At 36.7% G+C, this 72089-nt stretch overlaps 1 protein-coding gene and 1 pseudogene across 1 annotated transcript; both read right to left on the bottom strand.

The window, feature by feature from the left end:
- Nucleotides 1-18574: 18574 nt before the first annotated feature.
- On the bottom strand, nt 18575-48961 carry LOC139876189 (uncharacterized). The gene is made up of 5 exons (XM_071863483.1): nt 48884-48961; nt 47786-48062; nt 47575-47728; nt 19487-22140; nt 18575-18921 (listed from the first exon to the last, which is right to left on the bottom strand). Exons 1-5 carry the CDS (start codon nt 48959-48961, stop codon nt 18575-18577), a joined length of 3510 nt encoding a protein of 1169 aa, XP_071719584.1.
- Nucleotides 48962-49328: 367 nt separating this feature from the next.
- LOC139876188 (uncharacterized) lies at nt 49329-53142 on the bottom strand (annotated as a pseudogene).
- Between the last annotated feature and the right edge of the window lie 18947 nt (nt 53143-72089).

Here is a 72089-nt window from a genome sequence, read left to right as displayed (position 1 = left end):
TCGAGCATTAGGATTGTGGTACACTATGACTTGACCAAAAATTGTTAGACAAATATTGACCAACATATAAATATATATATAATTAATATAGGTTCGTGAATCCGAGGTCAACCTTGCACTTGTTAAATGACGTTATATGTATTTTTACTACGAAATACAGTATGGTGAGTTTCATTTGCTCCCTTTTATATATATTTTTGGGACTGAGAATACATGCGCTGTTTTTATAAATGTTTTACGAAATAGGCACAAGTACTAAAACTAATTCTACGTGGGTTTAAACCAGAAATATACCCTTAGCTTGGTAACATTAAACTACTTGTCTATGTACGGTAGGCGCGAATCCTAAAGATAGATCTATTGGGCCTGACAAACCCCATCCTGACTATGGGATGCTTTAGTACTTCGAGGTTATTTTAAACACACCTGATCTGGTGTACTTTAGAGGGTAAAACATGAACGTTAAGGCTTGTTACCGGGTGCCTACAACTTATAGAATACTTTTATACACTTGCGAGTGTACATATATTTATAAACGGAAATTTTGTGGACTATTAATATATTGAAATGATTGTTATGATAAACCTATGAACTCACCAACCTTTTGGTTGACACTTTAAAGCATGTTTATTCTCAGGTATTAAAGAAATCTTCCGCTGTGCATTAGCTCATTTTAAGGATATTACTTGGAGTCATTCATGGCATATTTTGAAAGATGTTGCATTCGAGTCGTTGAGTTCCTCAAGATTATTATTAAGTCAATTATAGTTGGATGTATTATGAAATGGTGTGCATACCGTCAATTTTCGTTGTAAAGAAAGTATGTCTTTTAAAAATGAATGCAATGTTTGTAAAATGTATCATATAGAGGTCAAATACCTCGCGATGTAGTCAACTATTGTGAATCGTTTATAATGTATATGAACGGGTCCTTTCAGTTGGTATCAGAGCGGTGGTCTTAGCGAACCAGGTCTGCATTAGTGTGTCTAACTGATAGTCGTTAGGATGCATTAATGAGCCTGGACTTCGACCGTGTCTGCATGTCAAAAGTTTTGCTTATCATTTTTGTCGGAAATTGCCTGCTTATCATTCTTAGTCTAGACACGTCTTACTGCATTGATTGCATGAATAGTGTATAGACAAAATTCATATCTTAGTGTATCTGTTAATCCATATCTTAGCGTATCTGTTACTGTAAACTTTGCCTGACATATCCCGTAATTTCCTCCGTAATCTACGAAATCTTTTGCGCTATATATATAGATATTCTATGTAATTAGAATACCACCTGATAGCCGAAAAATCATTTCATATCGAAAAATTCTTTATTCAATCGAACGAAATGGAATTCGTCATTAGTTCAAGTCCCTCGAATTTCGATATGGAATCCTACTCAAGCTTCGAAAGCAGTGTGACCGGAATGGATCAACCAATTAGCCATCATCTATTATGAATGAATTGGGGATGGGTTCGTAGCCTCCTCAATAATTGGAGACAAGAAGAAGGTGATCCCTTCCATCCACCACATTGCCCTCTTGGCGATGAACTTGAAACACTTACCGGCGAACCGGTCCGAAACACCATTTTCTCTCTCATTTTCAGAGTATCTCGTCACGATTATATACTACATCAAATTCTAGATTTTATTTATCCGCTCGTCCGAACCGACAATCACCCCGGTGTAATAGAAGAAGTCAACGAGCTTCGCGCTCGAGTAGTGGCTTTAGAGAATATGGTGCAAGGGTTACAAACACCAACAAATAACGAAGTATTAATTCATAATTTCAATTTTATTGAATAAATACTCCGTAAAAGTTATGTAATTTCTAATGTCTTTAGGGATTATTCAGTTCTAGTTTCAACCATAAATCAAATGAGTTTAATTTAATATTAACTCATTAAATCTATGTTACATCTGAAGAAAATATGCACATATATATTTTCATAAAGACTGTAATAAAATTCTGTTGTACAAAATATTAATTGTGAAATTTTTTTAACGGGTAGGTAATACCCGAGAGAGATATAAATTCACAATTAATATATTACATTTTTCGAATCTGATTAAGCAAATCTTCAACTATACTCCCAAAATCTCACAACAATATACATTCTTGTATAGAAATCAAAACAACCATTCTCACCCAAATTTGATTGCGCATTCTGATTTTGACAAATCAAAATCCAAGTCATGATTTAACAGAAGACATCACTCTTAGATTCCTACATCTTTCAAAGCTATACTTTGACTTCAAAACCGTGTTAGAACATCATATGTATATTAACGGTTACAAACTGTGTTCAAAGTCTCCGAAGTTTTCGAAGACACTTCAAACAATGAACAATCGAGATGATAATCCAACCACATATTACCCACATTTATGTACCTAAAAAGCTCTCGAAGCCAAAGTCATAGTTCGACGCGTATCCGTGTCAGACCCTTTGGCATTTATTAGCTAAAATTACTTTTCAATTCCTTTTCAAAGTAGACAGTTTTGTCACAGCTCCAGCAAGTCAACTTCGACTTTTCAGTCGGACTAGTCTTATTATAACCTCGATAGATACGTTGCCCTTTCGTCATCGTTACTGGGGACCTTTCATATCTCGCCACCTTAGCAATAAACTTACCAACAACTTCAATTATCTTTGACTTTTCGAAAAATTATTATATTTATTGAAATCACATCATTTACTCATTCGCATCTTGTAACGAGAATTGTCATACGAATCATCGAAAAACAGTAACCAGTATTTTGAAATCTCGCAGCATGTCTACACCAACAGTTATATGTGTACGTAAAACGTCTATCTCCTGGACTTACATACTTTGAATGTGAAGTTCTGAAAAATATTTTGAACTGCAAACTAGTTCTTGAAATGCTGACGAAGCATCAAAAACTGTAAATGATCTTAACAGTAAAAAGTTTGATGACAAAGAATAGTAAGGTGGTAAAGCTGAGAAAAAGAGAAGGTTTGGAACTGGAAAACGGATTGAACAGACTATGAAGGAGGCTGTGGACAAATCACAAAGACTAAATCTGCCTTCAAAGAATCCAAATGATTCAGTGCCTGCTAAAGTCATTAACGAATACCTTACTCTTTATTCTAAACCTTTACAAACAAATCTTCATCATCATCCATCAATATTAGAAATTCTAAGATATTATCATATCTTTCATTATAAATATCCGCGATATTTCTAAAGATATTTTCACAACTAATCTTATCTGAAGTCATTTATCTCTTTGCGCTATCAGTGTTACATCATATAAGAAACTATTAGTTTCTATATTCTATAAACTTTCGAGTTTAAATTATGAATGTTTTGAAGTAGTGTTGGGAACTGAAGCATGAGTTAGTATAATATAATGACACTTGATCAACGTGATTATATTACAGTAAGTCATGCTGAGTTTCTAATGGGACATGACGATTCACAGACCATGCCGTCATCATGTTCCATGTTACACGACTCTTGTATTCTATTTAATCTCTAAAAATATCAAGAATATATTTTCTTGATGATTCGGTCTTTTCAGGGTATTCTGGTAAATTAACAAATCAAGATTGTGCCATTACCATTTCCTTCTTAGAACATTAACTATGTTCATTCTGAAATTCATATCTGCGAATACTGGACCATTACAAACGTTGCTTAATCGCAAGAAGAAGAAACGAAAGGACAAAACTCCAAAATAGAAATTGGAGTATAAATCGCAGCAAATAGAAGGGAGCATTAACTTGGATGTCAATGATTATAGAAGACAAAAGCAGGGGCTTTGAAATATAAGGGAAGATATAACACCCAACAACCACCCAAAAATTATAAACCGTATATATCGATGCATATAGCAATATAAAGACACGGAAGAACTAAAAACACTATAAAACCGAGAGTATAGTAGAAGTAAATAGATTCTTCCGGAGGCAGATGAAAAAGAAGAACGACAGATATGAAAGTGAGGAGTATATCGAGAATCAGTACTGGATGAAGCATATTGACAAATACTTTAAAATATGAGTTGAGGGAGAAAGAATAGAAGGTGTGAGTTGTAAGGAAACGAAGGAGGTGGATTTATAGTGAAATACCCGACAGAGAAATCAAGATGGATTATCGTATTAATTTGAAGAGAATCATAATCTCCTTAATCACCGAAGCATCAAATCCAACATAGATTACAAAGATTTTCTTTAAATTCGGAGATCAATTGTGATGACGTCAAAAGATATGACGAATCACTATAATCTTATTTCCTTCATTTACGATAACTTCCCTCATACGCTTTGAGTAATCGAATTATTTTATCCATACTTCTTAGACATGATAAAACTTCATAATCGTCATAATAACATTCTCATTGTTAGCCATAACGACCTCTATCAAATTTCGGGGACGAAATTTCTTTAACGGGTAGGTACTGTGACGACCCAGAAATTTCCGACTAAATTTAAACTTTATCTTTATATTATTCTGACACGATAAGCAATGTTTGTTAAGTTAAATCTCAAGGATTTTAAACTACGTTTATACATTCATTTAAACCTCGACCAAATTCCATTGATTCACGAACCATTAAATGAACATATATGAATATGTATGTATATGTGTATATGTTATAAATTGAAAATGTCAACAAAGTATTTAAAAGTATAATGCTTTATATGAACGTATTTGTTTCAATATGATTATCGACGAAATTAAAAAAAATATATTAAATGATTGAATTATCAGAAACATTGAATTATGATTACAAGTCTCTGTTGAGAGGTCCACTATGATTTGAGAAATCTTAATCTTAACGATATTCGGAATAATTTGTAAAGCTATTTATAAATAAAAATAAAAAGTGTCATTTACGAAAGTTAGACAAAAGCTAGTGGAGAATTGGTTTCCATAATATTCTATTAATCTATTTTCAAACGTACAAAAACGTTTTCAGTTTAAAAAGAACTTTATTATTAAAACGTATATAACTTTTATAAATATCTAGAATCACTTTTGACAACTCATTACTTAACCAGTATAATAAATATAACGATATTTATATTTTATTTCATTAAATATATATAACGATTTAAATTAATATTATATATATTTATACACGTATTATACATACATAGTTTTTATACTTTTACAATACTTTAACTTTACCTTTACTTTACTTTTACTTTACTTTAACTTTAATAATTCACTTTAATAATTCATACTTTAATAATTCACTTTAATAATTCATACTTTAATAATTCACTTTAATAATTCATACTTTAATAATTCACTTTAATAATTCATACTTTAATAATTCACTTTAATAATTTAAAAATCTATTATAAATAGAATTCAATAGGTTTCATTATTTCATAGAAACTTAAAAATATATTTCTCTAAACTCTCTCAATCGATTTACATATATATATATATATATATATATATATTTGTTCTATATTATTTCAAGATATTATTAGTACACATAAAATATTACGACGGAGTGATTTCAAAATAGTTTTTTGAATGAGTCAAAGCTAAGGAAATTATGGGTTATAGCTATGGAGGTGATGGGTATGGTTCATGGGTATGCTCATGAGGTCAATCTAGTGTTTATCATCTCTGTTGCGTCTACATACTTTCCTGCAATATTGAATCTCAATATTGATACGTGAGCACTCATAACTTAACTTTTATATATCAATAGTGTATCCCTGACTAGTGCTCGAGTATATAGGATTATGCATGCTTGTACATTCGATATTGTCCTTAGATAGGTTTGTTGAATCCTGAATTAGATACATATGCTACTGAGATAGGGTATATGATATGCATGTCATTGGAAAGTTAGCGAAAAATTAAGAACTTTTCATTTAGATATCGAGTGGTTTCGATGAACGGATTTGAAGTTATAGTCAACTGAATTTTAGTATTATTGTTAAAATGATTATTATTACTATCGTCGTTATTATTTTAATAGAAATATCATTGTTATTATAAAATATCATTATTACTATTATGTTAGTATTATCATTTTATAATAACATTTTTAGTAAATATAAATATTGTTATTTTTTTATAGAATAATAATAATTATTATTACAAAATAATACAACTTTTACTTATTATTATTATGATCAATATTATTTTATCAAATAAATAGGGGATACAAAGATATTTTTCACCACGCGTAATATAATTACATTATTAATACTTACCACTATAGTTTTAAGATATTAAGTGAACTTTATAAATTTTACTACTTAAGATATATAAAAGTATATTTTATCATATATAAACGTTCATATAAATTTTTATTAATAAATGACTTTTATTATTATAAAATCTAATAAATATATTTAAACATATAAAACGAATATAGTTAAGTTATATAATAAACACGTATAAATTTTTGAAGTCATTTTGGGTCACGTTGACTTTTGTTGACTTTTGCATATTAGTCTCGAGCATTAGGATTGTGGTACACTATGACTTGACCAAAAATTGTTAGACAAATATTGACCAACATATAAATATATATAATTAATATAGGTTCGTGAATCCGAGGCCAACCTTGCACTTGTTAAATGACGTTATATGTATTTTTACTACGAAATACAGTATGGTGAGTTTCATTTGCTCCCTTTTATATATATTTTTGGGACTGAGAATACATGCGCTGTTTTTATAAATGTTTTACGAAATAGGCACAAGTACTAAAACTAATTCTACGTGGGTTTAAACCAGAAATATACCCTTAGCTTGGTAACATTAAACTACTTGTCTATGTACGGTAGGTGCGAATCCTAAAGATAGATCTATTGGGCCTGACAAACCCCATCCTGACTATGGGATGCTTTAGTACTTCGAGGTTATTTTAAACACACCTGATCTGGTGTACTTTAGAGGGTAAAATATGAACGTTAAGGCTTGTTACCGGGTGCCTACAACTTATAGAATACTTTTATACACTTGCGAGTGTACATATATTTATAAACGGAAATCTTGTGGTCTATTAATATATTGAAATGATTGTTATGATAAACCTATGAACTCACCAACCTTTTGGTTGACACTTTAAAGCATGTTTATTCTCAGGTATTAAAGAAATCTTCCGCTGTGCATTAGCTCATTTTAAGGATATTACTTGGAGTCATTCATGGCATATTTTGAAAGATGTTGCATTCGAGTCGTTGAGTTCCTCAAGATTATTATTAAGTCAATTATAGTTGGATGTATTATGAAATGGTGTGCATACCGTCAATTTTCGTTGTAAAGAAAGTAAGTCTTTTAAAAACGAATGCAATGTTTGTAAAATGTATCATATAGAGGTCAAATACCTCGCGATGTAGTCAACTATTGTGAATCGTTTATAATGTATATGAACGGGTCCTTTCATCATCGGCTAGTTGCATGTACTTTTAATGCAAGAAAACATGGCACAAATAAAGTAACACGTCTTGATGTTTTTCTTGTAGACAAAATCCACAACAAAAGCAGTGTCGACATTCCATCTACGTTGGCGAGTTATCTTGATAATTCTAGGGGAGATAGAGGGTTGAATCAGATTGTTGGGGGGCAATACATCACCCAGATTGCTAGGCATTTTGGTGTCGATTTTTCTCGGTTAATTCCAAACAGTACAACAATGAAGCCTTTGAACAAGACTTATTATTTGAATGCAGAATTTTTGAGCTATAATAATCATCAAAGGCTTATTCCATTTGTTCCAAGGGTAAACGAACCACCACGTGCCCATGATCATGAAGCGGGTGGTAGCGGTGTTGGAAGATATGATGTGGAGGAGGAGGTTCGCATGGAAGAACCTGAAACTGAAGAAGAGTTACCACAAGCTCAAAGGCGAAGGCGCAGGCGGACGCAAAGGTCAAGGGAAGATGAGTTGGAGGAAGTTATTTCTAGTTTTCATGACATGAGGGTAGGTTATCAACACAGGGATAACCAATATGAGGAACAAAGGCAACAATTTAACCAATTTCATGAAGAACAATGCGAGCATAATAGGGCGGTAAGGTATGACCAAAGGTGGGGGAATTACAGGGGCGATTGGCTTCGCCATAACGTTGGTTTATATATGCAAAACCCCCAAGAGTATTATGCTACCTCCTACCAACATCTGACCTATTACCACACCCCAAACCGAATTCCTAGTCCTCCATTATATGAGGAACAAGCGGCCATGCAAGATGCTCAAAGACGCTTTGAGGAGCAATACCCGCAGGGAAGACCTAGGAATGATGGTTCGGGCACCTACTCCGGCTGGCCTTTTGGTAACTTCTTTGGTGACAATTAGAGGGCTCTTGTGCCCTATTTGGTAACATTTGGTAACATTTTGGTATTTTTCAGAATGGTTTCTTTTAAAACAATGGTTTGTAATAATTAGAATATTTATATTTATATTTATGTTGTAGGATTAACGTTTGTGGTGGGTGTGTTGAATACACCACTTTTATCTATTTTATTTTGTGTGTTTGTTTATTTCCTATTGTTAAGGTTTAGTGATGCTGGCATTAAGTTCAGCGAAGTACAATCAATTTGGAATTTGTGAAAGAGATCAAGGAATGAACGATGTTCTTATGCTGGCATTAAGTTCAGCGCCATCGCTCACCTACATTTCACGATCTCCGGCTTAATGCCAAGGTTTTTCGAACTCTTTTCACACTAATGCCCTCGTGAATTTTTAAATTATTTCTGATTTTAAGTAATGAGAGCCTTACTTAATCTTAAGTGTGGGGGAGGGGGTAATTCTCTCAAACATGCAATACAACTTGGCTTATTGACGCATTTTATGAAAATTTTTAAATTTTTGAACTAAAAGTATTAGCGAAAAAGCCAAGTGTGGGGGATGTTACTAAGCGTTTCGAATTATAATCACAAAGTTTTGCAAAGTTAAAACGATTAAAGTACTTTTGGCTTGGAAATAGAAGAAGTAAAAGTCACTAAACGGAAAGGATGCATCTAGTCCATCCTTGAAGGAAGTAAAGTCTTCCGAATGTCGCCTTACTTGATATAGCAAACTTCCTAAACTATGTCATTTCATACCAATATCATTTCACGATATAAGGTACAGTGGGAAGGGAAAGTCTTGAACTTTCAAACTCGAAAATAAACCTGGTAGGGTAAATCCAGGGAGCTGTCCAGTGTAAAATCGATTACGGTATAAAAGCTGGAGCAGGATCTGTCCCGCGCGATAGCTCAGTCTTCGCAGTTTTAACCCTTGATCTAAATTGTACAAATTGTCATGAAAGACCGATATTTATATCGCGTCTGGGGGCGCCCGGTTAAGAGTTCCATGATACTACAATCATGGGGGCGGATAGCTTGCTAATCGCCGACTGAGACTTCGGTTTTCAGTTACCCTCAACCGAAATTTGAGGTTAAAACCGGAAAACGTGTCTAGTCTAAAAACTAGCATTGGCATTTTCAAAATCTTAAAACGTTTTCTCAAAGATCCAATTTTCCCTAAGGATCCAAACTTTTAAAGAACTTTCACCGAAGTTCGTCTCTCCCAAATAATCCAAATGTGTGCGTGTGTTTCATAAATTGTGTGTGTACCTCAACGAGTGTGTATTCCAATAGTGTAAACTTGTGTACTATATAGTGTGAGTGTGTATTCCATTTGTGTTTTATAGGTTTCATATAGCGTGAGTTTGTGTGTGTTTTACGTGATTCGTGTGATTCGTGTAATATGTACTTCAAATAATGCGTGTGATTCATTTATGTTTGTGTTTTGTATACGAATGATTAGAACAAGACAGCTTAAGGACAAGCAAGAGTTAAGTATGGGGGATTTTGATATTACTCAAATTAGTCATATCTTTAGTCGTAATATCACGTCCTATTTTGGTTTATTTCGTATGTAAACATTGTAATTCCGTTTGTATTTCATATTATTGTAATATAGTCTAGAATCATTGTAAACTTGAAGAAATATGGAAGATTATGTATGATACAGCTCAGAGATCGAAACCAAGACCAGAAATCCAAAGACAGAAGGGTGCGCTCAGCGCACCACAAAGTGTGCGCTCAGCGCACAATGCATAAATTTGATCAGAAGATTTCCTGGCCAAAACCAGAGTACGCCAAGCTATGTGCGCGCCGCGCACAGTAGTGCGCTCAACGCACCCCTACGCGCACTTTTACTAGAAAAGAATATTTTAACGTGCGATGTCGAGCTGTAAAGAAAAAGCGGGTTAGGTAAAAAGTGCGCTCAGCGCACCCGTACTGTGCGCGCCGTGCACAGTACTTTTCACCAACTGTCAGCCTATTTAATTCCATGTCCAGCTTCATTTCAAGGGGTACCAGTTTCCTTTCTGTTCTGTGATGAAAACATACGAATGAAAGTAATTCTTGGGCTTATCAAAGTACATCTATGCACTTAAATCATTAAAGAACCAAGGATCATTCAAGAGCTTCATCCAAGATTACTCCAAAAAGGTCAATCTTGTATTACAATGAATTCTATCTTTGTTACTGTTTTGTTTAAGTTTTCAAGCATGATTGTTGGCTAGTCCTTATTATGTTCATCTAGATAAATAACCGAGATGTTGAATGTTTACTTTTGTTGATTGATTGTTCTTATGCATGATAGTTTGATGTTTGAATAAAAGAACCATTCTTGTTAAGTTTAATCTTTTCGATTCAATTAGTTAGTATACTTGTTCAACTAAGAAACACCATCTTGTTGATTTAGTGTATTGACTTGCACCTAGTGACAAGTGTTTGCCCATCTTTTACCAAAAGGGGTAAGTTGTGTTCAAACGATTAATCTATATAGGAATGTAAGAACGACTCTTGTAGATACTTTCGGATAACTTAATTGATATGTGTAGTTGTCTAGGTGAACAATCAATTCCCTGGAGTATGTTATACATATTTTCACTACTCAATTCCATATAGCTAATAGGTGTTAGAAATTTGCCTTATCTAGTGACGTTTATAGGGATCCTATTACTACACTTAATTGATTACTTGGGTTGGGTGAATTGAGCATTTAACCGGACCAAGGCAATGAACTAAGCTAAACCATTAGTTGACATAGGAGTGGATCATGATCAACACATCATTGGCATGATCATCATTCAAGTCTTTAGACTAGTTGAATTAGTTGATTACAAATAGGAGGTCTTAGATGACAAGAACATCACTTGCGTCGTGTAATCCCGTTTGAGTGTTTGCGCAAGACTACTCTTGGTAGACCGATCAATTAGTTCTCATGCATAGTCAATCAATCCGGTCTTAATCCATAATAACATTCAATATCGAGGGTAAAAAGTCTAGATGAGCATATTTCCTTAAATTGATTTCAAAACTATCTTTCATTTTTATAAACTTAAAAGACCAAAAATACTGTTTTTACTTTTAATCTTCTCTGATTTGGCTAATCGTTAAATAGCCACAAAACCATAAAATCTCGTACCTTTCATTTTATTTACTTAGTTAATCATAATATAATTTCTAATTCTAGTTTTACTAATACAATTGTCCTTGGAACGATACACGGAACTAAACCATTATTTATACTACTACACGATCGGGTACACTGCCCGTTGGTGTGTAACAATCTTTAATCGGTATTTTTCCATACTATTTCATACAACAATTCATATACCACGTTTCGCACATCATATACCAAAATATTTATGTATGTGTTATGTTTATATGTATGTGTATATCTATATGTATATGTAACTGTATATGTATGTGTATATGTAACTGTATATGTATATGTATATGTATCTGTATATGTATATGTATATGTATATGTATATGTATATGTATATGTATATGTATCTGTATATGTATATGTAACTGTAACTGTAACTGTAACTGTATATGTATATGTATATGTATATGTATATGTATATGTATATGTATATGTATATGTATATGTATATGTATATGTATATGTATATGAATATGTGTATGACAGGATGATATCCCGGACGAAGAACGACCTCTCAATCGTTTGAGGCCCACCAAGACAGAGGTTATGTGTGAGTGGTGGGTTGCTAGTGTAAACTATTTCAAGAACCCCGATGCTAAAGTACCGGTGAAGAAAGTTGATGATCCGAAGAAATTTGATGATGAGACGAAGGAGTTGACGGATATGATTAAGAATTTGACAAAGTGATTAGATGACCAGGAAAACAAACATGCCAAGGAGATTAAGGAGATGAGTGATCGAGTTGAGGTTGGCATCCGTGTTACACGTGAGACACTAAAGATAGTGCACAGTTTATATGTTTCTAGAGGCGTCCATCGGACAAGTATTTTAAAACTCCATTCTATGATACAAAACCTACAACAACATATCCGTCAACAAGAGCAGGTAATTTCTTATTATATAATTCATTTATGCAAGTTGGTAAGTTATATAAACTGTCCAGTGTGCAGATGAGTAGTCGACCCTTCATTGGATCGACTATCACCATGTTTATATTGTAGTCGACCATTACCTAGGTCGACTATATTAAATTTATACCATGGTCGACCCTTATCAAGGTCGACTATATATCTGACTTTCTGATGACTTATTGCTGTGTGTTTCTGTGACAGGATGATGGTGGTTTCATTGGTGGATATGTGTCAGATGTTGAAGTTCAGACAACAAAGAAAGATATGTTTGATAATGTGAAGGTTGCTTCACCGGTTTATGTGAGGAGAAGCAAAAGGGACCGTCGGGTTGCACGTGCAAGGATGTCTCCCTTCGTTACACCATCACAAATGATCAAAAAGGGTGCTAAAAGAAAGCCTGACATGCCAGAGAAAGAAATCCCGATAAAACAACAGAAGACGGGGAGACTGAGTGATCCGGTAGTGCCTGATAATGTTATTCTAGAAATCATTGACGATTTGATTCATAAGTCTGGACTTATCTATCCCGGCCCTTCCAAATTATATGATGATGAAAGGAATCTGGACGGCCCTAAGACACCGGAAGAGATGATGACTCCACATTACGAGTGCTTATCGGTATTTGTTCGGGGCCTATCCGACGGATTTATATTCATCACTGACGAGTTTTGGGAGCGGATCTACAACAAATTTGAAGGCGGTTACTTAGATAACTTTGTAAGTGTTTTATAAACTTATTATTAAAGTGGTCGACATTTAACTTCGCTAACTTGAGATTGACTAAGTGATTGTTAATTTCAGAATATTAATGGTTGGGGATCTATGTTGTTGTGGTGGAGCTACCGTTTAGATCAAATGGATTTTCAGCCACTAAAGGACCGCCAAAGATGTACGATCATGCCGGTCGACATGATTAAGTGGATGGGGATTTTTAAAACGGGTGTAACACTTGACCCGAATTACACCAATCCCAATATTGCTTGTTATGCAGACGAATCGAGACTCCCTTTCCCACATTGGTCGAAGTGTCAGAAGGTTACAATATCAAATACATATACATATACAGTTTAAATATACATAGACATATACATTCAGATTAGAGTTATCTGTATAACTTTCTAACTTTAATTGTAGGTCCTATTCCCAACATGTTTGGAAGATGCGGATCACTGGGTGCTTATTGTGCTTGATCTTAAGGACTTCACCGTCGTCATTTACGATAGTTTTGTCAAGCACAACTCAATTGACCACCGCACTTATTATGTTTCCGAGTTGGGTAAGTGTCTGCCAGAGTTTTTGAGGGCAATTAACTACACTCCTCCACCACACGTCTCGATGCCATCTATATTTACGTATATCGACTCACCTCAGCAGTCAGGATATTACAGTGACTGTGGTGTATGGGTTTGCATAAACATGGAGCGTGTATTTTGTGAGCTAACCTACCTATTCGAGAAAGATACTGCGAAGGTTGCATTAGAATACAGACATAGGATGGGGAAGACATTCTTTAGATCTCGAATCGAAGTACGTAAAAGGTAGCTCTAATGTTTGTGTTGGTATCGTATTCTGAACAGGCTCCACTGTAAAAGGTAGCTCTAATGTTTGTGTTGGCATATTAAGTCAGTAGGTTGAACAGGCTCCACTGTAATCTTTTGACAGTCACCGTTTGACTGGTTGACCACTGTTGTAAAATGTGGTCGACCACTGCTTAAATACACTGTGGTCGACCCTGATGTGGGTCGACCACTTAATAAAAATGACTTAGTCGACCACAAGCTATGAAGTAGTCGACCACAGTGGACTTTCATGATTAAAAAGGCAACCTAGGTCCCACATTTAGATAACATTTCTTATCCTTATTAGCTACGGATAGGAAATCCACCTTTCATGAATTTAATTGGATAACGGTAGATCCTTTTATTCCTGTTATCCATTTATACTCTATAAGTAATGGGATCCCATATTTAATAAATACCATACTTGATCGATATTCAAACACACCAGATTCATATTCACAACAACTTAGTAGTTGAAGTTAACTCTTTGCGCAGTTTGAGGTCATCACTTATTGGTGAGTAATCCCTACTTTTATATGTCTTTACATTTATAGTGATGAGTAAGTTAAAGATATATATTTTTTCAGGAGGTTATTTTGAACATGTCAATAGTCATATAGTTTATATGCCACTTAATTGTCCCAGAGTACCTTTGAAACTTACAATCGCGCCAAACAAACCCTTAAATCGTACGCTTTTGTTAAAATATGTGTTAAAAAAATCGATGTTTCACAAGATTTAGTTATATCTATGAAATACGTTGTTGATAACTGTGTCTTGGATATCACTGATGATGAAGATGATTTTAATGATTTTATGAATTTCGCCATCTCAAATCAACCCGTTCACATATATCTAGAAGATATTACGAATTCAATGCATGTTTTAGGTCGAAACCTTACTAATCCTAATGATCAGTTCAACCTACAACAACAATACAATAATCGGTTAAACCTACAACATCCGACCAATAATCAGTTCAACCTACAAAATCCTTACAATAATCAGTACAACCTTAATCATCCATCCAATAATCAGTTCAACCTACCTCAGCAATCCAATAATCAGTTCAACCTACATCATCCATACAATAATCAGTTCAACCGACAACAGTCATCCATCAATCAGTTCAACCTACAACAATCAACCATCAATCAGTACGACCTAGAACACCAAAGTAACAATCAGTTCAACCTACACCACCCATACACTGATCAGTACAACCAACCACATCCATACACAAATAATTCGAACCTACAAAATCAATCTGTAAATAAGTTCAACTTACAAACTCAAACCACAGATGAAATCAACCAACAAATACAATACACCAATTTGTTGAATGATAAACAACCACCTTTTGAAGGTAACGAAGATCCTTACATCGTTGACCTACCTACATCTGATCAAAGCGGATCTGAGCATGATGATATGGAAAATGTGAATGCAATCAAACCAACAAAACACCCTTTTTCTAACTACATAGTTGATGAGGATGATGTTCCTGATGGTGATGATGAATACGAAGATGAATACGTCGACCAAACACAAACTTATGACCAGCCAATTAAGTATAATCCCCAACCAGATGATATATTTTGGAACATGCCACCGTTACTGTCGAACATCGAACCCGAAATGAAACCTAGATCAATGACAATATATGAAACCTCAGATCTAGTTAAATTGAATCAGACTTTCGAAAACAAGGAAGATTTTCTTATGCAATTACGTACAAAGTGTGTTACTGAAGGGTTTCAGATAAAACCAAAGTACTCAGACAAGTCAAGGTATACAGCTACATGCATATCACTAAATTGTTCATGTCAAATTACTGCTAGGTGTATACAAGATAGCAACAAATTTCAAGTACGGAAGTTGAATGATCTACACACGTGCTCAAATACCCAAATTCTTCCGAACAATAAGCATGCCACCAAGAGGGTCCTAGGGAATATACTGAAAGAGGTGATGAAACAAGAAGGTCGTGTCTATCGACCGAATGATATAAGGACTGATATGTCGGCGCGATTTAAAATAAGTCTATCATACCACCAAGCATGGAAAGCCAAATGTTACACAATTGAGATGTTGAGGGGTAGTCTTGAAGATTCCTTTCAAATACTACCTAATTATCTATATAATCTTAGATTGTCTAACCCAGGTAGTGTAACCAACATTCGAACGGACAACAAAGGCAGATTTGTTATGAGTTACATGTCCATTGGTGCAGCGGTATGTTTAATGCTCTCTTTATTTACTTATTAATTTAACTCGTATTTAAAAATAATGTTTCAATACTTTAATATGCAGACATGTTCGTTTGTTAACTATGCACGACCAGTAATCATAGTCGATGGGGCTCATTTAAAAAGTCTTTACTTGGAGACTAACTTGATTGCTGTCGCTATGGATGCTAACAATGGAATCCTTCCATTAGCCTACGGTATTGGAGCAGGAGAGACCACCGATCATTGGACATGGTTTTTTGGTAATCTAAGAGACTCTCTACAGTCTTCGGGGTGTTGTATTGTTAATCTTACCATTATATCTGACAGGGCACCTGCAATAGCTGTTGGCATATCAAACGTATTTCCAGAAGTATTTCATGCACTATGTGCTAGACATTTGTTGGGAAACCTCAAAAGTGTGTCTAAAAGGGTTAAAAGTTACAAGTGGCACTACTGGAAAATGTGCAAAGCGTATAGAAAATCAGATTTTGATCACCACTATGGTATACTAGCACGACGTATCCCAGACAGTGCACGTACACTCACTACTGTTGGCCTCAACAGATGGTCTAGACATCATGCAGATCGTGTTCGGTATGCTTACCTAACTTATAATAGTGCAGAGTCAATGAACGCACTGTCAGTTCATGCGAGGAAACTCCCGATTACAATGCTTCTTGAATTCTTTAGAGCTTCAGTTCAACAATGGTTTTGGGAACACCGAAACACTGCTGATGGTTTAACAACACCTGTCACACCATATGCAGAGCGTAAGCTGGGTAAAAGAAATCGTAAGTCTATTAGTTGGACTGTCAAACCGATATCACAAGTTAAGTTTGAGGTATTGGATATGAAAAAAGGCGGTAAAGTCAATCTACAAGATAAAACTTGCACATGTAAACAATGGCAGTTTTTCGGTATACCCTGTGGACATGTAATGGCAGTAGCAAGGTATTTTGTCCTACGTAACGTTACTACACACGTTCAGAAGTATTTCCACACTGAAACGTACAAGTCAGCATACATGGAAGATATTAACCCGCTAGATCATATTTCTGAATGGATAGATCCAGGACACCTACAAACTGTCCTACCGCCATTGGTTACAAAGCGACAATCGGGTAGACCGAAGAGTACTGCTCGTATACCGTCCCAAGGAGAGGACAAAGACAATTTCAAATCTAAAAGAAAATGCAGTCGTTGCTTGGAATATGGACATACTAGATCAACTTGCACCGCACATTATGATCTTTCTGAAGGTAAACAAAAGTCCAAGTGTAACTCAGAAACAAAGGCAAAGCCGAAGGGGTTGGTAAAGGGCAAGGGTAAAGGAAAACGTGAAGACTCATGCTCAACACAATTTGGCTCCACTTACAATTTGAGTGATGATTAGCTTCTTCTTTGTGTTTAAAATGTGTTTAACAGTCATGAATGTTAGGTATGTGTGTTCGTATGTTTTCTGTTTAACTGTCGTGTATGTTATATGTCTGTAAGTTGTGTTATTTGTTGTGTAATCCATAAATGTAGTATGAGATAATATATAATATTTGTTGTTCAAATTAAAGTTTATTTCACTACATTGGATGGTAACACAACACAACACATAATGGTAAATAAATCTCCAAGGTACATTGCTAACACAGTAAACTTAAATAAAAACCTTATCTAAATTCTCAATAATCTTATCTGATATATCTTATCCACTAGTAGTATGTTTTTATGATTAGTCGACCAACTTATCGGTCGACTACAAAGCAACTGCGGTCGACTATGTTAGTCGACCGAGTTTAGGCCTACAATTCGGTCGACCCTTAGGTCGACCATATAACTGAAGTAGTCGACCAACAACAATGAAGAATGGAGGTCGACTACCTTGAAAACTAAAGTGGTCGACCGGGTAAAGGGGTAGTCGACCCACTGAGTGGTCGACCTAACGGTGTAAATAGACAATTTTTTCCCCGAAAGTGTATTTTGGAATAAAAGTTTAAAAAATAGTGTATTTGGGCGAATTTCCCCAAGTTTAACACTTGTAACACAATGCAGCCCAACACCACATTCGTGGTTTCTCACAACGTTTTAGGTGTTAACTTGGAAGGAATGTGAAATTGCCAAAGCTAATGACTTTTTTTGTTGTCCAAAGGGTATATAAACTAATTTTGTTTAACACACATAATCTGGCTTGTTACAATTATGTCACACAATTCCGCTATCAATTTGACTCTGTGTAATTCACTGTATACCGCATGAAATATATGACTCCCATTTATGATTTATAAAATCAAATTTACAAAGATTATACAATACACATATCCTTCAATAGTTTCAAAAGTGATGCATTATTATGAATATGATGTTTTTAGTGAACCTAAATCAAACAGTAGCATTATGCTATAATAATTCAGATGACATGTACTTAATATGTGTCTTTACGCCAAGTTACTCCTACTATCAAGGAAAGTTTTCTTAACAAACTGCAGCTGATTAAATGCATCGTTGATGTCCATCCGATCACTTGGCGATTCCATTGAGCAATTAATCCCAATTTCATAAACTGAAGTCAGGCACTCCTTGATGGACTTATACGTTCTTAGTTGGATGAGATCAGTTATCTCCATCACTCGGTCAGGTATAGCCGTCTTCACAAAACCACGAAGACTCAGACCATCACTGAACATTTCATGAGTAGGGTGCTTTCCTGTAAATGTCTCTAGTATGAGGATCCCAAAACTATAGATATCACCATATGTTGATGTTCGACTACCCAATCCATATTCTGCATTTAAAAAACAAACCACACTTGTAAAATATAAACCATCACAAGATAGCCGGGAAGGGTTGGAAACGGCCACAGATGACTGAGCCGCGTACTTAGAGCGTGGGGTTAGGGAAAACCTTATAACTATACTGTCTATACACACTTGTATAATAAAACACACATGATTATTTTGGGTAAATAACCATCACCAAGGTGGCCTAGTTGTAAGGCGTATAAAAAGGTCTCGGTTCCAACCTCACTATGTAAACATGTTGGGAGTGGCTACGGGCATTGGCGGAAGATTGTGTAAAACAAAGGGGTATCCGCCCCACTTAGATTTAACGGGAAAAAAAAAATTACACTGAAAAAAAATACCAAAAAATAACGTTTTTTAGTGTTTATCCCTGCTGACAATGAAAAATTTATTAAACTTTTACACCCGCCCCATCTGTATCCAGGTTCAAGTTTCGCCACTGGCTACGGGAAGGTAACTGTGAACATAAATAGTGAACAAATTACCAGGTAACATAAATAGTCTAAAAAGAATCATCTTTTGTGGAATAAGTAACTGTGAACAAATTACCAGGAGCAGCATAACCAACCGTGCCTTTTACACCAGTCGAATTTGTGTGGCTTGATGTTGAATCAAGTGCGGTATATTGAAAAAATCTTGCTAAGCCGAAATCACCAAGATGAGCAACCAAATTGACATCTAACAAAACGTTACTAGGTTTGATATCACAATGAACCAATGGTGATCCACACTGGCAATGAATATAAACTAGTGCGCTAGCCACATCGATCACAACGTTCAGCCTCTGAATGAAGTTTAGAGACCTTGTTTCTTCCTCGATATCTTGATTAACAACCCGATTCTGATGTAACCATTCATCCAAACTGCCATTAACCATATAAGCATAGATAAGAGCCTTGAAGTCATCTCCTTTAAAATCAACACCTGAACAAGAAGTTATGACTTTCACAAGATTTCTGTGTCTAATCTTTCTCAAAGCTTCACATTCTGCTACAAACGTCTTATCAGCACCACGAACTGCTAGTTTTAGTACCTTCACAGCAACAGTTTCCGGACAATATTTTTGGTTCAAAACCGCCTTATAGACGAGACTGAATTTTCCATAACCGATCAAGTTAGCTGACGAAAATCCATCAGTTGCTTCATGTAAGACTCTGTAAGAAATTCGTGGGAAGTTTTCATTGTCCGAATTACTCCTTGAGGAAGCCTTGTTACTATATCTTCGTTTACAAATCAAATAAAAGACCAGAGCCACAACTAGTACGAAGATCGCGCCAAGTATTGGAATCATGATTATCATGGTACGAGAAATTTTGGTTTTCTTGGATGATTCTTGATCAATCAAACACTCGGGCAACTGAAAATCTGGAAATCCACCGCAAAGTTTAGCATTTCCATTAACAGAAACTTTGCTTACATTTCTAAATGCTCCTTTATCTGGTAACTTTCCCTTAAAACTATTGAAAGACAAGTTCAAACTTTCTAAGAACACAAAATCTTCTAGGAACTCGGGGATAGTCCCGGTTAAGTTGTTTCTCGAAAGATCGAGAATTTCTATCCCTCTCAACGAGCTAAACGTGGACGGAATTTCACCTTGAAAGACGTTCCCCGAAATGGATAGTACAACCAAACTCGTGCAAGCTCCAAGACTAGATGGAACCACCCCTGACAACTTGTTATTCGAAATGTTAAGAAAAAACGAATTTCGCAACTTTCCTACATCGGAAGGAAGAGGACCCACAAAATGGTTGTCAGAAAGGTCTAATACTGTTAAGGAAGAAAGTCCAATAATTTCCTCAGGTATGAACCCACTGAGATTATTTCTCTGAAGACCTAACTGCTGCAAGCCTTTACAGTTCGATAAACTTGATGGTACCTGTCCCACGAGATTATTAGTATATAACCAGAGACGGCTTAGTTGGGTGAGATTACCTAAAGACGATGGTATAGGGCCTGATAATAAGTTTCCCCAAAGAGAAATTGCACCGACATTTACTAGATTCCCAATTGAATCTGGAATTGTACCAGTGAATAGGTTTGAGAACATAAACAATCTAGTTATCTTAACTAGTTGTCCGATCTCATAAGGGATACTTCCAGAAATCAAATTTCCTCCTATTGTGAGTTCCGTAAGTTGGGTGAAGTTAAACATCGATTTTGGCAAAACTCCTCCGAGATTATTATTACCGAAATCTAAAATACTTAAGTTAGTACAGTTAGCCAAAGAGGATACAAAGTTCAAGTCATCGAATTTTCCATTTCCAAGATGATTAGCATCAACTGTAAACCTCGTCAATCTTGTTAACCGATCAAAACTTGGAACGCTTCCAGTAAACTCATTTATGGTGAGTGCTAGCTGTTCAACATTAAAGGCATTAGTTAACGAAACTGGAATAAGTCCAGTCAACTTATTTATTGCAACATTTAGAGATACGAGTCCTGGAAATCTTTGTGCAATGTCTTGTGGCAAGTTCCCACCAATTAGATTGTTGGGCAAATCTATTGTCTTCAAGGATGAAATATTGAAAAACGAAGGAGGTAAAACGCCCGAAAGACTATTACTTCCGAACCCGAACCACCACAAATTAGACAACTGTCCTAGAGTGTCTGGAATACTTCCATGAAAATTATTTCCTGAACCGGATATAATCTCAAGGGACGTGAAGTTTCCAATAAACTTGGGTATTTCTCCTGTTAGATTATTCGAGTGGAGATCAATGTATTGAAGCCTACTCAATGAATGAAACTCATTAGGAAAAATACCTACGAAATTGTTCCCACTAAGATTAAGAAATATAAGATTTAGACACTGAGATATATTCGATGGAATTTCACCTGATAAAAGATTAGTCGTAATTCCTAGCCATCTTAATCTCGATAACTTTCCAACTTCTTGTGGGACCTTGCCTGTAAAACGATTGTTGCTTAGCACAAGCGTTCTAAGAAACGACAGGTTACCAACAGCAGGTGATATTGTACCCAAAAATCCACCTGACGTTAAATTGAGTGTGACAACTCGAGTGTGCCTCGAACTACACAAAACACCTGTCCAGTTGCAGAAATGGGTAGAATCATTCCATGTAGGCAAGATTTGATATGGGTCTGACTTTATATGTGCTTTAACCGATAACAAGGCCAAATGATCCCTCTCATTTCCAGCATCAACAGAAGAAACCGATGGGACAAAACAAACCAAAACGAAACTAAAAAAGACGACATATTTATGATGTAGTGAACAGAGTTTTTTCATTGATGCAATCTTCTTGAAGAATCTTGCTTTCAGTGAATCAAGAATTGTTTGGAGTGAATAAGTTTTAAGGTGAGCAACACAATAAACAGGTTTAGTAGATCTCTTGGGCAATCATTTAATGTAGTGGATTTATAAGATTAAATTAAATGTCTAAATAAAGTTATGTCAGCTTACGTATGTATGCTTACGATAAGGTGTCAACCTGTATTTTTATAATCCATAAAGTTCTGTCCAAATTCTCTTGTATTACAAAAATTAATTCTATTTTATTGCCATATACCTTCATGAATCATGACTGATTATTTAACTACTACCAATGCAATATTAAAAACTATGGCAAAAGATATTAATGAGCCAAACTTTAAACTTATAAGGGGTTCTCAATTTCTCTCTATTCGATGTCGAGGAGTTCTTACAAAATCCCCCACTTAAATTCCGGACGTTCTCGTTAGACCGAAACATAATCTCATGATTACTCATGTCCACAGTCAATGTGGGATTTACCTAAAGAGCATTATCAGCAGTCCTAGAAGAGGTTGAAGCATTGGTTGATACCTCTTGGTTCTTGGTTGAAGGGACTCTTCACATACCACTAGGCTATAAGTCCTTTGATATTTTATTCTGTACGTTATCTTCACGTAAATCCAATTGATCTTTGATCTTCAACTTCATTGAACGTCCATTGGTTTTGACAGTTCAAGGAACAACTTAAGTCTCCGAGAAATAAACATAAACTATAAGTGTTTTTGTATTTGGTCTTTATGCAGCCTTATGCTAACTATGTTAATCTATAGTTTCTATTATATTGCTAAAATGATGATGTCATTATTAGGCTAATTCCTTTGTTAAGAAAAAATTAAAAAAAAAAAGGAAAAAATCTAAGCATTGTGGATGATTTCATTAATCAAAATAATTTTTAATTAAAATTTAATCTTATTAATTAATTATTATTATTAAATCTTATTAATAATTATTTTAATTATTAAAATTAAGTTATTTTAATTAATTATTTATAAAAGTTAGGCAGAAGGAAACCAATTCTACATTTATATTTTAATTTACACTCTTAAAATAAAATGACAACCAATGTTATCTCTTATAATTGGATGTGGATTGTTAAATATGCATTTTAGTTGTTTGATGAAATGTTCAGCTGACGAGTTTCTTAGTCGAACTATGTGGTTCTACGGGTCATTAAACTAAATAACTTTAGCATTTACGTTCACTTAATATCTATCATTAAACTGTTTCGTTTAAACAAACCCGTGATTTTACGGGTGATTTCACTAGTTACATATATAGTTGTCATTGCTTTCCTAAATTTTTTTTACATATAGCTGTAATCGTTAAGTCTCAATATTAAGAGATTTTACTTCAACAGTTTTTACTACTACTAAAGTAAAAAAGATAACAATCAACGAGATTACAAGAATCAATATATCAATATCAATCTCTAAAGTGAAAGTTTGATAATAATATAAAGTTAAAGTGTGATAACAATAAATGATAAAGTTAAAGTGTGATGTGATAACAAAGTTTTAGTTGGGGACACGTACACCTATACAAATAATTTTTCTTAAAACACATATGTCATAGATATACCTGCCTTGTTAAACCTCCAAAATGGTTTTTTTTAATATCTAGTTGTAGTTTTCTAATGATCCTGCCTGAAATTCAAATTTCCATGAAAATGGTAGGCCTATTGTAATAGTGATGGGCACATTAGGCGCGTTAAGGGTGAGTGTGATGTGCTTGGCGCTGACTTTTCTGATGTCTAAGCGGCTTCTAGGCGATTCAACTGAGCAGGCAGTCCCAATTCGATACACTGAAATCAAACCCTTTTCTATCGGCCCGTATATTTCACTTTCACTAGTACCGGCACTCAAATTATTGTTATGTTCTGTTTTGAATAGTACAGGTTCAGTTATATCCATAACTTGATGTGGTATAGCCACTTGTTGGGTTATTGGTTTTCAATTAATGAGAAAGGCCCAAGCCCAACAAAATAGGCCCAAGATGCTAGTTGACTTAGTCAATCATTCTAGGGCATTTTAAACTTCAAGTGTGCAGCTATTTTTGGTCATAAGAGAGATCAGAGAGATCAAGAAAAAGTGTGAGATATTCCATTCCCGATTTTGAAAACAGCAGGTCATAACAGAGACGATCCCCGGAGATCTAACCGTTGGATCTTCATCAAATTTGGGCTGTGTCTTCCTGACATCAGTGCCAAGGTTTTCAACCGTTGAATTCGTCTAAAGAGGCCTGTAGCTCGTGTTCTCGCTGCTGGAACAGAGGGCAGTTTATTGGGTGAATCATTCATCTTTTGTCTTTAATTTCTTCATATACTTGTTGATTATTGTTGTTCAAGAGTATGATGATGTTGTATACTTCTAGTTGATCTAGAGAAGGATTATTGTATTGCTCTCTTTGTTGATGATAGTGGAACATTAAGTGGCTTACGAGTCCCGTGGTTTTTACTCTCGATTTTGAGAGGTTTTTCACGTAAAAAGTCTCGTGTGTATTGTGTGTGCTCAATTATTTTGTATTTGCTGATTTGGGACAGAATTGGGGCTGATTTGTGGTGATTGTGGTATACCTTATTTGTTAGTTTTCTCACAGGTTCATATGAGTCGGGAAATGCTTGTCAAACGGATGTTTGTTTCCGTTTTGTAGATTGTCCGTTGTGACCATTTTCCCATCAAATTGGTATCTAGAGCTAGGTTATTTGATTTGACTTGTGTGAAAGATGGAAGCTAATACAAGTAAAATGATTAGTTTAAATGGTTCAAATTATCATGTTTGGAAAGGTAAAATGGAGGATCTTCTTTATGTGAAAGATTATTATTTGCCTGTTTTTACTGAGGATAAACCTGAGGAAAAATCTGATGCTCAATGGAAAATTTTGCATAGACAAGTATGTGGGTATATTCGGCAGTGGGTTGATGATAATGTTGTGAATCATATTACTGGGGAGACTGATGCTAAAGCCTTATGGAAAAAGCTTGAGCAGTTATATGAACGAAAGACTGGGAATAACAAGTTGTTCTTAATTAAGCAGATGATGGCTTTGAAGTATCATGATGGGACTCCTATTACAGATCACCTAAATGCATATCAGGGTATTATAAATCAGCTTGCAGGTATGGGTATCAAGTTTGAGGATGAGATTCAGGGTCTCTGGTTACTTGGTACATTACCGGACTCTTGGGAGACTTTTAGGACATCTTTGTCCAACTCTGCACCGAATGGTACTATCACCATGGAATTGGCTAGGGGTAGTATTTTGAATGAAGAGATGAGAAGAAAGTCACAAGGTTCCTCTTCACAGTCAGATATCTTGGTCACAGAAACGCGGGGGAGAAGTCATAGCAGAGGTCAGGGTAAAAGAGGCAATCATCGTAGCAGCTCACGCAAAGGCAAATTTGCTAACGTTGAGTGTTATAATTGTCATGAAAAGGGGCACACAAAGTGGTATTGTCCAAAGTTGAAGAATGATAAGAAAAATGCATATGACAAGAATAAACAAAAGAAAAGTGATGGTGGTGATGATGATAAGGTTGAAGTTAACGCTATCACAGATGAGTTCTTTGTTTGTATTGATTATGATATGATCAATCTTACTCATGATGACACGAGTTGGATTGTTGATAGTGGTGCTACATGTCATGTTGCAATTTGTAGAGATCACTTCTCATCTTACACTCCAGGTGACTATGGATTTGCTAGGATGGGTAATGCCGGGTTATCAAAGATCGTTGGTATTGGAGATGTTTGTTTGAAATTTGACACGGGAATGGAGTTAGTTTTGCATAATGTAAAACATGTTCCGGATATGAGACTTAATGTTATTTCAACAGGCATTCTTGATGATGATGATGGTTATTATAACGGTTTTGGTAATGGTATTTGGAAACTAACTCTTGGTTCTATGATAGTGGGAAGAGGCAAGAAAGACTCAAGATTATACATCACGCGTCCGAAGATCATCTAGAACATTGTTAACGCAGTGGACAATGTTGATTCTACTGAGTTGTGGCATAAAAGACTTGGCCACATGAGTGAAAAGGGGATGTCTATCTTGTTCAAGAAGAATGTGTTGTCGGGTGTTAGTGGTATTGATTTGAGTAAGTGTTCTCACTGTTTGGCAGGGAAACATGAAATGTCCCGTTCTTATTGATTAAAAACGTTCCATATTAATTGATTTCGTTGCGAGGTTTTGACCTCTATATGAGACGTTTTTCAAAGACTGCATTCATTTTTAAAACAAACCATAACTTTTATTTCATAGATAAAGGTTTTAAAAAGCTTTACGTAGATTATCAAATAATGATAATCTAAAATATCCTGTTTACACATGACCATTACATAATGGTTTACAATACAAATATGTTACAACAAAATAAGTTTCTTGAATGCAGTTTTTACACAATATCATACAAGCATGGACTCCAAATCTCGTCCTTATTTAACTATGCGACAGCGGAAGCTCTTAATAATCACCTGAGAATAAACATGCTTAAAACGTCAACAAAAATGTTGGTGAGTTATAGGTTTAACCTATATATATCAAATCATAATAATAGACCACAAGATTTCATATTTCAATACACATCCCATACATAGAGATAAAAATCATTCATATGGTGAACACCTGGTAACCGACATTAACAAGATGCATATATAAGAATATCCCCATCATTCCGGGACACCCTTCGGATATGATATAAATTTCGAAGTACTAAAGCATCCGGTACTTTGGATGGGGCTTGTTGGACCCGATAGATCTATCTTTAGGATTCGCGTCAATTAGGGTGTCTGTTCCCTAATTCTTAGATTACCAGACTTAATAAAAAGGGGCATATTCGATTTCGATAATTCAACCATAGAATGTAGTTTCACGTACTTGTGTCTATTTTGTAAATCATTTATAAAACCTGCATGTATTCTCATCCCAAAAATATTAGATTTTAAAAGTGGGACTATAACTCACTTTCACAGATTTTTACTTCGTCGGGAAGTAAGACTTGGCCACTGGTTGATTCACGAACCTATAACAATATATACATATATATCAAAGTATGTTCAAAATATATTTACAACACTTTTAATATATTTTGATGTTTTAAGTTTATTAAGTCAGCTGTCCTCGTTAGTAACCTACAACTAGTTGTCCACAGTTAGATGTACAGAAATAAATCGATAAATATTATCTTGAATCAATCCACGACCCAGTGTATACGTATCTCAGTATTGATCACAACTCAAACTATATATATTTTGGAATCAACCTCAACCCTGTATAGCTAACTCCAACATTCACATATAGAGTGTCTATGGTTGTTCCGAAATATATATAGATGTGTCGACATGATAGGTCGAAACATTGTATACGTGTCTATGGTATCTCAAGATTACATAATATACAATACAAGTTGATTAAGTTATGGTTGGAATAGATTTGTTACCAATTTTCACGTAGCTAAAATGAGAAAAATTATCCAATCTTGTTTTACCCATAACTTCTTCATCACGTGAAAAATTATCCAATCTTGTTTTACCCATAACTTCTTCATTTTAAATCCGTTTTGAGTGAATCAAATTGCTATGGTTTCATATTGAACTATATTTTATGAATCTAAATAGAAAAGTATAGGTTTATAGTCGGAAAAATAAGTTACAAGTCGTTTTTGTAAAGGTAGTCATTTCAGTCGAAAGAACGACGTCTAGATGACCATTTTAGAAAACATACTTCCACTTTGAGTTTAACCATAATTTTTGGATATAGTTTCATGTTCATAATAAAAATCATTTTCTCTGAATAACAACTTTTAAATCAAAGTTTATCATAGTTTTTAATTAACTAACCCAAAACAGCCCGCGGTGTTACTACGACGGCGTAAATCCGGTTTTACGGTGTTTTTCGTGTTTCCAGGTTTTAAATCATTAAGTTAGCATATAATATAGATATAGAACATGTGTTTAGTTGATTTTAAAAGTCAAGTTAGAAGGATTAACTTTTGTTTGCGAACAAGTTTAGAATTAACTAAACTATGTTCTAGTGATTACAAGTTTAAACCTTCGAATAAGATAGCTTTATATGTATGAATCGAATGATGTTATGAACATCATTACTACCTTAAGTTCCTTGGATAAACCTACTGGAAAAGAGAAAAATGGATCTAGCTTCAATGGATCCTTGGATGGCTCGAAGTTCTTGAAGCAGAATCATGACACGAAAACAAGTTCAAGTAAGATCATCACTTGAAATAAGATTGTTATAGTTATAGAAATTGAATCAAAGTTTGAATATGATTATTACCTTGTATTAGAATGATAACCTACTGTATGAAACAAAGATTTCTTGAGGTTGGATGATCACCTTACAAGATTGGAAGTGAGCTAGCAAACTTGAAAGTATTCTTGATTTTATGAAACTAGAACTTTTGGAATTTATGAAGAACACTTAGAACTTGAAGATAGAACTTGAGAGAGATCAATTAGATGAAGAAAATTGAAGAATGAAAGTGTTTGTAGGTGTTTTTGGTCGTTGGTGTATGGATTAGATATAAAGGATATGTAATTTTGTTTTCATGTAAATAAGTTATGAATGATTACTCATATTTTTGTAATTTTATGAGATATTTCATGCTAGTTGCCAAATGATGGTTCCCACATGTGTTAGGTGACTCACATGGGCTGCTAAGAGCTGATCATTGGAGTGTATATACCAATAGTACATACATCTAAAAGCTGTGTATTGTACGAGTACGAATACGGGTGCATACGAGTAGAATTGTTGATGAAACTGAACGAGGATGTAATTGTAAGCATTTTTGTTAAGTAGAAGTATTTTGATAAGTGTATTGAAGTCTTTCAAAAGTGTATAAATACATATTAAAACACTACATGTATATACATTTTAACTGAGTCGTTAAGTCATCGTTAGTCGTTACATGTAAGTGTTGTTTTGAAACCTTTAGGTTAACGATCTTGTTAAATGTTGTTAACCCAATGTTTATAATATCAAATGAGATTTTAAATTATTATATTATCATGATATTATCATGTATGAATATCTCTTAATATGATATATATACATTAAATGTCTTTACAACGATAATCGTTACATATATGTCTCGTTTAAAAATCATTAAGTTAGTAGTCTTGTTTTTACATATGTAGTTCATTGTTAATATACTTAATGATATGTTTACTTATCATAGTATCATGTTAACTATATATATATATCCATATATATGTCATCATATAGTTTTTACAAGTTTTAACGTTCATGAATCACCGGTCAACTTGGGTGGTCAATTGTCTATATGAAACATATTTCAATTAATCAAGTCTTAACAAGTTTGATTGCTTAACATGTTGGAAACATTTAATCATGTAAATATCAATCTCAATTAATATATATAAACATGGAAAAGTTCGGGTCACTACAGTACCTACCCGTTAAATAAATTTCGTCCCGAAATTTTAAGCTGTTGAAGGTGTTGACGAATCTTCTGGAAATAGATGCGGGTATTTCTTCTTCATCTGATCTTCACGCTCCCAGGTGAACTCGGGTCCTCTACGAGCATTCCATCGAACCTTAACAATTGGTATCTTGTTTTGCTTAAGTCTTTTAACCTCACGATCCATTATTTCGACGGGTTCTTCGATGAATTGAAGTTTTTCGTTGATTTGGATTTCATCTAACGGAATAGTGAGATCTTCTTTAGCAAAACATTTCTTCAAATTCGAGACGTGGAAAGTGTTATGTACAGCCGCGAGTTGTTGAGGTAACTCAAGTCGGTAAGCTACTGGTCCGACACGATCAATAATCTTGAATGGTCCAATATACCTTGGATTTAATTTCCCTCGTTTACCAAATCGAACAACGTCTTTCCAAGGTGCAACTTTAAGCATGACCATCTCTCCAATTTCAAATTCTATATCTTTTCTTTTAATGTCAGCGTAGCTCTTTTGTCGACTTTGGGCGGTTTTCAACCGTTGTTGAATTTGGATGATCTTCTCGGTAGTTTCTTGTATAATCTCCGGACCCGTAATCTGTCTATCCCCCACTTCACTCCAACAAATCGGAGACCTGCACTTTCTACCATAAAGTGCTTCAAACGGCGCCATCTCAATGCTTGAATGGTAGCTGTTGTTGTAGGAAAATTCTGCTAACGGTAGATGTCGATCCCAACTGTTTCCGAAATCAATAACACATGCTCGTAGCATGTCTTCAAGCGTTTGTATCGTCCTTTCGCTCTGCCCATTAGTTTGTGGATGATAGGCAGTACTCATGTCTAGACGAGTTCCTAATGCTTGCTGTAATGTCTGCCAGAATCTTGAAATAAATCTGCCATCCCTATCAGAGATAATAGAGATTGGTATTCCATGTTTGGATATGACTTCCTTCAAATACAGTCGTGCTAACTTCTCCATCTTGTCATCTTCTCTTATTGGCAGGAAGTGTACTGATTTGGTGAGACGATCAACTATTACCCAAATAGTATCAAAACCACTTGCAGTCCTTGGCAATTTAGTGATGAAATCCATGGTAATGTTTTCCCATTTCCATTCTGGGATTTCGGGTTGTTGAAGTAGACCTGATGGTTTCTGATGCTCAGCTTTGACCTTAGAACACGTCAAACATTCTCCTACGTATTTAGCAACATCGGCTTTCATACCCGGCCACCAAAAATATTTCCTGAGATCCTTGTACATCTTCCCCGTTCCAGGATGTATTGAGTATCTGGTTTTATGAGCTTCTCTAAGTACCATTTCTCTCATATCTCCAAATTTTGGTACCCAAATCCTTTCAGCCCTATACCGGGTTCCGTCTTCCCGAATATTAAGATGCTTCTCCGATCCTTTGGGTATTTCATCCTTTAAATTTCCCTCTTTTAAAACTCCTTGTTGCGCCTCCTTTATTTGAGTAGTAAGGTTATTATGAATCATTATATTCATAGATTTTACTCGAATGGGTTCTCTGTCCTTCCTGCTCAAGGCATCGGCTACCACATTTCCCTTCCCCGGGTGGTAACGAATCTCAAAATCGTAATCATTCAATAATTCAATCCACCTACGCTGCCTCATATTCAGTTGTTTCTGGTTAAATATGTGTTGAAGACTTTTGTGGTCGGTATATATAATACTTTTGACCCCATATAAGTAGTGCCTCCAAGTCTTTAATGCAAAAACAACCGCGCCTAATTCCACATCATGCGTCGTATAATTTTGTTCATGAATCTTCAATTGTCTAAACGCATAAGCAATCACCTTCGTTCGTTGCATTAATACACAACCGAGACCTTGCTTTGATGCATCACAATAAATCACAAAATCATCATTCCCTTCAGGCAATGACAATATAGGTGCCGTAGTTTGCTTTTTCTTCAATAACTAAAACGCTTTCTCTTGTTCATCATTCCATTCAAATTTCTTCCCTTTATGCGTTAATGCAGTCAAGGGTTTTGCTATTCTGGAAAAGTCTTGGATGAACCTTCTGTAGTAACCAGCTAGTCCTAAAAACTGGCGTATGTGTTTCGGAGTTTTCGGGGTTTCCCACTTTTCAACAGTTTCTATCTTTGCCGGATCCACCTTAATACCTTCTTTGTTCACTATGTGACCGAGGAATTGAACTTCTTCCAACCAAAATGCACACTTTGAAAACTTAGCGTACAATTCTTCCTTCCTCAATACTTCTAACACCTTTCTCAAATGTTCACCGTGTTCTTGGTCATTCTTTGAGTAAATAAGTATGTCATCAATGAAAATAATGACAAACTTGTCAAGGTATGGTCCACACACTCGGTTCATAAGGTCCATGAACACAGCTGGTGCATTAGTTAAACCAAACGGCATGACCATAAACTCGTAATGACCGTAACGTGTTCTGAAAGCAGTCTTTGGAATATCATCTTCTTTCACCCGCATTTGATGATACCCGGAACGTAAGTCAATCTTTGAATAAACAGACGAGCCTTGTAGTTGATCAAATAAGTCATCGATTCTCGGTACTGGGTAGCGGTTCTTGATGGTAAGTTTGTTCAACTCTCGGTAGTCGATACACAACCTGAATGTACCATCTTTCTTTTTGAAAACAAAACAGGAGCTCCCCATGGTGATGTGCTTGGTCGAATGAAACCACGCTCTAAAAGTTCTTGTAATTGGCTTTGCAGTTCTTTCATCTCGCTGGGTGCGAGTCTGTAAGGAGCACGAGCTATTGGCGCAGCTCCTGGTACAAGATCTATTTGAAATTCAACGGATCGATGTGCGGGTAATCCCGGTAATTCTTTCAGAAATACATCGGGAAATTCTTTTGCAATGGGAACATCATTGATGCTCTTTTCTTCAGTTTGTACTTTCTCGACGTGTGCTAGAACAGCATAGCAACCTTTTCTTATTAGTTTTTGTGCCTTCAAATTACTAATAAGATGTAGCTTCGTGTTGCCCTTTTCTCCGTACACCATTAAGGGTTTTACTTTTTCTCGTATAATGCGAATTGCATTTTTGTAACAAACGATCTCCGCTTTCACTTCTTTCAACCAGTCCATACCGATTATCACATCAAAACTCCCTAACTCTACTGGTATCAAATCAATCTTAAATGTTTCGCTAACCAGTTTAATTTCTCGATTCCGACATATATTATCTGCTGAAATTAATTTACCATTTGCTAATTCGAGTAAAAATTTACTATCCAAAGGCGTCAATGGACAACTTAATTTAGTACAAAAATCTCTACTCATATAGCTTCTATCCGCACCCGAATCAAATAAAACGTAAGCAGATTTATTGTCAATAAGAAACGTACCCGTAACAAGCTCCGGGTCTTCCTGTGCCTCTGCCGCATTAATATTGAAAACTCTTCCACGGCCTTGTCCATTCGTGTTCTCCTGGTTCGGGCAATTTCTAATAATGTGGCCCGGTTTTCCACATTTATAACAAACTACATTGGCATAACTTGCTCCGACACTACTTGCTCCGCCATTACTCGTTCCGACACCATTTGTTCCTTTCGTTCTATTAACCCCTGGTCCGTAGACCTCACACTTCGCCGCGCTATGACCATTTCTTTTACACTTGTTGCAAAATTTGGTGCAGAACCCCGAGTGATACTTTTCACACCTTTGGCATAGCTGCTTCTGATTGTTGTTGTTGTTGCGGTTATTATTGTTGTTGGGATGATTGTTGTAGTTGCTGTTGCTGTTGTTGTTGTTGTTATTGTTGGGCCGTTTGTTGTAGTTGCGATTGATGTTGCGATTGTTGGGATAATTGTTGCGATTATTGTTGTAATTGCTGTTGTTGTTGTATTGGTGATTCTTATCACCGTTTTCCTCCCACTTTCTTTTGACTTGCTTCACATTGGCCTCTTCAGCAGTCTGTTCTTTAATTCTTTCTTCAATCTGGTTCACTAGTTTGTGAGCCATTCTACATGCCTGTTGTATAGAGGCGGGCTCGTGTGAACTTATATCTTCTTGGATTCTTTCCGGTAATCCTTTCACAAATGCGTCGATCTTCTCTTCCTCATCTTCGAATGCTCCCGGACACAATAGGCACAATTCTGTGAATCGTCTTTCGTACGTGGTAATATCAAATCCTTGGGTTCGTAACCCTCTAAGTTCTGTCTTGAGCTTATTGACCTCGGTTCTGGGACGGTACTTCTCATTCATCAAGTGCTTGAATGCTGACCACGGTAGTGCGTACGCATCGTCTTGTCCCACTTGCTCTAGATAGGTATTCCACCATGTTAACGCAGAACCTGTGAAGGTATGCGTAGCGTACTTCACTTTGTCCTCTTCAGTACACTTACTTATGGCAAACACCGATTCGACCTTCTCGGTCCACCGTTTCAATCCGATCGGTCCTTCGGTTCCATCAAATTCCAAAGGTTTGCAGGCAGTGAATTCTTTGTAGGTGCATCCTACACGATTTCCTGTACTGCTAGATCCAAGGTTATTGTTGGTATGTAGCGCAGCCTGTACTCCGGCTATGTTTGAAACTAGAAAAGTACGGAATTCCTCTTCATTCATATTCACGGTGTGTCGAGTAGTCGGTGCCATTTCCTTCAAAATAGTCAAATGGAACAAGTTAAGCATACAGAATATTAAGAGTAGTTAATAGTATTTCGTAGCATAATATGAACTCATTTATAAAAGGTTTTTCTTCATATTAGCGTTTTATAAGTTTAAATTCGGGTAGTACCTACCCGTTAAGTTCATACTTAGTAGCTAATATACAATTCAACTACTACAATTCTATATGAAAAACTGATTATAATAATATTTCGCGTTCAAACTTTTATACAATATTTTACAAACTTACAATACCGCTTATTTTACATAAAGCATGAAATATAGCACACAATAACTTTGATACAAGATAGTTGTGAAGATAATTCTAGCTAGTACACAAGTCGTTCAGCAAAGGCAATAAAGACACGTAATTCATACGTCCAGAAACAAGTCATGCATTCTGGTTTTACTAGGACTACTTCCCATCCTTGGTCTTGTGCAACATAACCGTTATGGCCGTTGATAAGACAGCGTGTTGTAACGTCGTCAAAGGGACGAGGGTTACGTAATGTCCAACAGTCCCGTAATAATCTAAAAACCTCATTTCTTACCCCAATTACCGACTCCGTCACTTGTGGAAACGTTTTGTTTAATAGTTGTAGCCCGATGTTCTTGTTCTCACTTTGGTGAGAAGCGAACATTACTAATCCGTAAGCATAACATGCTTCTTTATGTTGCATGCTAGCCGCTTTTTCTAAATCACGAAGTCCAATATTCGGATATATTGAGTCAAAATAATTTCTTAACCCGTTGCGTAAAATAGCATTTGGGTTCCCCGCAATATATGCGTCAAAGTAAACACATCGTAACTTATGGGTTTTCCAATGTGATATCCCCCATCTTTCAAACGAAAGTCTCTTATAAACCAAGACATTCTTGGAACGTTCTTCGAATGTCTTACAAACTGATCTCGCCTTAAATAGTTGTGCCGAGGAATTCTGGCCGACTCTAGACAAGATTTCATCAATCATGTCTCCGGGTAGGTCTCTTAAAATATTGGGTTGTCTATCCATTTTGTGTTTTTAAACTGTAAAATAGACAAGAGTTAGATTCATAAAAAAAATACTTATTAATACAAGCAATTTTTACATATATCATAAAGCATAAGAACACTATATTACATATATTACACCAGACGAATACAACTATCTTATTCCGACTCGCTCATTTCTTCTTCTTCGGTTTTGGTTCGTTTTGCCAAGTTTCTAGGGATATATGATGTTCCCCTAATACGAGCCGTCGTTGTCCACATTGGTTTAGAAAAACCTGGTGGTTTAGAGGTTCCCGGGTCATTGTTACAACTTAAGAACTTCGGGGGTTGACGATACATATAAAGTTCATCGGGGTTGGAATTAGATTTCTCTATTTTTATGCCCTTTCCCTTATTATTTTCTTTTGCCTTTTTAAATTCAGTTAGGGTAATTTCTATAACATCATTGGAATTCTCGTCGGAATCCGATTCATCGGAGAATTGGTAATCCTCCCAATATTTTGCTTCCTTGGCGGAAACACCATTGACCATAATTAACCTTGGTCGGTTGGTTGAGGATTCTCTTTTACTTAACCATTTTATTATTTCCCCCACCGGTTCCGATTCTTCTTCCGGTTCCGATTCTTCGTCCGGTTCCGATTCTTCTTCCGGTTCCGACTCTTCTTCCGGTTCCTCTTCGGGAACTTGTGAATCAGTCCATGAATCATTCCAATTTACATTTGACTCTTCATTATTATTAGGTGAGTCAATGGGACTTGTTCTAGAGGTAGACATCTATCACATAATATCAAACACGTTAAGAGATTAATATATCACATAATATTCATATGTTAAAAATATATAGTTTCCAACAAAAATGTTAAGCAATCATTTTTAAAGAAAACACGGTCGAAGTCCAGAATCACTAATGCATCCTAACAAACTCGATAAGACACACTAATGCAAATTTTCTGGTTCTCTAAGACCAACGCTCTGATACCAACTGAAATGTCCCGTTCTTATTGATTAAAAACGTTCCATATTAATTGATTTCGTTGCGAGGTTTTGACCTCTATATGAGACGTTTTTCAAAGACTGCATTCATTTTTAAAACAAACCATAACCTTTATTTCATAGATAAAGGTTTTAAAAAGCTTTACGTAGATTATCAAATAATGATAATCTAAAATATCCTGTTTACACATGACCATTACATAATGGTTTACAATACAAATATGTTACAACAAAATAAGTTTCTTGAATGCAGTTTTTACACAATATCATACAAGCATGGACTCCAAATCTCGTCCTTATTTAACTATGCGACAGCGGAAGCTCTTAATAATCACCTGAGAATAAACATGTTTAAAACGTCAACAAAAATGTTGGTGAGTTATAGGTTTAACCTATATATATCAAATCATAATAATAGACCACAAGATTTCATATTTCAATACACATCCCATACATAGAGATAAAAATCATTCATATGGTGAACACCTAGTAACCGACATTAACAAGATGCATATATAAGAATATCCCCATCATTCCGGGACACCCTTCGGATATGATATAAATTTCGAAGTACTAAAGCATCCGGTACTTTGGATGGGGCTTGTTGGGCCCGATAGATCTATCTTTAGGATTCGCGTCAATTAGGGTGTCTGTTCCCTAATTCTTAGATTACCAGACTTAATAAAAAGGGGCATATTCGATTTCGATAATTCAACCATAGAATGTAGTTTCACGTACTTGTGTCTATTTTGTAAATCATTTATAAAACCTGCATGTATTCTCATCCCAAAAATATTAGATTTTAAAAGTGGGACTATAACTCACTTTCACAGATTTTTACTTCGTCGGGAAGTAAGACTTGGCCACTGGTTGATTCACGAACCTATAACAATATATACATATATATCAAAGTATGTTCAAAATATATTTACAACACTTTTAATATATTTTGATGTTTTAAGTTTATTAAGTCAGCTGTCCTCGTTAGTAACCTACAACTAGTTGTCCACAGTTAGATGTACAGAAATAAATCGATAAATATTATCTTGAATCAATCCACGACCCAGTGTATACGTATCTCAGTATTGATCACAACTCAAACTATATATATTTTGGAATCAACCTCAACCCTGTATAGCTAACTCCAACATTCACATATAGAGTGTCTATGGTTGTTCCGAAATATATATAGATGTGTCGACATGATAGGTCGAAACATTGTATACGTGTCTATGGTATCTCAAGATTACATAATATACAATACAAGTTGATTAAGTTATGGTTGGAATAGATTTGTTACCAATTTTCACGTAGCTAAAATGAGAAAAATTATCCAATCTTGTTTTACCCATAACTTCTTCATTTTAAATCCGTTTTGAGTGAATCAAATTGCTATGGTTTCATATTGAACTCTATTTTATGAATCTAAACAGAAAAGTATAGGTTTATAGTCGGAAAAATAAGTTACAAGTCGTTTTTGTAAAGGTAGTCATTTCAGTCGAAAGAACGGCGTCTAGATGACCATTTTAGAAAACATACTTCCACTTTGAGTTTAACCATAATTTTTGGATATAGTTTCATGTTCATAATAAAAATCATTTTCTCTGAATAACAACTTTTAAATCAAATTTTATCATAGTTTTTAATTAACTAACCCAAAACAGCCCGCGGTGTTACTACGACGGCGTAAATCCGGTTTTACGGTGTTTTTCGTGTTTTCAGGTTTTAAATCATTAAGTTAGCATATCATATAGATATATAACATGTGTTTAGTTGATTTTAAAAGTCAAGTTAGAAGGATTAACTTTTGTTTGCGAACAAGTTTAGAATTAACTAAACTATGTTCTAGTGATTACAAGTTTAAACCTTCGAATAAGATAGCTTTATATGTATGAATCGAATGATGTTATGAACATAATTACTACCTTAAGTTCCTTGGATAAACCTACTGGAAAAGAGAAAAATGGATCTAGCTTCAATGGATCCTTGGATGGCTCGAAGTTCTTGAAGCAGAATCATGACACGAAAACAAGTTCAAGTAAGATCATCACTTGAAATAAGATTGTTATAGTTGTAGAAATTGAATCAAAGTTTGAATATGATTATTACCTTGTATTAGAATGATAACCTACTGTAAGAAACAAAGATTTCTTGAGGTTGGATGATCACCTTACAAGATTGGAAGTGAGCTAGCAAACTTGAAAGTATTCTTGATTTTATGAAACTAGAACTTTTGGAATTTATGAAGAACACTTAGAACTTGAAGATAGAACTTGAGAGAGATCAATTAGATGAAGAAAATTGAAGAATGAAAGTGTTTGTAGGTGTTTTTGGTCGTTGGTGTATGGATTAGATATAAAGGATATGTAATTTTGTTTTCATGTAAATAAGTCATGAATGATTACTCATATTTTTGTAATTTTATGAGATATTTCATGCTAGTTGCCAAATGATGGTTCCCACATGTGTTAGGTGACTCACATGGGCTGCTAAGAGCTGATCATTGGAGTGTATATACCAATAGTACATACATCTAAAAGCTGTGTATTGTACGAGTACGAATACGGGTGAATACGAGTAGAATTGTTGATGAAACTGAACGAGGATGTAATTGTAAGCATTTTTGTTAAGTAGAAGTATTTTGATAAGTGTATTGAAGTCTTTCAAAAGTGTATAAATACATATTAAAACACTACATGTATATACATTTTAACTGAGTCGTTAAGTCATCGTTAGTCGTTACATGTAAGTGTTGTTTTGAAACCTTTAGGTTAACGATCTTGTTAAATGTTGTTAACCCAATGTTTATAATATCAAATGAGATTTTAAATTATTATATTATCATGATATTATCATGTATGAATATCTCTTAATATGATATATATACATTAAATGTCTTTACAACGATAATCGTTACATATATGTCTCGTTTAAAAATCATTAAGTTAGTAGTCTTGTTTTTACATATGTAGTTCATTGTTAATATACTTAATGATATGTTTACTTATCATAGTATCATGTTAACTATATATATATATATCCATATATATGTCATCATATAGTTTTTACAAGTTTTAACGTTCATGAATCACCGGTCAACTTGGGTGGTCAATTGTCTATATGAAACATATTTCAATTAATCAAGTCTTAACAAGTTTGATTGCTTAACATGTTGGAAACATTTAATCATGTAAATATCAATCTCAATTAATATATATAAACATGGAAAAGTTCGGGTCACTACAAAACAGACCAGAGTTGCGTTTAAGAGTCATTCTCCTTTTCGAATGGAGAACATACTTGATCTAGTTCATTCGGATGTTTGTGGGCCTATGAAGACTAGGACACTTGGTGGATGTTCCTACTTTGTTACATTCATCGATGATCATTCCAGGAAGGTGTGGGTTTATACTTTAAAGTCAAAGGATCAAGTATTTGAAAAGTTTAAGGAATTTCATACACTAGTTGAAAGGCAAACGGGGAAGAAACTCAAGTGTATTCGGACTGATAATGGCGGTGAATACATTGGCAGATTTGATGCTTATTGTAAGGGAAATGGTATTCGGCATCAAAAGACTCCACCAAAGACACCTCAGTTGAATGGCTTAGCAGAGAGGATGAACAGAACTTTGGTTGAGAGAGTTAGATGTTTGCTTTCACATGCAGGGTTGTCCGATTCCTTTTGGGGTGAGGCTTTAAATACGGCAGTTCATATTATTAATCTAACCCCTTGTGTTCCTTTGCATTTTGATGTTCCTAACAGGGTTTGGAGCGGCAAAGATGTTTCTTACCGTCATTTACGAGTTTTTGGATGTAAAGCTTTTGTTCATGTTCCCAAAGATGAGAGGTCAAAGCTTGATATGAAGACTAAGCCATGTGTATTCCTCGGCTATGGTGAAGATGATTTTGGGTATAGGTTATATGATCCAGTTCAGAAGAAACTCGTACGAAGCCGAGATGTTGTATTTACAGAAGATCAGATGTTAAAAGATGTTGATAAGACAGATTCAGTTCCTCAACCTAGTGCTGATCTTGTTGATTTGGATCCAGTTACTCCACAACATGTTGGAGATGATGTTCATAATGATGAACATGGTACTGATGATGATTATGCTCCGGAGCAGGTAGAGATTCCAGTACCAGATGTGCCCCCATTTGTCCCACTTAGGCGGTCTACCCGAGACTGTCATCCTTCTGTTAGATATTCTGCTGATGAGTATGTATTAGTTACTGATGGGGGAGAGCCAGAATGTTATTCAGAAGCAATGAAAGATGAGCATAAGAAAGAGTGGGGTGAAGCTATGCAAGATGAGATGAATTCCTTGCATGAGAACAATACTTATGAGCTGGTGAAGTTACCTAAAGGCAAGAGAGCTTTGAGAAACAAATGGGTATTCAAAGTGAAGACAGATGAGCTTACTTCACAACCAAGGTACAAAGCTAGGTTAGTCGTTAAAGGATTCAGCCAGAAAAAGGGTATTGATTTTGATGAGATTTTCTCACCGGTTGTGAAGATGGGATCTATTCGAGTGGTTCTTGGATTAGCTGCTAGTCTTGATCTTGAGGTTGAACAGATGGATGTCAAGACCGCTTTTCTTCACGGTGATTTGGATAAGGAAATCTACATGATGCAACCTGAAGGTTTTCGGGTTAAGGGTAAAGAAAATTATGTTTGTAGACTTCAGAAAAGTTTATATGGGTTGAAGCAAGCACCGAGACAGTGGTATAAGAAGTTTGAGTCGGTTATAGGAAAGCAAGGCTACCGAAAGACAACTTCAGATCATTATGTTTTCTTTCAGAGGTTTGGTGATGATGATTTCATCATATTGTTGTTATACGTTGATGATATGTTGATTGTTGGTAAAAATATTAAAAGAATTGCGCAGTTGAAGCGAGAATTGAGCAAGTCTTTTGCTATGAAAGACTTGGGGCCAGCAAAACAGATTCTTGGCATTCGAATTTCTAGAGATAGAGGTGCTAAGACGTTACATATATCACAAGAGCAATACATTGAAAATGTGCTAAGTAGATTCAACATGAAGAATGCTAAAGTGGTTAGTTCCCCTCTTACAAACAACTTTAAGCTAACAGAAAGAGATTGTCCTACTTCAAAGGAGGATGTTGAGGAGATGGATATAGTTCCATATGCGTCAGCAGTTGGTAGCTTGATGTATGCTATGGTGTGTACTAGGCCAGATATAGCTCATGCGGTAAGTGTTGTTAGTCGGTTTATGTCAAATCCGGGTAAGAAGCATTGGGAAGCGGTTAAATGGATTATGAGATACTTACGAGGTACTTCAAAGTTAGGTATCACATTCGGAAATGGAGAGCCGGTGCTTGTTGGTTATACAGACTCAGATATGGCAGGAAACAAAGATAACATGAAATCCACTTCTGGATATTTGATGACTTTCGCAGGGGGAGCAGTTTCATGGCAATCAAGGTTACAAAAGTGTGTTGCATTGTCTACAACCGAGGCTGAGTATATGGCAGCAACAGAAGCGTGCAAAGAACTATTGTGGATGAAAAGGTTTCTACAAGACCTTGGGTTTAAGCAATCACGATATGTGGTTCTTTGTGATAATGAGAGTGCGATTCATTTGGCTAGAAATTCTATGTATCATAAGCGGACAAAACATATAGATGTGCGGTATCATTGGATTAGAGAACGTCTTGAAGATGGTTCGTTTGAACTTGATAAAGTTCACACCGATGATAATCGTTCCGACATGTTCACAAAGGCTTTAGCAAGTGAGAAGCTCAAGGTATGTTGCTCGATCGCCGGGATGGCGATTCCTTCCTCATAATTGGAAAGGGGGAGATTTGTTGGGTTATTGGTTTCCAATTAATGAGAAAGGCCCAAGCCCAACAAAATAGGCCCAAGATGCTAGTTGACTTAGTCAATCATTCTAGGGCATTTTAAACTTCAAGTGTGCAGCTATTTTTGGTCATAAGAGAGATCAGAGAGATCAAGAAAAAGTGTGAGATATTCCATTCCCGGTTTTGAAAACAGCAGGTCATAACAGAGACGATCCCCGGAGATCTAACCGTTGGATCTTCATCAAATTTGGGCTGTGTCTTCCTAACATCAGTGCCAAGGTTTTCAACCGTTGAATTCGTCTAAAGAGGCATGTAGCTCGTGTTCTCACTGCTGGAACAGAGGGCAGTTTATTGGGTGAATCATTCATCTTTTGTCTTTAATTTCTTCATATACTTGTTGATTATTGTTGTTCAAGAGTATGATGATGTTGTATACTTCTAGTTGATCTAGAGAAGGATTATTGTATTGCTCTCTTTGTTGATTATAGTGGAACATTAAGTGGCTTACGAGTCCCGTGGTTTTTACTCTCGATTTTGAGAGGTTTTCCACGTAAAAAGTCTCGTGTGTATTGTGTGTGCTCAATTATTTTGTATTTGCTGATTTGGGACAGAATTGGGGCTGATTTGTGGTGATTGTGGTATACCTTATTTGTTAGTTTTCTCACAGGTTCATATGGGTCGGGAAATGCTTGTCAAACGGATGTTTGTTTCCGTTTTGTAGATTGTCCGTTGTGACCATTTTCCCATCAAATTGGTATCTAGAGCTAGGTTATTTGATTTGACTTGTGTGAAAGATGGAAGCTAATACAAGTAAAATGATTAGTTTAAATGGTTCAAATTATCATGTTTGGAAAGGTAAAATGGAGGATCATCTTTATGTGAAAGATTATTATTTGCCTGTTTTTACTGAGGATAAACCTGAGGAAAAATCTGATGCTCAATGGAAAATTTTGCATAGACAAGTATGTGGGTATATTCGGCAGTGGGTTGATGATAATGTTGTGAATCATATTACTGGGGAGACTGATGCTAAAGCCTTATGGAAAAAGCTTGAGCAGTTATATGAACGAAAGACTGGGAATAACAAGTTGTTCTTAATTAAGCAGATGATGGCTTTGAAGTATCATGATGGAACTCCTATTATAGATCACCTAAATGCATATCAGGGTATTATAAATCAGCTTGCAGGTATGGGTATCAAGTTTGAGGATGAGATTCAGGGTCTCTGGTTACTTGGTACATTACCGGACTCTTGGGAGACTTTTAGGACATCTTTGTCCAACTCTGCACCGAATGGTACTATCACCATGGAATTGGCTAAGGGTAGTATTTTGAATGAAGAGATGAGAAGAAAGTCACAAGGTTCCTCTTCACAGTCAGATATCTTGGTCACAGAAACGCGGGGGAGAAGTCATAGCAGAGGTCAGGGTAAAAGAGGCAATCATCGTAGCAGCTCACGCAAAGGCAAATTTGCTAACGTTGAGTGTTATAATTGTCATGAAAAGGGGCACACAAAGTGGTATTGTCCAAAGTTGAAGAATGAGAAGAAAAAGGCATATGACAAGAATAAACAAAAGAAAAGTGATGGTGGTGATGATGATAAGGTTGAAGTTAACGCTATCACAGATGAGTTCTTTGTTTGTATTGATTATGATATGATCAATCTTACTCATGATGACACGAGTTGGATTGTTGATAGTGGTGCTACATGTCATGTTGCAATTTGTAGAGATCACTTCTCATCTTACACTCCAGGTGACTATGGATTTGCTAGGATGGGTAATGCCGGGTTATCAAAGATCGTTGGTATTGGAGATGTTTGTTTGAAATTTGACACGGGAATGGAGTTAGTTTTGCATAATGTAAAACATGTTCCGGATATGAGACTTAATGTTATTTCAACAGGCATTCTTGATGATGATGGTTATTATAACGGTTTTGGTAATGGTATTTGGAAACTAACTCTTGGTTCTATGATAGTGGGAAGAGGCAAGAAAGACTCAAGATTATACATCACGCGTCCGAAGATCATCCAGAACATTGTTAACGCAGTGGACAATGTTGATTCTACTGAGTTGTGGCATAAAAGACTTGGCCACATGAGTGAAAAGGAGATGTCTATCTTGTTCAAGAAGAATGTGTTGTCGGGTGTTAGTGGTATTGATTTGAGTAAGTGTTCTCACTGTTTGGCAGGGAAACAGACCAGAGTTGCGTTTAAGAGTCATTCTCCTTTTCGAATGGAGAACATACTTGATCTAGTTCATTCGGATGTTTGTGGGCCTATGAAGACTAGGACACTTGGTGGATGCTCCTACTTTGTTACATTCATCGATGATCATTCCAGGAAGGTGTGGGTTTATACCTTAAAGTCAAAGGATCAAGTATTTGAAAAGTTTAAGGAATTTCATACACTAGTTGAAAGGCAAACGGGGAAGAAACTCAAGTGTATTCGGACTGATAATGGCGGTGAATACATTGGCAGATTTGATGCTTATTGTAAGGGAAATGGTATTCGGCATCAAAAGACTCCACCAAAGACACCTCAGTTGAATGGCTTAGCAGAGAGGATGAACAGAACTTTGGTTGAGAGAGTTAGATGTTTGCTTTCACATGCAGGGTTGTCCGATTCCTTTTGGGGTGAGGCTTTAAATACGGCAGTTCATATTATTAATCTAACCCCTTGTGTTCCTTTGCATTTTGATGTTCCTAACAGGGTTTGGAGCGGCAAAGATGTTTCTTACCGTCATTTACGAGTTTTTGGATGTAAAGCTTTTGTTCATGTTCCCAAAGATGAGAGGTCAAAGCTTGATATGAAGACTAAGCCATGTGTATTCCTCGGCTATGGTGAAGATGATTTTGGGTACAGGTTATATGATCCAGTTCAGAAGAAACTCGTACGAAGCCGAGATGTTGTATTTACAGAAGATCAGATGTTAAAAGATGTTGATAAGACAGATTCAGTTCCTCAACCTAGTGCTGATCTTGTTGATTTGGATCCAGTTACTCCACAACATGTTGGAGATGATGTTCATAATGATGAACATGGTACTGATGATGATTATGCTCCGGAGCAGGTAGAGATTCCAGTACCAGATGTGCCCCCATTTGTCCCACTTAGGCGGTCTACCCGAGACCGTCATCCTTCTGTTAGATATTCTTCTGATGAGTATGTATTAGTTACTGATGGGGGAGAGCCAGAATGTTATTCAGAAGCAATGAAAGATGAGCATAAGAAAGAGTGGGGTGAAGCTATGCAAGATGAGATGAATTCCTTGCATGAGAACAATACTTATGAGCTGGTGAAGTTACCTAAAGGCAAGAGAGCTTTGAGAAACAAATGGGTATTCAAAGTGAAGACAGATGAGCTTACTTCACAACCAAGGTACAAAGCTCGGTTAGTCGTTAAAGGATTCAGCCAGAAAAAGGGTATTGATTTTGATGAGATTTTCTCACCGGTTGTGAAGATGGGATCTATTCGAGTGGTTCTTGGATTAGCTGCTAGTCTTGATCTTGAGGTTGAACAGATGGATGTCAAGACCGCTTTTCTTCACGGTGATTTGGATAAGGAAATCTACATGATGCAATCTGAAGGTTTTCGGGTTAAGGGTAAAGAAAATTATGTTTGTAGACTTCAGAAAAGTTTATATGGGTTGAAGCAAGCACCGAGACAGTGGTATAAGAAGTTTGAGTCGGTTATAGGAAAGCAAGGCTACCGAAAGACAACTTTAGATCATTGTGTTTTCTTTCAGAGGTTTGGTGATGATGATTTCATCATATTGTTGTTATACGTTGATGATATGTTGATTGTTGGTAAAAATATTAAAAGAATTGCGCAGTTGAAGCGAGAATTGAGCAAGTCTTTTGCTATGAAAGACTTGGGGCCAGCAAAACAGATTCTTGGCATTCGAATTTCTAGAGATAGAGGTGCTAAGACGTTACATATATCACAAGAGCAATACATTGAAAAGGTGCTAAGTAGATTCAACATGAAGAATGCTAAAGTGGTTAGTTCCCCTCTTACAAACAACTTTAAGCTAACAGAAAGAGATTGTCCTACTTCAAAGGAGGATGTTGAGGAGATGGATATAGTTCCATATGCGTCAGCAGTTGGTAGCTTGATGTATGCTATGGTGTGTACTAGGTCAGATATAGCTCATGCGGTAAGTGTTGTTAGTCGGTTTATGTCAAATCCGGGTAAGAAGCATTGGGAAGTGGTTAAATGGATTATGAGATACTTACGAGGTACTTCAAAGTTAGGTATCACATTCGGAAATGGAGAGCCGGTGCTTGTTGGTTATACAGACTCAGATATGGCAGGAAACAAAGATAACATGAAATCCACTTCTGGATATTTGATGACTTTCGCAGGGGGAGCAGTTTCATGGCAATCAAGGTTACAAAAGTGTGTTGCATTGTCTACAACCGAGGCTGAGTATATGGCAGCAACAGAAGCGTGCAAAGAACTATTGTGGATGAAAAGGTTTCTACAAGACCTTGGGTTTAAGCAATCACGATATGTGGTTCTTTGTGATAATGAGAGTGCGATTCATTTGGCTAGAAATTCTATGTATCATAAGCGGACAAAACATATAGATGTGCGGTATCATTGGATTAGAGAACGTCTTGAAGATGGTTCGTTTGAACTTGATAAAGTTCACACCGATGATAATGGTTCCGACATGTTCACAAAGGCTTTAGCAAGTGAGAAGCTCAAGGTATGTTGCTCGATCGCCGGGATGGCGATTCCTTCCTCATAATTGGAAAGGGGGAGATTTGTTGGGTTATTGGTTTCCAATTAATGAGAAAGGTCCAAGCCCAACAAAATAGGCCCAAGATGCTAGTTGACTTAGTCAATCATTCTAGGGCATTTTAAACTTCAAGTGTGCAGCTATTTTTGGTCATAAGACAGATCAGAGAGATCAAGAAAAAGTGTGAGATATTCCATTCCCGGTTTTGAAAACAGCAGGTCATAACAGAGACGATCCCCGGAGATCTAACCGTTGGATCTTCATCAAATTTGGGCTGTGTCTTCCTGACATCAGTGCCAAGGTTTTCAACCGTTGAATTCGTCTAAAGAGGCCTGTAGCTCGTGTTCTCGCTGCTGGAACAGAGGGCAGTTTATTGGGTGAATCATTCATCTTTTGTCTTTAATTTCTTCATATACTTGTTGATTATTGTTGTTCAAGAGTATGATGATGTTGTATACCTCTAGTTGATCTAGAGAAGGATTATTGTATTGCTCTCTTTGTTGATGATAGTGGAACATTAAGTGGCTTACGAGTCCCGTGGTTTTTACTCTCGATTTTGAGAGGTTTTCCACGTAAAAAGTCTCGTGTGTATTGTGTGTGCTCAATTATTTTGTATTTGCTGATTTGGGACAGAATTGGGGCTGATTTGTGGTGATTGTGGTATACCTTATTTGTTAGTTTTCTCACAGGTTTATATGGGTCGGGAAATGCTTGTCAAACGGATGTTTGTTTCCGTTTTGTAGATTGTCCGTTGTGACCATTTTCCCATCACCACTTTCACATAGTCATGAAGATTCAAACTGTTACTAAACATGTCATTAGTAGGACGCTTGCCCGTAAACAGCTCAAGTATGAGAATTCCAAAGCTATAAATGTCACCATAGGGTGACATCTTACTTCCCATTCCATATTCTACACATTTTACACATGAACAAAAAAATTAGATCTATACCGAACAGTTCCTTTTACTCCAATTGAACTGTCGTGGCTTATAGAAACGCCAAATGTAGTCCTGTTGAATAAACCTTGCTAACCCGAAATCACCAAGATGAGCAACAAAATCTGAATCGAGCAAAACGCTACTTGGTTTGATATCACAATGAACCATTGGCGATCCACATTGGTTATGAATATAATCTAAAGCGCTAGCCACGTCTATCACGATATTCAATCTAAATTTAGGTGTTTGGATGACTCGTTGTTCTCCGGCCCCACAATTGGGTTCGGATGTAACCAATCCTCCAAACTTCCATTAATCATATAAGAATAAACAAGAGCCTTGAAATCATTCCCTTGAAAATCACTATAACTATAAAATATTGCTAATCAAGTTAAGCGTATGTTAACAATCAACCTTCATGTTAATGTTAGAATGAAAAATTAAAGAAGAAACGCAAACCTGGATCATTAAGATCAGTGAAGTTGTCTACATCATCTCCTAATTGTTTACACGTTAGTTCGAACTGAAACAGGTAAACCTAATTAGCCGCGAACCACCACCGAACTCATCCGCCGTAGCATCGTCGACAAATTGAAGCTCAATTGCTTCAGATTACAATCTGGGGTGATGGAACGATGGCCAAAAATAAAATTGGCAAAGTGGCGGCAGCCGTAGGCAACCGGAGGTCACCATCGACAACAGCTGAGAGGAGCTATGGTTTGGGGAATCGCACAACAGGTATCGGTCTTGGGAATTTTATTCTCAACCCTTCATATCTTTCTCATTTTCCATTATATCCCCATATTCTTTATATATTAGTAATATTTAGTCCCTGCTTTTCAAACAAAAAAAAAAAGAAAAAAGTAATCTCTTGTAACCCTTTTGCAGTTTGATAAAAGAAAAAAGAAAAACACTGAGCTACGGTCTCAGTTTTGCTGAGTCTTGGTAGAAATATATTGATATTCGATAATGGGTCCTGTTTGACCGAAAGTGGACCTAGAAGGTGGTTTCTCACAACGTTTTAGGTGTCAACTTGGAATGAATATGAAATTGTCAAAGCTGATGACTTCTTTAGCAGCCATACCTCTTTAAGAACTTGAAAATTGAGGAGGAAAAACAAACCGTACCTTATTACTTGTTGCATCATTATCTGCAGCTTTGAGTTTAACACTTGTAACACAGTGTAGCCAAACACCAAAAATCATGGTCGTTTCTCACAACGTTTTAGGTGTCCACTTGGAATGAATATAAAATTGTCAAAGCTGATGACTTCTTTGTTGTTGAAAAGGTATATAAACTAATTTTGTTTAACACACATAATCTGGCTTGTTACAATAATGTCACACAATTACACTAACAATTTGACTTTGTGTCATTCACTGTATAGCGCATGAAATATATGACTCCCATTTATGATTTATAAAATCAAATTTACAAAGATTATACAATACACATATCCTTCAATAGTTTCAAAAGTGTGGCATTATTATGAATATGATGTTTTTAGTGAACCTAAATCAAACAGTAGCATTATGCTATAATAATTCAGAGACTTGTACTTAATTTGTGTCTTTACGCCAAGTTACTCCTACTATCGAGGAAAGTTTTCTTAACAAACTGAAGTTGATTAAATGCATCGTTGATGTCCATCCGATCACTTGGCGATTCCATTGAGCAATTAATCCCAATTTGATAAACTGCAGTCAGGCACTCCTTGATGGACTTATACGTTCTCAGTTGGATGAGATCAGTTATCTCCATAACACGGTCAGGTATAGCCGTCTTCACAAAACCATGAAGACTCAGACCATCACTGAACATTTCATGAGTAGGGTGCTTTCCTGTAAATGTCTCTAGTATGAGGATCCCAAAACCATAGATATCACCATATGTTGATGTTCGACTACCCAATCCATATTCTGCATTTAATAAACAAACCACATTTGTAAAATATAAACACATGAGTTTTGGAACCAAGGTGGCCTAAACTAAAAAACACACCAAGGTGACCAGTATTACAGAAATTGGAGTTACTCGGTTTTTGCAACTCGGCGAGTACTCGGTCAAACTTGGTCAAACTCAGCCAAACTAGGCTAAAACTCGGAATTACTCGGAAAATCGGTCAAAACTCGGTCAAAGTCAGTCAAAGTCAAACTTGGTCATCATCCGAGTACTACCCGAGTTGCCGAGTCTCCTTAAAAAGTTCCGAACGTTTATTCCTATAGTAGTGATTTTTTCGAACTTGAAGGTAGCCTAGTAGTAAGGCGTAAAAAAGGTCTCGGGTTCTAACCTCACTATGTAAGCGCGCTGGGAGTGGCTAGGGCCTAGGGGAAGGAAAAAAAAACAGTCAAAAGATACCTGGTTAAAACCACATGCATCTTGGTAAAAACCTTACAAAATCTTCTGTACTAGAATAAGTCAATAACCTTACCAGGAGCATCATAACCAATCGTGCCTTTTATACCGAGCGAGTACTCGGTCAAACTTGGTCAAACTCAGCCAAACTAGTCCAAAACTCAGAATTACTCGGAAAATCGGTCAAAACTCGGTCAAAATCAGTCAAAGTCTAAATTAGTCAACATCCGAGTACTCCCTGAGTTGCCGAGTCTCCCTAAAAAGTTCCGAACGAGTAATTCCCCGATAGCGATTTTTGCAAACTTGAAGGTGGCCTAGTAGTAAGGCGTAAAAAAGGTCTCGGGTTATAACCACATGCATCATAGTAGAAAATTACCCGGTAACATAAATTAGTAAAAACCTTACAAAATCTTCTTTAGTAGAATAAGTCAAAAAGTGTATGCTTTGTAGGATAAGTAATTCTAATATAAGGAGTTTGAAGACGAATTACCAGGAGCAGCATAACCAATCGTGCCTTTTACACCAAGCGAATTTGTGTGGCTTTGTGTAGAATCAAGTTCAGTAAACTGAAAAAATCTTGCCAAGCCGAAATCACCAAGGTGAGCAACCAAATCGACATCTAACAAAACGTTACTAGGTTTAATATCACAATGAACCAATGGTGATCCACACTGGCAATGAATATAAACTAGGGCACTAGCCAGATCGATCACAACATTCAGCCTCTGAATGAAGTTTAAAGACCTTGTTTCCTCCTCGATATCTTGATTAACCGTCCGATTCTGATGTAACCATTCATCCAAACTGCCATTGACCATATAAGCGTAGATAATAGCCTTGAAGTCATTTCCATTATAATCAACACCTGAACAAGAAGTTATGACTTTCACAAGATTTCGATGTCTAATATTTCTCAAAGCTTCACATTCTGTTTCGAAAGTCTTGCGAGCACCACGAACTGCAAGTTTTAGTACCTTCACAGCAACAGTTTCTGGTCCATTGTTTTGGTTCAAAATCGCCTTATAGACGAAACTGAACTTTCCATAACCAATCAAATTTGCTGACGAAAATCCATCTGTTGCTTCATGTAATACTCCATAAGAAATTCGTGGGAATTTTTCATTGTCCGAGTTAGTCCCCGAGGAAACCTTCTTACTGTATCTTCGTTTCCAAATTAAGTAAGAAACCAGAGCCACAACTAGCACGAAAATCGCGCCAAGTACCGAAAAAATGATTATCATGGTATGAGAAATTTTGTTTTTCTTGGATGATTCTTGATCAATCGAACACTCGGGCAACTGAAATTCTGGAAATCCGCCGCAAAGTTTAGCATTTCCGTTAACAGAAACTTTGCTTACATTTCTAAAAGCTCCTGTATCAGGCAACTTTCCCTCGAAACCATTGAAAGACAAGTTCAAACTTTTGAGGAACACAAAATCTCCTAGGAACTCGGGGATAGTCCCGGTTAAGTTGTTACTTGAAAGATCGAGAACTTCTAGCCCTTTCAACGAGCTAAATGTCGATGGAATTTCACCTTCAAAGACGTTCGCTGAAATGTATAGTTCAACCAAACTCGTGCAAGCTCCAAGACTTGATGGAATCGACCCTGACAACATGTTATTCGAAATGTTAAGAAAACCCACATTCCGCAACTTTTCTACTTCGGAAGGAAGAGGACCCACAAAATGGTTGTCAGAAAGGTCTAATTCTGTTAAGGAAGAAAGTCCAATAATTTCCTCAGGTATGAACCCACTGAGATTATTTCTATGAAGATCCAACACCTGCAAGCCATTACAGTTCGATAAACTTGATGGTACCGGTCCCACCAGATTATTAGTATCTAACCAGAGCCTGCTTAGTTGGGTAAGATTTCCTAATGACGAGGGTATAGAGCCAGATAATAAGTTTCGAGAAAGAGTCATTGCACCCACGTTTACCAGATTCCCAATTGAATCTGGAATTGTACCAGTGAATAGGTTTGAGTGCATATTCAATCTAGTTATCTTAACTAGTCGTCCGATCTCGTAAGGGATACTTCCAGACATCAAATTTCCTCCTATTATGAGATCAGTAAGTTGAGTGAAGTTAAACATCGATTTTGGCAAAACTCCTCCGAGATTATTATAAGCGAAACCTAAGGAAGTTAAGTTAGTACAGTTAGCCAAAGAGGATACAAAGTTCAAGTCATCGAATTTCCCATTTCCAAGAAGATTCTTATCAACTGTAAACCTCGTCAATTTTGTTAACCTATCAAAACTCGGTACGCTTCCAGTAAACTCATTATCGTCGAGTGCTAGTTATTCAAGATTCGAGGCATTAGATTACGATACTGGAATATGTCCAGTGAACTTATTTGTTGGAAGGTTTAAGCGTACGAGTCTAGGAAATCTTTGTGAAACGTCTTGAGGCAAATTCCCACCAATTTGATTGTTGGGAACAGATATTACCTTCAAGGATGAAATATTGAAAAACGAAGGAGGTAAAACGCCGAAAGATAATTACTTCCGAATTGAAAAATCGACAAATTAGACAACTGTCCTCCTAGAGTATCTGGAATACTTCCATAAAAATTATTCATTGCGGCAGGTATAAGCTCAAGGGACGTAAAGTTTCCAATAAACTTGGGTATTTCTCCTGTTAGATTATTCGAGTGGATAGTAATAACCTGTAGCTTACGCAACGATTCAAATTCGTTAGGAAAAGTACCTACGAAATTGTTCCGACTAAGATTAAGTACTTTAAGATTTAGACACTGAGATATATTCGAAGGAATTCCACCTGATAAAGAATTATTCGAAATTCCTAGCGTTCTTAATCTCGATAACTTTCCAATTTCTTGTGGGACCTTGCCTGTAAAACTATTGTTGCGTAACACAAGCGTTCTAAGAAACGACAGGTTACCAACTGCAGGTGATATTATACCCGAAAATCCACCTGAACGTAAATTCAGTTCGACGACTCGAGTGTGCCTTGAACTACACACAACACCTGTCCAGTTGCAGAAATGGGTCGAATCGTTCCATGTAGCCATTATCTGATATGGGTCTGATCTTATCTGCGCTTTGACCGATAACAAGGCCAAATGATCAGTCTCAGTTCCAGCATCAATAGAAGAAACTGAAAGGACAAAACAAACCAAACCGAAATAAGATACGACAACATGTTTATTATGTATAATACATGAAAAAAGAACTGTTTGGAGTGTAATAAGGGATGTTTTATTTATGGTGAGCAACACAAGAATAGGTAATGAAGAAAAAGGATCGTTGCACACCTATAAATATGAATATGAACATGAACTTACACCACAAAAAATAAAGATAAAGCAAGATGAATATAAACCTTGCATGGACCAATAAAGCTACGGCCTAATTGTAATTTTCTTCTTTTTATTATCAAAACATAACTCATGAATAAAAACTAATCCTACTCCATATATATATATATATATATATATATATATATATATATATATATATATATATATATATATATATGCATACGTACAGATAAGAAAGCAAATAGATAAGGACAAATTTAAATTCAAGCTAAAAGATAAGCATTGGCGGATCCAGAAAATTCACATAATTCTAAAATTTAAAGGCTTATCAACTCCAATTATGAACTAATCATGATATGTCCACTGTAGATAAGGTTTATCAACTCCAATTATGAATCTGTTCGTTTTTGCACTTTACATCACTATATTAAATTATTTTATTTTATTTTTAAATTACAGAAAGGCTCTATATTAACTGTTTTTGAAAACTAATCATTCTTATACAATATCATAGAGCATCTTCAGAGCATCCGTTTACTTGTACATTTCATGTTTTAAATCAGAGCATCTACAATCACATAATTCTAAAATTCACATAATTCTAAAATTTAAAGGCACAAACAAATTGGTATCTCAACTGTGAGGTGTTAGAGGCATGTGATCCGATATCAGGTATAGCAGCTAAATCTTTAGCTTATACATGTTACATTAAGAACTTCAATATTTTTTTTTGCTGATATTCAACTTAATGTTGTTGACATAAACAGTTGTTGACTATATCGATCCACTTTACCAACGTGTAACTAATTCTTCATTTCATTTCAGGTGCACAATCATATCAAATTCGCCTAATCACAGTCAATTACATACACAACAACACGTACAATGACAATACCCAACATCTTACCAATGCCAACTGTCATCGATTACAAATATCCACTTTTCGTTCTTAATTTGATTAATTTTTCAATCAATTTATAATAAGAACAGAAGATTAGATCATATAACTTACCATAATTTTATTGAAAATCATATATGCGATTGGTTGATTGTAGCACCCTTGAATCAAACCTCGAATCATTAGTTCCTTGAATCATTTACCAACCCTAAATCATTCGTTCCAGATGGAATCAAGGTTTAAAGCCCTAACTTTTTTCTTTGATTCTGTTTAGAGCCCTAACAGACGGTTTAGAACCCTAAATCGTTCGGATATACAGTAGGTGCTTTCACAAAACGGATTGACGATTCCAGTTTACAAAATCAAACGGTTGATTGATTTTTATTTTTTTAACATTTGAGCGTATCGTGATCTGATGCGCGTTAATGCTACAAAGGCTTTTTGATATATTTGAAAAGAATTCATAAACTCAGATCCCTGATTTAAAGTGACTTTTAATCCAACGATTATTACTTTGCCATGTCAGCATTTTATAATTTACTTTTTATACTCGTAATATATAAGAAAGATTTAGTAAAGAGTAACTAGGAAACTCAGCACATTACAACAATAACGCTATTGTAGTACTCTATATTGATTCGGGGCGGTTTATGGAGGTCTATTATTTAATTATAATTATAATATTATACTCGATATTTGTAAAAAATTGTGCAACGTAGTTTTTGCACATATGATCGATTATTTTTGTACATAACGTGATCAATCATGTAAAAAACGTTTGATAGTGTTTATTATACTTGGTGTAAAGTGGGTGTTTTAAAATTGGTTTTTCTACGATGTTCAAAAATTTAACATGTTTTACTATTTTATATATTGCATTGATAAAAATTTACTACACATTTGCACATATATGTTTGAACATATAAAAAATACTTTTAAAAATTATACATATATAAGTTGTACTTACTCCGTTCCAAATCTACTGTACAATATCCCTTTTTGGGATATCCCAAACTATACCGACACTCGAAGTCAAGCATATATCATACGATGACTTCACGCGTGACTAGCAGGGAGAAAAGAAAGGGCGATAGATGATAATTAGAAAATATGCCTCTTTTGGGCGAATAGAAAGATGAGCTAAAGGCGTCATACCATGGAGTGTATAATATCTCAAGTCTCATATTGTTCTAAATGAAATTCTAAATTAATTGTCCTAATTAAAAAGTTTATTATAATATAGAAAAAGATACTCAGTATCAAATTGCTTGTAAATGAATGAACAGTAATAAATGACATGATAGGACAAAATTTCCGTCGTTATATATACGTTAACGATAATAGGGTTTTGTCGCGCATTGTTGCGATATAGGAACAGGCAACCATCTATTTAAGTAATTTTAACTTTAATTATAGAAGTGAATATTTAATTTAGTACAACCCAAAAAATCAAATATGGGGATTTAATAATTTTAAAAAATATATTATACTTTTTCTTTAATTTTAACTAAATGTTCAAAAGCTTATAGTGGGTTAAGGGAATGGTTTGTTTGCCTACTTACAAAAGTCGTCAATTAATTTAGGACAATTTGAAAATGTGGACAGACTAACAATTTAAAAAAAAAAACAAATATTATACAATTTATATAGTTTTAACTAAATTTTAGTTATTATTATTATTATTATTATTATTATTATTATTATTATTATATTATTATTATATTATTATTATTATTATTATCATTATTATTATTATTATTTTGGCATTGCATCAAAAAGGATTTTTATGAATTAAATGATATTAAAAGTTAAAATCATATAGTGGATTGAGGGTACGGTTTGAGGGGAAAAAGTATATAAACGACATATAAAAACATTTGTAAGCTAGTCTTAAAAAGAAAACTAAAAAAAGAAAATAACAATGCCAACTTTTCGTTTTTAATTTGATTAATTTTTCAATCAATTCATAATAAGAACAGAAGAAGATTAGACCATATAACTTACCATAATTTTATTGAAAATCATATATGCAATTGGTTGATTGTAGCACCCTTGAATCAAACCTCGAATCATTAGTTCCTTGAATCATTTACCAACCCTAAATCATTCTTTCCAGATGGAATCAAGGTTTAAAGGCCTAACTTTTTTCTTTGATTCTGTTTAGAGCCCTAACAGACGGTTTAGAACCCTAAATCGTTCGGATATACAGTAGGTGCTTTCACAAAACGGATTGACGATTTCAGTTTACGAAATCAAAAGGTTGATTGATTTTTACCATTTGAGCGTATCGTGATCTGATGCGCGTTAATGCTACAAAGGCTTTTTGGTATATTTGAAAAGAATTCATAAACTCAGATCCCTGATTTAAAGTGATTTTTAATCCAAAGATTATTACTTTGCGTGTCAGCATTTTATAATTTATTTACTTTTTATACTCCGTATATACGGCTCTAGTTGTTATGGAGTCGATAACAAGCGTCGATTTATTGTCAACTTAACCGACTCTTAGAGCCTAATTAAATTTCAGGCAGGATTTAAAACTCATAGAAATTTGATTTTACCATTTTCATGGCGTCTCAATTTTATATTTATTTATTTTTTAATTTTTTTTCCTACTTATTGGCCGGAGGTCCACTCGGAAGCAATCTCTCTATCCGTCGAATAGAGAGAGGGATGACTTTCTCTACTTTTGAGAGTGTTTTCACTATGGGTGGAGAAATGACTTGTCTTTATTCTCGGATAGGGGAAGGATTGTCTACATCTCACTTCTCCCATACACCACTTATGTGATATTGAGTTTTGTTGTTGTTGTAACTAGGAAACTTGCACATTACAACAGTAACACTATTGTAGTACTCTTTATTGATTCGGGCGGTTTATGAAGGTCTATTATTTAATTATAATATTATATTCGATATTTGTAAAAAAATTGTGTAACGTAGTTTTTACACATATGATCGATTATTTTTGTACATAACGTGATCAATCATGTTAAAAACGTTTGATAGTGTTTGTTATACTTGGTGTAAAGTGGGTGTTTTAAAATTGCTTTTTCTACAATGTTCAAAAATTTAACATGTTTTACTATTTTATATATTGCATTGATAAAAAATTTACTACACATTTGCATATATATGTTTGAACATATAAAAAATATTTTTTAAAATTATACATATATAAGTTGTATTTACTCCGTTCCAAATCTACTGTACAATATCCCTTTTTGGGATATCCCAAACTATACCGACACTCGAAGTCGAGCATATATCATACGATGACTTCACGCGTGACTAGAAGGGAGAAAAGAAAGGGCGATAGATGATAATTATAAAATATGCCGCTTTTGGGTGAATAGAAAGATGAGCGAAAGGTGTCATACCATGGAGTGTGTAATATCTCGAGTCTCATATTGTTCTAAATGAAATTCTAAATTAATTGTCCTAATTAAAAAGTTTATTATAATATAGAAAAAGATACTCAGTATCAAATTGCTTCTAAATGAATGAACAATAGTAAATGACATGATAGGACAAAATTTCCCACGTTATATATACGTTAACGATAATAGGGTTTTGTCGCGAATTGATGCGGTATAGGAATAGGCAACCATCTATTTAAGTAATTTTAACTTTAATTATAGAAGTGAATATTTAATTTAGTACAACCCAAAAAATCAAATATGGGGATGTAATAATTTTAAAAAATATATTATACTTTTTCTTTAATTTTAACTAATTGTTCAAAAGCTTATAGTGAGTTAACGGAATGGTTTGTTTGTCTACTTACAAAAGTCGTCAATTAATTTAGGACAATATGAAAATGTGGATAGACTAACAATTTAAAAAAAAAACAAATATTATACAATTTATATAGTTTTAACTAAATTTTAGTTATTATTATTATTATTATTATTATTATTATTATTATTATTATTATCTGTAAGACCCAAATATTTATTGTACATAATGTATTTATGGTGTACGATGCGTGTATGAAGTGTACGAGGCATGTGCGTGTTGCTTGCTCGAACGTCGAAGGAAACTGGACGTTGTCTGAAGCGACAAGGTGTGTACGTATCTTTTCAACCCCAAATAAAGTTTGAGTCGATATTTCAAAACCTTACCATTAGAAAGGAAATCTTATTACGTTTCCAACGATATTTGATTCATCGAAAATGGAGCTACGGTCAAAAAGTTATGGCCAAAACAAGTTATTGAAAACTGACCTGAAGGTTGGAGCGGCGCTCCACCTTATGGAGCGGCGCTCCGATTGCGCCTGATGCAATTTTCAGCATTTTTAAAGGGTTTAAATGAGGGGTACTTTGGTCTTTTCACTTGGGGTCGGTTTGGGGTCATCAAAACTGATCCATTGATCATTGTGGATCATATTTCATCCACACAAACACTCTCTTCAAACCCTAGAGAGAGAAACCCACTTTTAGTGAGAGAGAGCATGATTTGGAGAAGAAGGAGTTGGATTCTCACCAAAGCTCGAGTTTTAAAGTTGTTCTACTCGTCAACGGCATCATTTTGGTGGTATTGGTAAGTCCTAACTCCGAATTTCATCTTTGTGATTTGATATTTAAGTTTAGGGTTTTGAGCTAGTTAGTTGTAAAACCCATTTAGGAGGTGAAATGGGTAATTGTAATTAGTTATTGTTGATGTTGGTGGGTTTTGGGTTGGTTAATGATTTAACCATGTTTAAGGCTTGTAAGTAGTGTGTAATCACTAGTGTTAGTGATTATAGAAGTGTTGGAACCACTTTGGGTGTATTTTGGTTAACTAATTTTGAAATGGGTCAAAATTAGGGTTAAGGTGTCATATGGGGCAAGATTTGCGTTTAACGCCTATGCTTGGGTTTAATTGGAATATTAGGACCATTCTCACTCGTGTTAGTGATTATTTGGGTAGTTTGGGCGCGGTTTGTGCTTGGAAGTGCATTGGGTCAAAATTGCACTTATTGGTGTTTTGGGCATAAGCTAGAGTGCTTAGCTTATTTGTTTGTGAATTACTTAGGTAATTGCATTTGGCCGATTTGGAGCTCAAGCGGGATTGCTTTTCAAGTAATCGAGGTGAGTGGAATATTTATACGCTTATGTATATAATTTGGTTGCTTGTGTGCGACGTGGTAAGTGACATCCGTTAGGATTCACTTTTCGTGGACCACATTTGAGTTGGGAAAAATATAGTGAGTGATATCCGTGCGGATAGCTCTTCGTTGACTATATTCGTTTTGTGTTTGTGGCGAGTGATAAACGTATGACCTATCACTCTTTGTCGGCCACGTGTGTATATATGGTGTTTGGAATGTGGTGAGTTATATCCGAAAGGAATGACTCTTTGTCGACCACGATTGGTGGTGAGCATGTGACGAGTGATTAATGTTCGACCTATCACTCTTCGTCGGTCACATGTGTGTGTTTGGGCATGTAGCGAGTGATTAACGCTTGACCTATCACTCTTCGTCGGCTACATGTGTATGTTTAGATATGTGGCGAGTGATTAATGTTTGACCTATCGCTCTTCGTCGGCCACATATGTGTGTTGGGGTAAGTGGTGAGTGTTATCCGTTTGGGGATCCGCTTTTCGTTGGCCACTTATCGTGGGATGGTAAGCAGTTTCGCTTTTCGTCGGGCATCCTTGTGATTAAGGTAAGTGTTAACGTTTCGGTTGCACTTTTCGTCGGCCTCATGGTGCGTAGTGTTGAGTAGTTAACGATTTTGACCTACTACTCTTCGTCAGCCACGTACGCGTGCGATGGGTGGTGAGTAGTTAACGATTTTGACCTACTACTCTTCGTCGGCCACCATCGAGTCGAATGTCGACATTGGGTATATTGGGATGTGTAATTTTATTTAGCATTGTACGTATTTGTATTTGGCGTATATTATTATTGAGATCTCTATGCTAATGATGTTGACTTGTTGTACGTACGATTATTCGTTTATTCGTTATTGCGGTTTGCTAATGTTATTGTGTTGTTGTGTAGGTGTATGCAAGTAATTGGATTATGTATGTATGCGTATAAGTATTGCATTCACTAAGCATTAACTTACCCTCTCGTTGTTTACATTTTTAGGTTCGAAGGCGGACGTGGCAAGGGTATGCTCGGGATTAGATGATTTTCCCTTTTGAGGCTTGCATGGATTACTTTTGGATTCGACCTAGGATTGGGTAGTTTATCCCCAACATCATGCTCGTAGTTTTGTTGGAACTTAAACTCATTTGGGTCGAACTTGTATTTTGTAATCAAGGGGTAATTTGGGCATATGTGGGTCCGGTGTCGTAAAACACATTTTATTATTGAAACATGATGGTTTTACTTATATTAATGTATTGTGAAAAGCGTTTTGTCTAAATACGTCGGGAAGTGGTCAAACATTTTTGCATTTGGGACTTTTTTGGACAGCGGGCTGCCAGACCCATTCTGCGCGCCGCGCAGGGGGATGGCGCTCCGCGCCACCTGCTGAACAAAGAAATTTTTTTTTTATTTGATAATTCCGCGTGATCGGTTGTATATCGGGTTGGGTTGTTACAAGTGGTATCAGAGCATGGTCTAAGGGATTTAGGTGACTTGAGATAGGTGCCTAGACTTAGACTTTTGTGTGTGCTTAATTTGTTGCGGGACTAGTAGGATTACGGGTCGGAATGGGTTATAGTTAGCGCCTTGTTTGTAGGTGGACTAACGTTTATATTAATATGTAGATATTATTGATATATTATTGCGTTGTGTTTTGTTTATGTTTGAGGTTGCATATATCATCGAGCGAGGCGGTCGTTGTACTAACGAGCCGATACGGCGTGTATGCGTAATAAGGACTTGCAAACCTTATTACGGGTGCAAATCGTGTCTAGCAAGTGATGTACGACGAGTGTTTAGCAAGATGGGGCGGTGTTGTGTGTGTGGTTTTGTACGTTCGTGATCTAATTGCTTTGCATTCCTTAGAATGGCGACGGAAAGCGGGATCGAGACGAACGATGCGGAGTTTAACGCTATAGTTGCGGCCGCTGTTGCGGAGCAAGTGGGTGTGTTACGAGAAGAAATGGATAGGAAGTATTCCGAATTTTGGGGTAGTAGTGAAATGGAGCGTTGTCTTAAGAGCTTCATGAGGACTAAACCCCCGATGTATGATGGGAAACCGGATCCTTTGGTAAGCACCACATGGATCTCGGATGTCGAAGGGTGTTTTCGCACTATTGAATGCCCTCCCGAGAAAAAGACGAGACTCGCTACTAGTTTGTTGCGGGGTAGGGCGAGGGATTGGTTGGATGGTAAGATTGATCTTGTCGGTGGTGAACCGTTTATGGCGTTATTGTGGGACGAGTTTAAGAAGGAATTCTTCGAGGAGTTCCGGACTTCAGCCGATTTGTCGGAGTTGAGTTTGTTAAATGCATTGTGTTGTGCATGTTATTGTTAAGGGTGACGTTCCAAATGGAAGTACCCTATGGTGACGGTTGATTGTCGGGCGAAGGGCGTAAGACTTGGTGCAACCAAGCATTCCTTATTGTTGAGAAATGTTTCTACCAAGCCATTGGTGTGGGCTTTGGTGTTCGAAGGTAAGAGCGTGTTCGCTCTCGTGTTGAAGTTGGTGAACCGTGAGGTTCGTCAGGTGGATGAAACCCTTGAGATCAACTGTTTTGAGTCTCGATGTATGATTGGAGAAGGAGTCTACATGGCGCGATGTTAGGTGCCTCTTTCATACCTACAAGCATAGTGTTCAACTCCAATGGTGATGCGGTTACATTGTACTTAGGGTACCGGAGAAACCCTTAGGTACATGAGTGACCAAGTGGAATTTGACAAGCCGTAGCAATTGGATGATTGCGAGGGTAAAAGTTTGTGTAAATTGTGGTGAACTCTTCGTTCGAAGTGTTTAAGGATTGATTGAAATCCTTCGTGTGCTCACGGTTGGAGCAAGATGTGGTGATGGGTCGTGTGAACCCAATTTGTAACGACCCTGGTTTTTCCAACGTTATTTATTAATAATTATTATTATTAATACGCTTGATTAAACGAATGTATGCGATTACATTTACATGTTGCTTTAACTGTCCGTACTTGAACTTTAAATGCCCGAAACGTCTTGGTGACACCCGAAACTTGCACGAATAATATTTTCAAGTATTATTTACATTCATGATTAATTTTATTAATCATTTAGGTTAACTATAATGGTTAGTTAGTTACTTGGGCTTAACTTGGACTTTTAGTGGATTACTAGCTAACTACTCACTACTTGGGCCTTTTAAGAGTTAATGGACTTGTATAAGCCCACCCTACTTATTACTTGGATTAATTAGCCCACTCTTGAAGCTTGTAAGTATCATTTAGCTTGGAACTAACTAGTTTGACCATTTGGAATCTTGTTGGCTCACTATCCCCATGCACACCACCTTATTGTCCAACTTTAAGCCTTCTTTACATGCAATTATCCAACAAACCATGCACTCTTCTCCTTGGGGCTGCAGGCCGTGAGTTTTGTGGCTTCAAGGAGTCCACACTTCATCATTTCTTCATTACTTGATCACTTGTTATCCCTCACTCAAACACACACACATTACTTGCATACTTTTCTCTCTTTTCTCTCTCATTTTTCTCTAAAGATTGTAAGTATTATGAACAACTTTTCTTCTCTTTTCTTTGTCCCAAAACTGAATTTAAACATCACATAATCATCATCATCTTTTGTTGTTTGTTACTTAATCTTGTTGTAGTTAAATTACTTGTAGTTACTAGTTATTATTTACTTACTTACTTGTCTTTATTTACTAAGTTACAAGATCAAACTTTCTAGTTTTGATTCTTCATCTTTATCTTGTTATAACAAGAACATCCAAGAAAATAATCTATCTAGTTATGTTCTACATATTTTGTTTCAAAAGATTTAAAGTTATAATCTTTATAATTGTTACTTGTGTTCTTGTTTGTTGTATGTTACTAGAATACCACCTTCATGGTTGGTTTAGGCTTATCTTTCATTTTCTTTATTTCTTATTGATAGTTGCTTACTACACATTTGAACAAGGACATGAAACCAACAAGAGCTTACACTTTGGTGCAAGTATCATGGATCCAACACTTGGTTGTGATCTTTCTTAGTGTTCATGAACTTGTTCATAAACTTACATGTAACCTTGGTTCATCAAACACTTACAACACTTGCACTTGAGTTATGATGGACAAACCTTGGTCTAAATGATGTTAACACATCAACGAGTTGTACACTTGAAGCTATACGCATCAAGGATGAGAACCGTGATGAACATCAAGCACCGAGACAACCGGAACTCTCCAAAACCCACTGTTCTGTCCAAAACCTACTTACCTGATACTTCTGGAACAGACCAGTAGACCTGGGCTGTTATAACCTTAATTTTTAGATAGAACTTTTCGAGTAGATAACTTTTCATATAGGACTCGTCTTAATCCGAGTTACGGTTTAGGATTTATGGCCCTCCGATCGTTACCATGTCCTTTAACGTTGTGCAGAAATTTCTGACCTACTCGCACTTAGACCGTCGCCACGGTCAAACCAAGACGAGTTTGCTTCTGTAAATTTTACCACACTTAAGGGACTCATAGACGGAGCCATGACCACTGGTCTCACCTTAATTCAGTAAGGGTAGAGGCCATGGTGACTGACCGAAGTCAGCCTTTGTTTTAAACGACTTTCATAAACGAATCTTACTTGTTACCTTTTGTTTAATGATGATTGATGATGACCCTTATGACCTTAATTACGTACTTGCAAACCTTTTGAGACGACTTATTGACTTAGTGCTATTTGACTTAGGTTGAGGACGTTTGGACCGTTACTTGCACACCACTTTCCGTCTACTACCTTACCATTACTACTAATCATTGTGAGTTATAGCATTCCCTTTTTACTTTAACTTATTTTGGGAACTGAGAATACATGCGGATTTTATGTTTTACATACTAGGCACGAGTACTTAAACTTATATATGTGTGGGTTATATAACGGCAGAAACATTCCCTTTAGCTCGGTAACGTTTAATCATTGGTTTTTGAACCGTGAACGCGAATCTTAGATATGGATCCATAGGGTTTGACATCCCCACTCGGGCTAGTAGCGCTAGCATTTAATGAGTGTTTAATACTTCGAGGTTATACGCACTTGCCAAGTGCACTTTAAGGGGGTACTTTAAACGTTAAGTTAGTTACCGGGTGCCCACGGTTAAGCATATACTTTTACATACTTTTGAAACGCTCGTTGTAGCACTGAAATCTCGTGGCCTACTTACATTACTGTTATACTTAAACTATAGCTCACCAACCTTTGTGTTGACCTTTTTAAGCATGTATTTTCTCAGGTGTTTGAAGTCGCTTCCGCTATCTTACTAGTCGTGCTGTAGAACCCGCTGCCTAGAGTTGTTATCGCATGACTACTTATGTTGCATTCAAACTTTTTACTTTTGAACTCATGATTATGTAACGACCATTATGGTCACGTACACTTATTTAATGCTTCTACTTAGCGAAGCATACTGTTGATTTGTAAAACAATTGACGTATGTTATGACGTCACTTTTATTTATGAATGTAAACTCTGTTTTGAAAACGCATATAGTACTTAACCTTGTAATGATCCTGTTGTTGATGGTCCGTACATGATGATTTAGTACGGGGCGTCACATTTGGTATCAGAGCATTGGTTGTAGGGAATTAGGATGCATTAGTGAGTCTAAGACCGACCCGAGTAGGATTCACTAATAGGGCTAATCTACAACTTGTTAGTTTACTTGTTTCCGCTGAACTTACTGCATGCTGCTGCTTACTGTTACTGCTATATGCCGTATGCTACTACGTGATTTCACTACTGCATGCTATTACTTGCTTTCGATTGCATGCTAGTTTCGTACGATTACTGATATTGCCATGCTACTTATTGTTATACATGATTTAAACTGTTGGCCTATTATTTGCTTGCTTTATGACATACTGACATGGAAAATTTATTTTTCCTTGTTCAGATGTCGGACGTTCCACCTACTGACATCCCGAGCGGCTCAGGCCCCGTTGTTCCACCCACTGCTGCACCTGTTGCTGCTGCTGCTGCTGCTGCTGCCGACATTCCGGCCCCGACACCCACTGGCGACCCCGGCGCCTCTAGTTCTGGAGCTAGCCCTAGTGTGCCTATCCCGGCGTCTTCTTCCAGACCCCTGAGGCAACTGGCTCGCATTGGTGGCATGGAGATCCCCGCGGAGTTCGGGGAAGGTCCCTTCCGTAACCACTGGCGCACACCTTGCCGACGCACTGCCGACGGCCGCTTAGCCGTGATTACGCCAGGCCGACACCGACAGATGTTGGCCACTTTCGGATATGTTGAGCCACCCGCGCCACCACCGCATGATTCAGACGACGGTTCTTCCACCGATGCTTCTTCAGACGACACCTCATCTGACGACTCCAGTGATGAGGAGGATCCCGCTGACCGACCGATTCAGGCACCTTCTACCCCGCCGAAGAAGCGGTATCGCTTCGCTGGCATAATTCCTGGTCGTACTGTCACTGACGCTTATGGTCGGCGTCGTAGGATCACTGCTCGTAAACGGCTGGTGCCGTACCCCGCCGACCCACTGATATTACCGTCTCCACCCAGAGCCGGACCATCCACTTCAGCACCACCGGCTCCACCTGCACCGCCAGCACCACCTGCCCCACCATCTTCCTCTAATGAGGAAATGAGGCGGGAGATTGAGATTCTCCAGACTCGAGTTACTGAGCTCGAGGAGCAGTTGGCTCATGTTTTGGACATCTTGTACCCACCATCGCCGTAGGACTTTGTACTAGATTCTGTATTGTAATCTCTTTTTGTAATTTCATATTTCACTTATGTAATGTACGAACTTATTGTAATGTATGAACTTATTATCATTAATGAATGGAATTTGTGTTGTTACTTTGTGCGCAAGTGTTCTATTTACGTTATCATATCATGGTTTTGTGGTACTTATATATGCTTGCATTACTTAATCAACATGTGTTGTGCTGTTTTCATGTTGGTTGTTATATACTATATTATTATTATTTGCATAATGGATTTTGACTTGAGTCAAAATGTTTGTATAGAACATCATGGCCAACGGGAGATCTATCCCCACCGCGGCACAAATTGAGGAAATGATTAACGAGCGAGTCGCTGCTGCACTAGCTGAAAGACAACCCCAAGTTCCACCACCACCGCCTGTCAATCCACCTGTCGTCCGAGATGGGTGTACTTACAAGGAATTCCAAAACTGCAAGCCACACTACTTCAGTGGCACTGAGGGACCCGTCGGTCTCACCAGATGGTTCGAAAAGTTGGAATCGGTATTCAGGGTTAGCAATTGTTCTGAGGCTAACAAAACGAAATTTGCATCTTGCACACTTTCGGATGGCGCGCTTACATGGTGGAATACCATGGCCCAAGCGAAAGGAATTGATGAGGCGTATGCTACGCCTTGGGAAGAATTTAAATGTGCTATGATCGAGGAATACTGTCCGAGAACCGAGATTCAAAAGATGGAAATCGAATTTATGCAATTGAAGACCGTAGGGAACGACCTTAACAGCTACAACCGTAGGTTTTTGGAATTGGCTCTTATGTGTCCAACCATGGTCACCCCCGAATTTAAGCGTTTGGAGAAATACTTCTCGGGACTTCCTAAGTCCATCAAGGGTAATGTTACCTCATCCAAGCCACCAAGCGTTCCCGAAGCAATGCGCATGGCGCATACTCTCTTGAATCAAATCATCCTGGACGAGCCGGAGAAGGCTAAGTTTGAAACTGTTAGTGGTGAAAAGAGGAAATGGGACAACAACCACAACAACAACAGGGGTAGGAACTATGATCAAAACCCGGCAAAACGACATGAAGGGTTCAGGCAAAACAACAACATGCACAACAACAACACCAACCCCAACAACAACAACCGCACCAATCCGAACTACAAAGGAACCCTACCACAATGCAATAGGTGCTACAAGCACCACACTGGGTATTGCAATGTTATCTGTGAGAAGTGCCAACGATCTGGACATGTTGGCAAGGATTGCAAGGTTACCACTTTGAATGTGAAGCCAAACCACAACAACAATGGGCCTAAGAAGTGTTATGAATGTGGAAAGACGGGCCATTTCAGAAACGAGTGTCCTAACAAGCGTAAGGATGGCGGACCACCACGTGCTAGAGCCTTCAACGTTAATGCAAGGGACGCTCGCGACAACCCCGACTTGGTGACAGGTATATTCAAGATCAACAATCTTTTAGCTTCTGTTCTATTTGATACTGGTGCCGATAGGAGCTATGTGTGTAGACATTTTTGTGATAAGTTAGATTGGTCGTTAGTTCCTTTGAAGGAAAGTATGCTTGTCGAGGTCGCCAATGGAAAACTTGAAAAGGTTGACCATATTAGTCGTGGAGCTATTATCAACATAGCTGGTGCAGATTTCGAAATTGATTTGATACCTATCAAACTGGGAAGTTTTGACGCGATCGTCGGTATGGATTGGTTGAGCAAGATAAAGGCCGATGTTATCTGTGGAGATAAAGCACTTCGCATACCACAAGGAGATGGCGAATCACTGGTTATCTATGGAGAGAGATGTACCTCGAAGTTGAACCTCATTAGTTGCGTGAAAGCGCAAAAGATTATGAAGAAGGGACGCTTTGCTGTCCTAGCACATGTGAAAGCGGTAGAAACTGAGGTGAAGAACGTGAACGATGTGCGTATTGTGAACGAATTTTCTGATGTCTTCCCAGAGGAATTGCCTGGATTACCGCCGCAGAGAGCAGTAGAGTTTCAGATTGACTTAGTGCCAGGAGCTGCACCTGTAGCTCGCGCACCTTATAGACTCGCACCTTCCGAGATGCAAGAATTACAGAGTCAACTACAAGAGCTATTAGATCGAGGGTTTATCCAACCAAGCTTCTCGCCTTGGGGCGCACCTGTGTTGTTTGTAAAGAAGAAGGATGGATCCTTCCGTATGTGTATCGACTACCGTGAACTCAACAAATTGACTATCAAGAATCGATATCCTCTTCCACGAATTGATGATCTTTTTGATCAACTACAAGGATCGAGCGTTTATTCAAAGATCGATTTGCGATCCGGATATCACCAGCTGAGGGTAAAGGAAAGTGACGTGATGAAAACTGCATTCAGGACCCGTTATGGCCATTATGAGTTCCTCGTGATGCCATTCGGTTTGACAAATGCACCTGCCGTGTTCATGGATCTCATGAATCGTGTCTGCAAGCCTTACTTGGATAAGTTTGTTATCGTCTTCATAGATGATATCCTCATCTACTCTAAGAGCGAAGAAGAACATGAGCAACACCTTCGGCTAGTGCTTGAACTCTTAAGACAAGAGCAACTTTATGCCAAATTCTCCAAGTGCGAATTTTGGTTGAAGGAAGTACAGTTTTTGGGTCATGTTGTGAGCGACCAGGGTATCAAAGTTGATCCCGCCAAGATTGAAGCCATCAGCAAGTGGGAGACCCCCACTACTCCAACGCATATTCGCCAATTTCTAGGTCTCGCCGGTTATTATCGAAGGTTTATCGAAGGATTTTCTCTGATTGCGCGTCCTTTGACCGCACTGACTCACAAGGGCAAGAAGTTCATTTGGGAACCCACACACGAATCAGCATTTCAAACTTTGAAGAAGAAGTTAACCTCCGCACCTATCCTATCACTTCCTGAAGGCAGTGACGACTTTGTTGTTTATTGTGATGCATCGAAGAGTGGTTTTGGTTGTGTACTGATGCAACGATCAAAGGTTATTGCCTATGCCTCCCGCCAATTGAAGATTCACGAGCGGAACTACACTACACATGATCTTGAACTTGGAGCCGTTGTCTTTGCACTCAAATTGTGGAGACATTATTTGTATGGAACTAAGAGCACTATCTTCACCGATCACAAGAGTCTCCAGCACATCTTCGATCAGAAGCAATTGAATATGAGACAACGTCGATGGATCGAGACGCTCAACGACTACGATTGTGAACTCCGTTATCACCCTGGCAAGGCCAATGTTGTAGCTGACGCTTTAAGCCGAAAGGAGAGGACGGCACCTCTCCGTGTTAGGGCTCTGAACATCACCATCCATTCGAACCTCAACAACCAGATTAGAGTAGCCCAAGTTGAGGCTCTCAAGGAGGAGAACATATCTCACGAGCATTTGAACATACTTGTCTCTCGATTCGAGGTTAGAGAGTCTGGACTCCGATGTTATGCCGGAAGAATTTGGGTACCTTACTATGGAGATCTACGAAGCCTGATACTTGATGAAGCACACAAATCGAGATATTCGATTCACCCTGGTGCAGGTAAGATGTACCACGACCTTAAAGAACAGTATTGGTGGCCGAATCTTAAGAAGGACGTTGCGACTTATGTTGGTAAGTGTTTGACTTGCTCGAAGGTTAAAGCCGAACATCAGAGACCTTCTGGGTTACTTCAACAACCGGAAATCCCACAATGGAAGTGGGAAAGGATCACAATGGATTTCATTACTAAGCTGCCGAAGACGGTGGGCGGATGCGATACTATTTGGGTTATTGTTGACCGCCTCACCAAATCTGCACACTTCCTAGCGATGAAGGAAACTGATACAATGGAAAGACTTGCTCAGCTGTACATCAAAGAGGTTGTATCTCGTCATGGTGTACCTTTATCAATCATCTCCGATCGCGATCCCCGTTTTGCTTCCAGATTTTGGCGTTCTTTGCAAGAAGCCATGGGAACTCGTCTTGACATGAGTACTGCTTATCATCCTCAGACTGACGGGCAAAGTGAACGAACGATTCAGACCTTGGAGGACATGCTGCGTGCATGTGTCATTGATTTTGGAAAGGCCTGGGAAAGGCATTTGCCACTCGCCGAATTCTCGTACAACAACAGTTATCACTCAAGCATTAATGCTGCACCTTTTGAAGCATTGTATGGTCGTAAGTGCCGATCTCCTATTTGTTGGGCCGAAGTAGGCGAAAAGCAAATCACCGGACCCGAGGTAGTTCACGAAACCACGGAGAAGATTGCTCAGATCCAAGCTAGACTTAAGACTGCCCGTGATCGCCAAAAGAGCTATGCCGATCTTAAACGGAAAGACTTTGAATTTAATGTTGGTGATCGTGTAATGTTGAAGGTTGCACCTTGGAAAGGTGTGATCCGTTTTGGAAAACGTGGAAAGTTGAACCCACGATACATTGGTCCTTTCGAGATCTTGGAACGTGTTGGACCAGTTGCATACCGTTTGGATCTACCAGCACAATTGAGCTCAGTTCATCCTACCTTCCATGTGTCAAACTTGAAGAAGTGTCTTGCTGCACCCGAACTCATCATACCATTGGAAGAACTTACTATTGATGACAAACTCCACTTTGTGGAGGAACCTGTTGAGATTATGGATCGTGAGATCAAAACTTTGAAACGCAACAAGATTCCGATTGTACGAGTACGATGGAATGCCAAACGAGGACCTGAGTTTACTTGGGAACGAGAGGATCAAATGATGCGGAAATATCCTCATCTTTTCCCGACTCCTCCATCTACCTCAGCTTAAATTTCGGGACGAAATTTTCTTTAACAGGTGGGTAATGTAACGACCCTGGTTTTTCCAACGTTATTTATTAATAATTATTATTATTAATACGCTTGATTAAACGAATGTATGCGATTACATTTACATGTTGCTTTAACTGTCCGTACTTGAACTTTAAATGCCCGAAACGTCTTGGTGACACCCGGAACTTGCACGAATAATATTTTCAAGTATTATTTACATTCATGATTAATTTTATTAATCATTTAGGTTAACTATAATGGTTAGTTAGTTACTTGGGCTTAACTTGGACTTTTAGTGGATTACTAGCTAACTACTCACTACTTGGGCCTTTTAAGAGTTAATGGACTTGTATAAGCCCACCCTACTTATTACTTGGATTAATTAGCCCACTCTTGAAGCTTGTAAGTATCATTTAGCTTGGAACTAACTAGTTTGACCATTTGGAATCTTGTTGGCTCACTATCCCCATGCACACCACCTTATTGTCCAACTTTAAGCCTTCTTTACATGCAATTATCCAACAAACCATGCACTCTTCTCCTTGGGGCTGCAGGCCGTGAGTTTTGTGGCTTCAAGGAGTCCACACTTCATCATTTCTTCATTACTTGATCACTTGTTATCCCTCACTCAAACACACACACATTACTTGCATACTTTTCTCTCTTTTCTCTCTCATTTTTCTCTAAAGATTGTAAGTATTATGAACAACTTTTCTTCTCTTTTCTTTGTCCCAAAACTGAATTTAAACATCACATAATCATCATCATCTTTTGTTGTTTGTTACTTAATCTTGTTGTAGTTAAATTACTTGTAGTTACTAGTTATTATTTACTTACTTACTTGTCTTTATTTACTAAGTTACAAGATCAAACTTTCTAGTTTTGATTCTTCATCTTTATCTTGTTATAACAAGAACATCCAAGAAAATAATCTATCTAGTTATGTTCTACATATTTTGTTTCAAAAGATTTAAAGTTATAATCTTTATAATTGTTACTTGTGTTCTTGTTTGTTGTATGTTACTAGAATACCACCTTCATGGTTGGTTTAGGCTTATCTTTCATTTTCTTTATTTCTTATTGATAGTTGCTTACTACACATTTGAACAAGGACATGAAACCAACAAGAGCTTACACTTTGGTGCAAGTATCATGGATCCAACACTTGGTTGTGATCTTTCTTAGTGTTCATGAACTTGTTCATAAACTTACATGTAACCTTGGTT

Source organism: Rutidosis leptorrhynchoides, chromosome 11, assembly GCF_046630445.1.
Source record: "Rutidosis leptorrhynchoides isolate AG116_Rl617_1_P2 chromosome 11, CSIRO_AGI_Rlap_v1, whole genome shotgun sequence".
Classification (NCBI taxonomy): domain Eukaryota; kingdom Viridiplantae; phylum Streptophyta; class Magnoliopsida; order Asterales; family Asteraceae; genus Rutidosis; species Rutidosis leptorrhynchoides.
Note: the sequence above shows the minus strand (reverse complement) of the source record. Positions and strands in the feature narration are given on the sequence as shown.

Excerpts from the sequence above, each read along its gene's own strand:
- LOC139876189 (XM_071863483.1), bottom strand. The coding sequence starts at position 48,961 with ATGATTTTTGGTGTTTGGCTACACTGTGTTACAAGTGTTAAACTCAAA. Across the intron at positions 22,141-47,574 it reads AAAGTGGTGATGGGAAAATG|TTTCGTTTTGGTTTGTTTTG; the intron begins GTCACAACGGAC and ends CGTCTTTTTTAG. Across the intron at positions 18,922-19,486 it reads GGTTGGTTATGCTGCTCCTG|AATATGGATTGGGTAGTCGA; the intron begins GTAATTTGTTCA and ends TTTTAAATGCAG.